This window comes from Mauremys reevesii, linkage group 22 (assembly GCF_016161935.1).
Source record: "Mauremys reevesii isolate NIE-2019 linkage group 22, ASM1616193v1, whole genome shotgun sequence".
NCBI lineage: Eukaryota > Metazoa > Chordata > Testudines > Geoemydidae > Mauremys > Mauremys reevesii.
Genome location: NC_052644.1, coordinates 16,146,008 through 16,217,853, shown reverse-complemented (window position 1 = coordinate 16,217,853; position 71,846 = coordinate 16,146,008). Strand labels below are relative to the sequence as shown.

The 71,846-nt window shown below is 49.8% G+C and overlaps 2 long non-coding RNA genes across 2 annotated transcripts; both read right to left on the bottom strand.

Annotated features, from left to right (window-relative positions):
- Window positions 1-56,730: 56,730 nt before the first annotated feature.
- Window positions 56,731-60,645, bottom strand: LOC120388219. Its single transcript, XR_005590523.1, has 3 exons — window positions 60,594-60,645; window positions 59,573-59,604; window positions 56,731-56,859 (listed from the first exon to the last, which is right to left on the bottom strand). It is a non-coding gene; the product is annotated as an uncharacterized LOC120388219 (long non-coding RNA).
- A 1,535-nt stretch (window positions 60,646-62,180) lies between these two features.
- On the bottom strand, window positions 62,181-67,651 carry LOC120388218. Its single transcript, XR_005590522.1, has 4 exons — window positions 67,461-67,651; window positions 66,406-66,450; window positions 63,293-63,376; window positions 62,181-62,206 (listed from the first exon to the last, which is right to left on the bottom strand). It is a non-coding gene; the product is annotated as an uncharacterized LOC120388218 (long non-coding RNA).
- Between the last annotated feature and the right edge of the window lie 4,195 nt (window positions 67,652-71,846).

The following is a 71,846-nucleotide window of genomic DNA, read 5'->3' as shown; positions in this document are numbered from 1 at the left end:
TGACATTGAACATTAAACCTGACAGTCCAGCAAAATATCTGAAAGCCCGAACTGTGCCATATGCCATCAGGCCAAAAGTTGAAGCGGACCTGGAGCACCTGGTCACCAATGGTGTCCTAATTCCAGTTACCCATAGCTCATGGGCCACTCCTATCGTTCCAATAGTTAAGAAAGATGACTCTCTCCGGATTTACGCTGATTTTAAAGTCACTGTCAACCCAGTGTTGTGTGCAGAGCAATACCTGCTTCCCCGCATCGATGACCTCTTTGCAGGCCTGGCTGGGGGACAAAAGTTCAGTAAGATTGATCTGAATCAAGCATATTTACAGATGCACGTCGATGAAAAGTCCCAAGAGCTGTTGACTATTGTGACTCATAAGGGGCTTTATCGATACTGTCGCCTACCCTTCGGAATAACGTCTGCTCCAGCCCTGTTCCAGAGGGCTATGGACCAGATCTTGTGTGTCAGGAGTTCAGTGCTATCTGGATGATATCCTGGTCACTGGAAGGAATGAAGAGGATCACTTAAAGAAGTTAGAGGCTACCTTACAAAGACTGGAAGAGTATGGCCTACGAGTTTCAAAGACAAGTGTGAATTCTTCAAGCCCTCTCTTGAATATTTGGGACACATCATTGATTCTGCAGGTCTTCATAAGGCCCCTGCAAAAGTTAAAGCTATTGTGGAGGCTCCCCCACCTCGAAATGTAAGCCAGCTGCGCTCGTTTCTAGGACTACTGAACAATTATGGAAAGTTCATCTCACAGTTAGCCGCACTGCTAAAATCACTTCACGAGCTCCTTGAGCAGAACAAGGCCTGGAAGTGGACTGAAGCCTGTGATATTGCATTTAACAAAGCTAAGGATGCATTGCTAAATTCTGAAGTTCTAACACACTTTGATCCATCCTTACCCCTGCAATTGGCCTGCGATGCTTCCCCTTATGGAGTGGGAGCAGTCGTGTCACACATTATGCCTTCGGGAGAAGAGAGACCTATTGCTTTTGCTTCACGCACTCTAAGCAAAGCAGAAACTAACTACACCCAAATCGAACGTGAGGCATTAGGAATTGTTTTTGGAATTTGGATGTTTCATCAGTACCTGTTTGGGCGGAAGTTTACTCTTCTCACAGACCATCGACCTCTGATGTCAATTTTTGGACCCTATACAGGCATTCCCCCATTAGCTGCTATTCGTATGCAACGTTGGGCATTGTTACTTTCAGCACACACATATGAAATCAAATATCGGAAATCCACTCTGCACGGCAATGCAGATGGCCTCTCAAGGTTGCCTTTGCCGGTCAAACATCAATGTCATAAGTAGTTAGTTAAGGGTTAAGTTCTACCTGTAAAGGGTTAACACAGACCTGGTGAAACACCTGACCAAAGGACCAATCAGGGTAGAGAATTTGAAAATCCCAGAGAGCGGGAACTTGGGTCTCTGTGTTCTTTGTTCTGTGTTCTTAGCCGTCTGGAACTACACCAGCCCAGACGCTTAATCAAGCCTGCTCATCTTTCTGAACTAATTTCTTCTATTCAAGCTAGTGAGTATTAGAAATACTGGGTAATTTCATATAAGAATCCTGTGTCTGCAATTCTGTGTGTTTGTATTGGTTATTCGTAATTTTGCCTGTATTGTTTGTACTGAGGAAAAGGGAGAAATTTCTCCAGGGATTAATAAGATTAGACCCTATGAATGTCTATCCTGGATTCATAGAGATTGTGTATTTTTTCCTTTTTTTATTCTTTTAATAAACTCTTTTAGGTTCAGGACTTGGTTAAGTTCCTTACCTGTGGATTCAGGGGAAGGAAGCTAGGCGCCACTCTGTGGAGACAAGGGTTGTCTCCAAGCAGAGAAAGCAGGGAAGGGAGAGGGAAGTGAAAGGAATTTTTCTCCCTCTGTGATTTGATCTGTGCTTCCCCAGGAAAGTCTCTGGAAGGAGGAGGGGGGAACAGAGGGGTGACTCGATTCACCGAATAATCGAGTGGTGGCAGCGAGAAGGAATCCTACCCTAAGGGTTAGGGTGGGGGGAGAATACCTGCGGGTCCCCATCTTTGAACTCACAAGCTCAAAGTGGGGGTGAGACCCTAGGACATGGTGGCACAGCGGTGTGTCGAACCCATTGCTGGAGGCTTTCTACCACAGTAGAAGCATTTTCAATACAGTGCCTGGAAGGAGGTGTGTGCATTCCTTAGGTGGGGGGAAGTGCCCCTCACAGGTTTGCTGGGGAGATAACGATTCTCAAGCCAGAGGTTTTTAACAGTTCAGAGCTAGAAACATTTTTAGCTCTGGTTGCAAGGAGGTGTGTCCCTCCTTTGTGTGATCAGGATTCCTTGGGTGGGGGGAGGTGCTCCTCGGAGCTCATCCCGTCCAACAGGGAAAACAGGTTTGGTGAAGAGAGAAAGATCCTGAAGCCAGTTTTTTTTTCCTGTGACTTTTGAAATGCAGAAGGCAGGAAGCCACTGATCCCTGGGAGAATCTTTTCTCGCAGAGACACAGAGAGGTTTTTAGATTTTCCCTGTTGCTCAGTACAGAACAATAGAGAGAGGCAACACACAATTTGCTATACACAGGATTAATTACCCTTTCTTTACTCAAGTTATCATAAACAGAGAGGGGTGTGGCCAGCACCCCAAGGCACAGACATGACGGAAACAAGTGACCAACTAGAGCTTGCTCGATTGCAATTACAAATCCTGGAAGCCAAAGAGAGAGAACACAAGATGGCGATGGCAGCCATGGAGGCAGACCAGAGAGCCAGAGAGGCAGACCACATCAGACAAATGGCATTAAGAGAGAAAGATCTGGAAATCCAGATGCAGGCTCTGGAAGTAGAAAAGGCTAAGCAGAATAATCCACCACCCCATCCACCTACTGATCACACTTCTCGGAAAAAATTTCCTGCCTACAAGGCAGGGGATGATGTTGAGGCCTTTTTAGAAAACTTTGAGAGGGCCTGTATTGGATACCATCTTCCTAAAGAACAATACATGATGGAGCTGAGGTCACAGCTCAGCGGACAATTATCCCTGGTGGCAGCTGAAATGCCTAGAGACCAGATGGACGACTTTCCACTGTTCCTAACCAAGGCCAGACTGAGAATGGGCATCACCCCTGATCACGCCCGTCAGCGTTTCAGAGCCCAGAAATGGAAACCAGAGATGTCATTTCCAGAGCACGCTGCTTACCTGGAAAAACACTATTTGTCCTGGATATCAGGATCCAAGGTTGAGGAGCTAGATGACCTACACCTCCTGATATTGATGGAGCAGTTCCTAGATGGTGTTCCTGAGAACATTAGACGCTACATCCAAGATGGTAAACCAAAAACTCTCACTGAGGCAGGAGAGATTGGAGCCAGATGGATGGCATCGGTAGACAACACGAAAGCTACTGCTAAAGGGAGCGAATCACACAAGGTACCCACCGAGACTAAACTTTACCATCGAGGGCCAATCAAGCCCACACCTACAACCTGTGGGTCCCCATCTTTGAACTCACAAGCTCAAAGTGGGGGTGAGACCCTAGGACAATCAAGATAGTGCCCAAAAGTAAATCTTCTACTATGAACTGGTAGCGAATACACCCATCACTGCTACTCAGATAAAGAAGGCAACTCGCATTGACTCAGTACTGTCCCAAGTTATGGACCTGGTGATGCATGGAAAATCTCGACAAACCTCTCTGGTCTCACCCAACCTTGTTACCTACATGTCCAGGAGGACAGAGTTATCGGTCCAATCTGGTTGTTTGTTGTGGCGGAGACGTGTCCTTATTACACAACCACTGAGATCACAGATGTTAGAACAGCTACATTCCGGTCACTGTGGAATAGTGCGCATGAAGGAAATTGCACAAAGCTATTTTTGGTGGCCTGGATTGGACAGTGCTATTGAAGAGAAGGCCAAAGCTTGTATGTCATGTCAGGGTGTGAGGAATGCACCCTAGTGGGCACCCTTACACCCATGTTATGATTCCTGATGTCAGATTTGTGTCCATTTATTCTTTTGCGTAGAGACTGTCCGGTTTGGCCAATGTACATGGCAGAGGGGCATTGCTGGACTGAACTCTCTAAACTAGATATTCTGATGAAAAAACAACCTTCTACACAAACTTCCTCATGGACAAACTTTACAAAAACTAGACAAGCCATTTACAACAAAAAATTTGCTTCTCTACAAAAGAAAAAGGACACTAAACTGTCTAAACTGCTACATGGCACAAGGAGCCACAACAGTAGCTCCCTTAACCCACCCAACAATATTGTTAATCTTTCCAGCTATTCTCTTAGCCCAGCAGAAGAATCTGTCCTATCTCGGGGACTCTCCTTTTGTCCTTCCAGATCCACGAATATGATACAGTTTTGCGGTGACCTAGAATCCTACTTTTGCCATCTCCGACTCAAAGAATACTTCCAACACACCTCTGAACTACATACTAACCCACAGAATCCTTCCTACCAATGCTATAATAAAAAGGATTCTGCATGGACTCCTCCTGAGGGTCGAAACAACAGACTAGACTTCTACATAGATTGCTTCCGTCACCGTGCACGGGCTGAAATTGTGGAAAAGCAACATCACTTGCCCCATAACCTAAGCCGTGCTGAACACAATGCCATCAACAGCCTAAAGAACAACTCTGACATCATAATCAAACAGGCTGACAAAGGAGGTGCTGTCGTCATCATGAATAGTTCGGAATATGAACAAGAGGCTGCCAGGCAACTCTCTAACTCCACATTCTACAAGCCATTACCCTCTGATCCCACTGATGATTACCAAAAGAAACTACACCATCTGCTCAAAAAACTCCCTGAGAAAGCACAGGAACAGATCTATACAGACACATGCCTGGAACCCCGACCAGGTGTATTCTATTTGCTACCCAAGATCCATAAACCTGGAAATCCTGGATGCCCCATCATCTCAAGCATTGGTACTTTAACAGCAGGATTGTCTGGCTATGTGGACTCTCTCCTCAGGCCCTATGCTACCAGCACTCCCAGCTATCTTCGAGACACCACTGACTTCCTGAGGAAACTACAATCCATCAGTGATCTTCCAGAAAACACCATTCTGGCCACTATGGATGTGGAAGCCCTCTACACTAACATTCCACACAAAGATGGACTACAAGCCATCAGGAACAGTATCCCCGATAATATCACGGCTAACCTGCTGGCTGAACTTTGTGATTTTGTCCTCACCCACAACTATTTCACATTTGGGGACAATATATATCTTCAAGTCAGTGGCACTGCTATGGGTACCCGCATGGCCCCTCAGTATGCCAACATCTTTATGGCTGACTTAGAACAACGCTTCCTTAACTCTCATTCCCTAACGCCCCTACTCTACTTGCGCTACATTGATGACATCTTCATCATCTGGACACATGGAAAAGAAGCCCTCGAGGAATTCCACCGAGATTTTAACAATTTCCATCCCACCATCAACCTCAGCCTAGACCAATCCACACAAGCGGTCCATTTCCTAGACACTACTGTGCTAATAAATGATGGTCACATAAATACCACCCTATACCGGAAACCCACTGACCGCTATACTTACTTACATGCCTCCAGCTTCCATCCCGGACACACCACACGATCCATTGTCTACAGCCAAGCTCTAAGATACAACCGTATTTGCTCCAATCCCTCAGACAGAGATAAACACCTACAAGATCTCTATCAAGCATTCTTAAACCTACAATACCCACCTGCTGAAGTGAAAAAACAGATTGACAGAGCCAGAAGAGTACTCAGAAGCCACCTACTACAGGACAGGCCTAAAAAAGAAAATAACAGAACACCACTAGCCATAACCTACAGCCCCCAACTAAAACCTCTCCAGCGCATCATCAAAGATTTACAAGCTATCCTTAGAGATGATCCCTCACTCTCACAGATCTTGGGAGACAAGCCAGTCCTCGCTTATAGACAGCCTCCCAACCTGAAGCAAATACTCACCAGCAACCACACACCATACAACATAAACACTAACCCAGGAACCTATCCTTGCAACAAAGCCCGATGCCAGCTCTGTCCACATATCCATTCAAGTGACACCATCATAGGACCTAATCACATCAGACACGCCATCAGGGGCTCGTACACCTGCACATCTACCAACGTGATATATGCCATCATGTGCCAGCAATGCCCCTCTGCCATGTACATTGGCCAAACCGGACAGTCTCTGCGCAAAAGAATAAATGGACACAAATCTGACATCAGGAATCATAACATTCAAAAACCAGTGGGAGAACACTTCAACCTCTCTAACCACTCAGTGACAGACTTGAAGGTGGCAATTTTGCAACAAAAAAACTTCAAAAACAGACTCCAAAGAGAAACTGCTGAACTTGAATTAATATGCAAACTAGATACTATTAACTGTGGGTTAAACAAAGACAGGGAATGGTTGGGTCATTACACCAATTGAATCTAGTTCCCTATGTTAAGTTCTCCTCACACCTTCTATGGGCCATCTTAATTATCACTTCAAAAAGTTTTTTTCCTCCTGCTAAGGATAGCTCATCTCAATTGATTAGACTCTGCCTGTTGGTATGCATACTTCCACCTTTTCATGTTCTCTGTATGTATAAATATCCCCTGTCTGTGTGTTCCATTCTATGCATCCGAAGAAGTGAGCTGTAGCTCACGAAAGCTCATGCTTAAATAAATTTGTTAGTCTTTAAGGTGCCACAAGTACTCCTGTTTTTTTTTTTTTTGCGGATACAGACTAACACGGCTGCTACTCTGAAACCTGTTATTGTAGAGTGACTCTTGAATGTTGTGGGGAGACCTCTCTGCATTTCTCTGCTTTGTTTCCCCAACTCCGCCCCACAGCAGAAACTCCTTGTCTTCCCCAAAGTCATCACTCAGGGGGTTGTTTTTTTGATAAATCCCACACCTGGGATAAGGGCAGGTCTGTGTGTTTGAGCCTTGCCCCCTAAGGGGCCTCTCTATTTCTCCTAGATGAGAGAGAGTGAGTAGCTGAAGCCACTTATAGTGGGGGGAACAATCCTACTGTGTACCTCCTCATGCTAGGACCCCCACTCTGTGACATATGATTGAGGGGAGCAGGGGCAGTCACAGCAGTGGCCACACCCTGAATTAAGGTGACCAGACGTCCCAATAAAATTGGGACCGTCCCAATATTTAGGTGTTGGGATCGGTTGGGACGCAATTTGTCCTGATATTTCGTTCCGCCGGCAGCACTCACCTTTTTTAATTAATTTATTTATTTACTGCTGCTCATGGAACTTCATGGAACTCTGATGTAGAGACAAAAAACATGAGAAATATGCACAGTTGCAATTATAGCTTTGGTCAGTAGATAGCATGATTAATGCATGACTAGAAAAAATAAAGAGAGAAGGCCAATGTAAGAGAGAGATGTATATTTTATTGGACCAACACAGGTAAGATGTAGTTTTCCACTGGGATTCGTGCAAAGTGCCATCTAGTGGATGGGAAGGTGCCTTCACCGGAACAAGCCTGCAGGGGTCAGAGAAGAAATGTTCCCAGAGCTTTTTTCTTATCTCTGTTCCCCTACTTTAAGAACTGCACATTGTCTAATAACTCCACAGTGGAACTCTGGCAGCACCATTGACAATCCCAGGCGTGAAATGCAGCCAAGTGCGTATCGTTGAAGACCCGGTATAGATGTGAGACATCCAAGGGGCCATGTGCCCTTCCAGTGATGGCAAACGCCCCCACACCCACCCACAGATTAGCCCCAGTCACTGTACTCTGGCCTCTTGTCCTGTCACTCCCCTGATGGGAATTTTACATTGATCAGAAAAGAAACACCAAGGAAAATAACAAGTGAAACCCAAATAATTAACAAGAGATAGGACCTTTCACTCAGATTTAACATTTGTATTGTGGTAGCACCTAGAGACCAACTGGGTCAGTGCCCCATTGTGCTGCGTGCTGTACATGCAGAGCAAATGACAGCCCCTGCCTCAAAGAGCTCACAGTCTAATATCTGAATCCCAAGCATCCACTGGAGACAGAAGAATATCCCAGTAGGATACTGTTGACCAATATATGCTATCCAACATCTATATCTTTCATATTAACAATATGTATGATCCTCACTATATCTATATGTATATGTATCTCTATAGATATATACATACATTAACATACATTAAGCATACATAATATTATTAAGCACAAATATTAGAGCAATAATATAGCCTAAGTTAGCCTGCACCTTTATTATAGCCCTGTTCACTTGTTTGAACTATCCTATCACATCTTGCATTTGCTGAAGGAAGCTTTGGCTTATAAATAGGAAAACTGTCAGAACCAGGACATGTGAGTGTTTTATCACAGCAACAGGTAGGGAGTTCCTCTTACAGGTCTGTATTCAAATGTTAAAGGAAGAGGACAAGACATATGATTATTCCAGCCTAGTACAGACCTAGGAGGTTTTGTTATGTCCTTTGGTACCATGTGTTCAAAACAAAGAAATAAGGGGTACACCATGGTACCAGAAAAAGAAGGTAGAAAGCTGATTGCCTAAATCTAGTGTCAGATGACATACACATCTGAGCTTGTACCTCTAAACGGGTAGGGTATAAACAGAGGGCTTTAGGGGTGTAACTTGGGGAACACATCTTTTGTGTAAGGAGAATGTAACAACGCTGCACGAGATGGGTTCCCAGAGACTGCTATTGTATTGAGCCTTCTCCTCATGCTATATTACTGATGTCTTAGAGCAATATACCTGACTGATATTGGTTATTTGGGCTCCTGAATTCATTTCATAAGGAACCAGAGTGTGGTCAAGCCACTGACTTTACAATGTATCCACAGGACAGAATATCAAATCAGAAACAGAGACCTTGTTCCTTAGCTCCTGTCCACTGAGCCCCATTCTGCAATTTACTGCGATTATATACGTTACAGCAGCCCCTGGAGACCCCAGCCATGCTCAGGGCCCCTTTGGACTGGGTGCTGCACAGACACTAACGGTTTCTGCATGGGGAAACTGACCAACTAAACTATGCTGGCCTAGCTAAACCACTACAGCTATCCTGGGATAACTACCTGTGAGGACACTCATACTACAGTGTATAAGGGGCTTTTTCCAGTTAACCTCATGGTGAAAATGGTGTAAATTAACCCTGACCAAGGCTCTCTAATTCCAGAATAAGGGTGTCCCCAGACAGTGACTTTTCCGGAGATCACCTGCAGTGATAATTTACAGTATAGTTCTGCTGGTTGATTTCCTTGTGCAGACAAACCTTTAGTGAGAGACAGTCCCTGGCTGGAAGAGTTCACAGACTAAGGCCTGGTCTACACTAAGAAGGGGGGTCGAACTAGGGTACACAAATTCAGCTACGTGAATAGCGTAGCTGAATTCTAAGTACCCTAGTTCGACCTACTCACCCGTCCAGACGTGGCGGGGTCGAACTCCGCGGCTCCCCCGTCGACTCCGCCACCGCCGTTTGCAGTGGTGGAGTACCGGAGTCGACTGCAGCGCTTCCAGAGTTCGAACTATCGCGTCTAGATCAGACGCGATAGTTCGAACTCCGAGAAGTCAAACTCACCGCGTCGACCCGGAAGGTAAGTGTAAACCTACCCTAAGAGAATTTTCAAAAGCTATTGAGGGAGTTAGGAGCACAAGGTAGTGGGCACAGAACATGATCATGCATTTATGCTCCTATTTCCCTTGGGGGCTTTGAAAATTCTCCCCTGAGACAAGGCAGAATTATTGTCCCCATTTCACAGATGGGGAGCTGAGGTCCAAGGAGAGGAAGTGACAGGCCCAAGGATTCTGTAGCAGAGCTGGGAATTGACACCAATCTTCTTCAAGTGCTACCTTGGTGCCTTAACCATTAGCACCTCCTCCTCCTCTAAAGTTACAGACCTGCTGCAGGAGGGATTATTTGTGGAGAAGGAAGGAGCTGGGCTGGGCTGTCTGATTGGGACAGTTCATGGCAGGGCTAAGATCTGACAGAGCTCAGCGTGGCCCTGGCCTGGCTGGTAGTGAGCAGAGGTCTGCAGGCTGCAGGGCAGGGGGTTGCCAATGCTAGATGCCTGGTTATTCTCTGGAATGTCCGGTCAAAAAGAGGACCTAGCAGTGTCCAGTCATATGTACTGACCGATCCTGAAGGTCCTGTTATTGGGAGCAGGGGTGAGGCGCCAAGTCACTAACCCGTGCCAGTGCCTGCTCAGCTGGGGCTGCCTCCTACCTGCAGGCAGGCTCTGCCTCAGGCTGCAACAGTTCCCAGCCCAGCCCTGGAGCAGAAGGAGCCCAACAGGGCAGGGAGCAGTAGACATCCAGAGATAAGAAATGTGGGGGGGGGAATCAGAGAGTGATGTGGGGAGATAGGAGAGGAGCAAGCAAAGGGCAAGGACTGGGAAGAGGCAGAAAAGGGGCAGGACCTTGGGGGTCTGGTTTTCAGCCAATAGAAATTTGGCAACCCTAGTCAGTGACTGACCACGTCCCTGATGGGGGAAGGGAGGGGACTGAAGGAGACTGGAGGAGTTACCTGGGCAAAAACTGTTACTGCAGGGGCCTATTCTGCAGCACTGACCAATGGTGTGTCCCCAACACCCCACTCAGAGCTGGTCACTGGTATTGCCCCAACCCCATACTCACCCTCCCTCCTCTTCACAGTTGGTAAATGGGGATCCCCCATTGCCTCCTCCCGCAAAATGCTCAAGCTCCCCCACCAGTCTCCTCCAGCCCCACAGGCTGGGGCAGTCCCCATTTCTCCAGCGTGAGGGTGATGACGGGCTCAGACACCAGGAGGAACAAAACCAGGGTGCAGCGAGTGGCCCAGATGATGATGGACAACATGTCTGGCCCTGCAACATGGAAAGGGACATGGTAAGGGCCGTGTGCAAAGCAGCATGTGAGACTGCAGTGCCAGCACTAGACACTGAGCAGCAGCTCTGTAACAGGGTCCCCGTGTGAGCTCCCAGAGGCCTGGATCTAACAGGAGGGATCAGATTGCAGGGGGGCATGTTCCCCTGATGGGAGGTTGTTGGGGTGGCTCCTCCCTTTCCGCCAGTACAGAGTCACTCTTGTCACAGTTTGCTCAGGCTGCACCAGGATTCTGTGCAAAGGCCTCACAAGAGCCAGAGACAGACACAGCAGCTCCTCTCCAGTGTGGCTGGCAGTTCCTCTCGGGGGTGACTCTGCCCTGAGCAGAGGACAGCATGAGGCCTTGGCACCAGCTGTGTCCTCAGGAGAGGGTGGGTTGGTTTGCTGGTACAAATGCTTTGCGAGGAGCTGAGGCCATCAGCCAGGTTGGAGTCCCGCTAAAGTCAGTTCCTGGGACATGGTTGCTCCCTGAGAACCGGGCACTGGTGCTGGGCTGAGATTCCTGAAAGAGGGGTTTGCCCACATGCTGTTTATGGAGCACAGAGCATAAATAACTAATTATATGGAGAGACAGAACTTGTGAGCCCAGGTGTGATGATGCGTCTGGTGCCTCCTGCCAGAACAACACCAAATACAGTGAGTGGAGAGGGAGGAAATAATTCACTGACTGCCGGTTTAGCAGAGGGGGTCAGTAAACTCCAGATGAAACTTCCCCATCAGAATGGTTTGGGATTCCCCCATTGACAGAGCCATTTTCCTGCCTGCAATGCTTGTGAAAGCCTGGGAGAGCTGCATGGAGAATGTGCTGCATTGGATCAGGGCCGCCCGGGGGGGGGGGGGGCAAGAGGGGCAATTTGCCCCAGGCCCCGGACCCCACAGGGGCTCCCATGAAAGTTTTTCAGGGCCCCTGGAGCAGGGTCCTTCACTCACTAAGGGGGGCCCAGAAAACTCTTGCGGGGCCGGGCCCAGGAGCTTCTTCCGCTCCCAGTCTTCGCCGGCAGGGGGTCCTTCCACTCCGGGGCGGAAGGACCCCCTACTGGCGAATTACCACCGAAGCGGGACCCGCCGCCAAAGTTCAGCTCGGTCTTCGGCGGTATTTTGGCGGCGGGGGGCCCTTCCGTTCCGGGACCCCCCACTGGCGAAGTGCCCCGAAGACCCGCGGCGGGGGCCCCCTGCCGCCGAATTACCGCCGAAGACCGGGCTGCACTTCGGCGGCGGGTCCCGCTTCGGCGGTAATTCGGCGGCGGGGGGTCCCCGCCGCGGGTCTTCGGGGCACTTCGGCGGCAGGTCCCGGAACGGAAGGGCCCCCCGCCGCCGAAGACCCCAGGGCCCCGGAATCCTCTGGGCGGCCCTGCATTGGATGAGCCTGTCACCCTACTGTGTGGCTGTGTCTTTCCTCTACATCCATAGTCATGGCGATCACTTTCAGCCTGGGGGATGTCCAGCACAGGACCCATCTTTCCCTAAATAGAGTCCCCAGAATAAAGAAACGTCTCAGCAGCATTTACCTTCTGGGGAGGAACCCCCGACACCACCGCTGCTGGAGTCATCACCTAAACAACAAATACACAAGGGATCAGAGCAGAGCATGGCCCCACTCCAGGCCCATACGCTGCCCTAGCACAGCTACACCATGGGCAATAACTGGCTGGTGGCTTTGCTGCTGAAAGGGGCCTGCGGTTCAAGTGGGTCACACACTGACTCTGAGTCAGCAGTGCGAGGTAATTGTGAAAAGGGCTAATGTTGTATGTAAGACACGGGAGGTCATTGTCCCGCTCAGCTTGGCACTGGTGAGACCTCAGCTGGAGTACAGGGTCCAGTTCTGGTTGTGACACTTTAGGAAAGTTGTGGACAAACTGGAGAGAGTCCAGAGAACAGCAACAAAAATGATCAAAGGTTTAGAAAACCTGAGGTAGGAGGAAAGGGCATGTTTATCTTGAGAAAGGAAGCCTGAGGGCGAACCTGATAATAGTCTCCAAATATGCCAATTGCAGTTATAGAGGATGGGGATAAACGGTTCTTAGTGCCCATTGAAGGTAAAACAAGAAGCAATGGGCTTAATCTGCAGCAAGGGAGGATTAGGTCAGATAGTAGGAAAAGCTTTCTAACTACAGGTTGTGGAAACTCCATCACTGGAGATTTTTTAAAAGCAGGTTAGACAAACACTTGTCAGGAATGGTCTATATAATACTTAGTCCTGCCATGAGTGCAGGGCACGGGACTAGATGATCTCTCGAGGTCCCTTCCAATCCTACAATTCTATGATTCTATAGGGCTAGTGAAGCTCTGGAATAGGCTTCCAAGGGAGGTTGTGGAATCCCTGTCATTGGAGGTTTATAAAACAGGTTGGACAAACACCTGTCAGGGATGGTCCAGCTTTACTTGGTCCTGCCTCAGTGCAGGGGGCTGGAATTGATGGAATCTTGAGTTTCTTTTCAGCCTGACATTTCTATGATATCCCCATCCCCCACCTGTCTGGGTTGGGCCGTCTGAGCTCAGATGGGTGAAAGTCATGGGGGTTCCCTGTGTCAAATTTTGAACAAAGATATTTTGTTAGAAATTTTTCGTTTCAGATTTTGATGAATTTCAACATTTGGATTTTCAGGAGTTTCTTATTGAATTGCTCTTTTCGCTCTGCCATTCACCCTCCACTATTTTGTATGATCCTGAGTTGCTGGGCAGAGCTGAGCTAGGATATGGACACACACACACACACACAAAAACACAGGAACACTCACACATATGCCTTACCAGTGAGGCTGAGGTGCTGGGCAGGGCTGAGCTGGGATTTGGTCACCCAGTTGTCACTGTCCTTGATCTCATACCCACAGGTGTAATTCCCAGAACTGACTCCAGACACCACATGGTTATAGTCATAGATGACCTTCTTCTCCAAGCCCCTCTGGGATGAAACCTCCTCCCCGTCCTTGCAGAAGATGATGCGGGTGGCCAGGAGCTCGGATAACACAGAGCACTGGAGCCACACGGCGTCCCCTGGCTGGACAGACGTCTGGCTCAGGTGGAGGGCGGGGGCACGCAGAGCACCTGGGAGGGGGAATGGGTCACAACTGTCAGTGGTGCCCAGCACTGTTGATGGGCCAGGAGGTAAATGGTGGGTGTGTCTGTGCCACGTCTCAGATGGAGGCTCTGATTCCAGCCCAGCTGGGCAGACTGGGGGACAATCTCTCTCTGGTGACCAGAAGCTTTATTCCCTGGGATCATTTGGGTTATGAAAGAGCCTGGAGGCTCATCTGGGCTTGGTTCCCATTGTCTGGTTCTGTGCATTCTCCTAGAATAAGGGGCCCTGGTGCTGGCACTCCGCTGACCCAGATGGAGCAATTTGGCTGAGAGACAGGCAACCCCTCAGCATGGCCAGCCCCTGGCCATTGGTGCTGTCTAGGTAGGCAGCAGCCAACACCTCAGTCTGCTCCGCCAGCCCATGCAGTGAAGGTCACTTGATGCCCCATGGAGCTCACCGGCTGACAGTCAGGGAGCTGTGTCCAGTCCCTAACCACTCTGACGTCTGGTTTAACATCCTCCCTGTCCCTGTGCCCCTCCTGCCCCCAATCCCCAGCTGGCACAAGGGCACCTGGAGGAATTCCAGGCCCAGGCTAAGGGAAGGTCCTAGAGCAGAGACGATGGGACCCAGCTCTGAACTTGCAGGGGAATTACTGCTGTCTCTAGGTAGGTCAATATCTGCCCAACACCTTCCCCACCCTCACGGTGCCCCCTGCTGCTGCCTTCCCCACACAGCCATCAAAAAAATGTCTCCACCAGCCCCTGCTGGACAGGAGACGGGGTCACTGGGAGCAGCTCCCTGGCCCGGCTCATACAGGAGCTCAATCTGGGTTATATAATGGTCCCTTCTGGCTGTACCCTCTCAAGCGCCACCTGCCCGCCCACGGCTGACTATTAACGATACTGTTGACATTTAAGAACGAGGTGCAGACTGAGTTCTACATGGGGAGTGCGCTCCAGGGAAGAGACCTGTTACCATGAAGGGCTGAGAGCTGGGGCCATGAGAAGCTAAATCCCTTGGGGTCAGATCCGTGGTGTTCTCTGCTTCCTAGGGCCAGTGCCCCGGGGGTGGGACGGGCTGTGGACGTGGCTCTCTCACCCGCCTGTCACACTGGCCCCGGGTCAGAGCAAAGCTGAGAGGTAGCAGGAGAGGGAGGAGTCAACTGAGAGATCTGCTCTCCCTGCTCATATCCCACACAGCCCTGTCCACCTTCCCAGGCCATTGCCGCTGGCACCGCACTGAGCAGGGAGCATCCCATGGGGTGGTTGCTGGATGCTGTGGAGGGGAAAGGGTAAATTCCATGGGAAGATTGGGCACAGACGGACGGACTCACCGGGTGCGGAGCAGATCTCCTGGCTGCTGGGACTCAGCACTGGGAACAGAAAGGTGTCATGTGGTTAGTTCTGAAGATAAAATCTCCCCGTTTTCTGCGGTCCCAGTTCAGGGACAAAAACTGCTTTTAATAGATAGGACAAAAATTCCTGATTCCTTTTTTGGTGAAGAAGCAAACCAGGCAGGACGTTAGATCTGGGGCAGGGCAGATTCCTCACACACACAGACCTTGGCTGAGCTGGGACCTTCTTTCCCTTCAGCTCTCTCCAGGGACAGATCCTCAGCTGGTGTAAACCAACATTGACTCCAATTGAGATACATTGATTTACACCAACTGGGGATCTGGCCCAGTAGGTCTCACCTGCTACTCCCAACCTGCTACTATTTAGCACAGGGTTCCTGCATACTCACCATGAAGAAAGAGGCACAAAGACAGGATCATCAGGGTGGTGGTGGAAACCGATCGGAAACAGCCCAGCAGTCGCTCCTGCTCCCACCTGCACCCACTGCCTGTCTGACTTCAGCAGAAGGGCAGCTCCTGTCTCTCTCTCTGCTCCGATCTGCCCCTGTCTGTTCCCCAGGATTGGATGCTCCAGCCAGCCCTCCCCCCTCCTTGCTCCCAGGCCCTCCCTAGGGTTTGCAGGGCTCAAGCAGCAGGCACACTGCAGCCTCTCTCTGACCTGCTCTGTCCACTCCTTGGGTCTGATAATCATCATCGCTCCCCATTTCCTGCCCCAAACCGCCCCCCCCTTCCATGCTCGGGCCACAGCGTCTCTATTTAGGGCTGCAAGATTGAGAACCGAAGGGGCCTGGTTTGCTTATTTGAGTCTAAACATATCACTGAGGAAACATCTCCCATCCCATCTCACTGCCTGTGGACAGAGACAGCCCCCTGGCTAAAGGCACAGCTGGGCCAGGGTGAAAGGTCACTGGGTGATTAGGGGGCCTGGGATGTTGGGTGAGCCTGAACCTTTTGTTTCCACTCTGGTCTCCAGTCCCTGGTGAGAAGGACCCAGCTTCCCCAGGGGGAAATTCACCCTCTGAGCTTAAGGGGCCATAAATGGAGTCTTGGCCTTGTGCTGGACCCTCTGTACAGGGGTGAATTAACATGGAGCTACACTGGTTTCCCCACCTGCTTAGTCTCCACCTACCCCATCCTCCACATCCAGATCCAGCCACTTCTGCAGGCTCTGCCCTGACTGCCCCTGCTCCCCATTCTGGGCTGCTGAGGAGTCTGCTGTCCCTCCTGAGAGACGGGCACCAGGACCCTTCCCCCTATCCTGGTTCCCTCTCAAGTCACCCCCCACTGCCCGGGAAGAAAGAACAAAAGGCAGTTGAGAAAGAGCATCCAGAAGTCACCCATGAGCAGATGAGGAGCTGGAATCAGTGTAACTAAGCAAGTGGAGGACGGGCGAAAAATCCAAAGAAAAATGTGGGATAGAAATGTAAGGGACTGTTGGCCCCTTACTAAAACTGATGTGGGTTTTTAATACCAAGGGGAAGGGTCAATGGAAAATCAGGACCCTAAGACTGACAGTCCCCAGGGGCAATGGAGAGAGGCCAATGCTCCAGCTCACCCTGATTGACAGGACAGGCAGGCTGATGTCTGCCCTGGGTCAGAGTGGGGCAGAGTTAAGGAGAGAGCAGGAGCCCAAGCTGAGCTGGGGGCAGAGCTGCACCAACCAGAGCCAGAGAGAACCATAGAAGCAGCCAAGGGGGCAGATCCGTGCTGGGAGGACAGCAGCAGCAACCAGGGTCAACGAGGCCAGAGCAGGTAGAGCAACAGCAGCGCTGGGGCTGGAGCTAGAGCTGTTGCAGTCTGGAGACAGGTGTGGTGAGCAGCTGGGGAGTGTGATGGGGCCCTTAGATAGAGGGCCCAGCGCAGGGAGACGCCACCTGTGAAGAGGCCTTGCAGGCCTTATGGGGGGGGTGACGCTGGGGAGAAGGGTCCTGCCATGTAGAGCCTGAGGGCGTGTGGCCACAGCCAGAGCAAGTGTCCGATCCAGGCCATCCCTGCAGCACAGCCAGGGCCTGGGCAGGAGACCCCCAGGAATCCTGGGCCCAACCTTGTCAGGGTTGCAAGGACTGTGCCACACAGGAGAGTCGGAGTCCTCAAGGTCAGGCAGGAGTCTGAGTAAAGGGAGTGAGAGCGAGGACTCATCCTTTCACTCGCCAATTCCACTGGAAAGTGGAAAGTTCCCATTTACCCGCTTACAGAAAGAAAATCTTATGAACACCTCTGCGGGAAGCCAAACAGCAGAGGGCTTCAAGGGACATCTATCAGGTGTACAAAGCAGAGAAGTTTGGCAGAGCTACTTTTCATCATAATCGATGCAGGAGTGGATTGTTGTGGGATGGTGGCTGGGAATATTTCACTCCTGGGATGGAGTCAGCTCTGCAGAGCAGCTGGACAGGGGTGCATGGTAGGAGCTTAGATGCTCACGGGATTCATAGATTCTATGGCTGGAAGGAACCTCAAGAGGTCATCAAGTCCAGTCCCCTGCCCTCATGGCAATACCAAATACTGTCTAGACCATCCCTGATCTAACCTACACTTATCTAACCTACTCTTAAATATCTCCAGAGCTGGAGATTCCACAACCTCCCTAGGCAATTTATTCCAGTGTTTAACCACCCTGACAGTTAGGAACTTTTTCCTAATGTCCAACCTAAACCTCCCTTGCTGCAGTTTAAGCCCATTGCTTCTTGTTCTATCCTTAGAGGCTAAGGTGAACAAGTTTTCTCCCACCCCCTTATGACACCCTTCTAGATACTTGAACACTGCTATCATGTCCCCTCTGAGTGTCCCCTCTCAGTCTTCTCTTTTCAAAACTAAATGGTCAGCACTGCTCAGGTGAGGGTCAGAAGAGCAGAGCTTGACACCACCTGTCATAAGCAGTGCCCAGAAAACTCCAGTATGGAAAAGGGTAAATATTTGTGGCAAGTTTTTTTAACGGATTGCTTCAAAACCTTTTGTGAAAAATATTTTTCCCCATCTCTTGGTGGCAAAATGGTAAAAGTGGAGGGAGGGGAAACCAAAACCTGAAAACTTTAAAAAAATCTGTTTTTTAAATTTTTTTATTCTAATTTTCCAGTTTTGTTTTTACACCTCCCCGCAACAGTTGTAATTTTTCATTTGTAAAATGAAAATGTTTGATAAAATCTGTCATTTTCAAAAATCTGTCATTTTCAGATGGGAACATTGTGATGGCTCTAGCCCAGAGTGATCCCCAGGGCTGTGGGTCAGGCTGAGCTGCTGGCACCCTTGGATGGCAGCCGGGCCCTGCTTGTAGTTCAGACAATGCTGCCCAGAAAGGGCCTGATCCAAAGTCCACTGGTGGCAATGGAAAGACTCCACTGACTTCACTGGCCTGGGGATCAGGCCCCTGTGTAAGAGAGTCGGTTCTCTTGTGACAGAGAAATGGCTCCGGAGCTTTCAGTTGCAGTGACCCCAACCCAGAACCACGACAGGAACAGGAACAGGGAAAGTCTCCACCATGGGCAGGTGAAGGGGAGGTTGATGACAGGATCATGAACAGTGCAAAATGGGATGTGAAGAAGAGGAACTCACCCTGTCCCCACCCCCACCCTGAGCTGCAATGCAGCTGATACATGAACCATCTGCAGAGTGAGTTCCTCTTCCTGCACAGACCCCACAGCTGCCTCACTGCACAGACCCTGAAAGGAGCAGAGAGATGGCTCTATACAGGGAAGAAATGACAAGGTCTCCTCTCTATGCTAGTGCTTTAACAGACACTTGAAAGAAATCAGATGCACAGAGCCTGCAATAGAGAGAAAGACTGATAAATAGATAGATTGATGGATAGAGAGACAGAGAGAAAGAGGATGTATAGGGGTAGATAGACACAATATTATTTTTAAATACTATGCTTGGTTTATCACATGGTTAAGCACTGAGACTAAGACTTTCAAAAACGATTTGTGAATTTGGGGAACCCATTTAAGCCACCTTAAAGGGCCTGATTTCCAGCAGGTTGGGGCTCAGTGTGGTCTGTCTGTCTGCCACTCCTTAAGGTGTCTCATGTTGGGATCCCAAAACCACTGGCTATTTTGGAAGGTGTGGCGAGAATTGTTTGTGCCAATTATGCACATGCTAAATCTGTGTGTGAGACCAGCTGTAAGGGTGCAAGGAGCTGCTTCTCCATGGCCCATTCTATCCTTGCCCCTTGGGTCAAACTGCAATCAAGGGCGATCAGTGCCAGCTGTGATGGGGATTTTGTGATAAAGCTCCTCTGGCACAACCACACTGGGCAGACGCTGAGTGGCAAGGCCAGTTCTCAGCTGCCCCAACCTTCTCTGCAGGATGAACATTGATCGTTTACCGCTGAGGCAACAGAGGTAACAGAGGCAGCTGTGTGAAACCTGTGGGCACCCTGATATGTTCACAAAATTGTTGGACTTGACCCAGCACCTGCTCCATACACCCCCAGCCGCTATAGTGCTTCATTGGAAGTTATCTGGTATCAGCTAAGGGGTGAATTTATACCGCTCCAGTTATACCAGTTTAAGTCCCTGTGCACACCCGGGGTCTGGATAAGATCCTTTTTTCTGGTTTATCTTATATTTTTTTGAAAGCAGCATTAATGATAAGCTGCACGTTTTTAACAGTGAGGATAATTAATAATGGGGAACAAATAATGGATTATTTTTAATGACAATTTCTAACTCAAGGGCGGATGTTTTTCTCAAAGAGAAGCTCTAGTTCAAACAGGAATTATTTGAGGGCAGTTCTCTGGCCTGCGTTATACGGGGGGGGGGAGGGAGGGAGGAGGGCGGAGTCAGACTATGTGATCACAATGGTCCCTTCTCGCCTTAGAATCTATGAATGAACCTGACAAATGCTCTGACTCCGTAATAAGAGTCTTGCCATGGGAGTTTCACTAGCAAAACTGTTTAATTACACTGGTAAGTTTCCCTGTCTAAAGAGAAGCCCTGGCATAAAATGCTCTTCCCATCAATGTTCTCCATTTCCTTGTACATCCCCTGTCACTGGAGTATCTAACAGCTCACAAGCATTAATGGGTTTATTCTCAGACACTCCTGAAGTTCATCCTCCCTTCACAGATGCGGAGACTGAGGCACAGAAAGAGACTAAGTGACTGAGTGCAGGGCACACAGGAGTCTGCAGCTGAGTCAGGGGTTGAACCCAGGGGTCCTGAGCACCAGTCCACTACCCTAGGCACAAGATTGTTCTTCCTCCCCTCAGCCCCCGGCCATCCCAAAAGCCTGGGTAACAATGACCAACCGGGTACTTGCCTAGAAGGCTAATGACACTGGGCTATTTCTTCCAAACAGGGGAAGAGCCTGGATGGGACGGGACTAGGAAACGGGGAAAATGTCAGAGACACAAGCTGGGAAATCTGTTACAGGGGATTTAATTGCTCTTACAGACAGTCCCACCCCTTTTGCTTCTGGGTTAGATTCTGCCTCTCTCCCGCCAGCCCAAACCCCAGGGCAGGCAGAGCAGAATTAGACCCATCTCTGCAGCACTGGTGGGGTTATTAATGGACCCAGATGCAGCAGGACTAGAGAGCGATCGGCTGCTGCTCAGAAGAGGGAAGGGAGAGGACAGTTGGTGCCATAAGTAGCGGCTCCTGATCAGTGACTCTCTGCACAAACAGTCCAGCTGCTCCATGCAGCTGTGCAGGGAGGCAACCACAGGATGAGCTGACAGCGCTCTGAGAATCTGCAGAGTCTCCTGTGCAGACACCTCTTCCCACACCCAGCGGTGAGCTCTCCCCGGCCTGACCCCAAGCTAGCAGCCCAGTGGTGCTTTTCAGATGCTGTGATGTGGGATTGAAGAACCGGCTCACACAAAGTTATTTTTGTCCTCACACATTAACCCGCCTCATTCTCTCTCTCTCTCTCTCTCTCTCTCCATTTAGTCTGTTCTCATGAGGTTTCCAGGGCAGTTTATTTTCATAGTCGTACATTTAAAGGCCAGAAGGGACCAATGGGACCATCTAGTCAGAGTATCTGCACAGCCCAGGCCAGAGAGCCTCCCCCAGGGATCCCTGCATTGAGCTGCTAACTTCTGGCTGAGCTACAGTCTGTCTAGTAGAAAGAGACGTCCCCTCTCGGTTTAAGGATTCCAAGCCAGCTCCCATTTCTAAACACTAAGGTGACTGTGGCTGATCAGTGCAAGAGGGGACCAGGGGGAAGGGAGATGCTGAACTGGGGCAGAGCAACTGGAGATGGGCCTTGAGGTTTAGCTCCTGCTGTGGTTCCTAATCTGACCTTCCCCAGAGTCTGGGAGTGTGGACTTGGGGTTCTGGTTTGAATTTTTCATAGCAACAGCCCCAAAGTCTGGGTGTGGGGACTCTTGCTCTGAGCAAAAGTTCAATAGGTACCAGAGATGGTGATCCAGAGTCTCACAGAGAAAGGGAAGAAGATGCTGAATCTGGGATGGCTGAACCACCTAACGATGAATGGGGAAGAGGGACCAGATGGAACTGTTGGTCTTGACACAGATTTCAGGAAGCTCAGTGGAGTGTGCAGATCTGGTGTGCACCGAAGGCCCGACACTGACAGACTGATTGGAAAGCTAGGCCAGGCCCCAGACGTGCCCAGAAAGGATAGACTGTAACAAAGAATAGTGGGAGGTTTAACATTTCAGGGCAGGGCCCATGCTATATGATAGTTAATTGTACAGCACCAGCAAACCAATAGCACTGAAGGAAGAACTCATTCATAATGGTGCCTGCACCAGACCTAGCTGAGAACTGTACATCAAGATTTTTTTTAATAGAAAACTAGATTTTGACTAAATGATTCTTTTTTTTATTTTACATTTTTATTTATGGAAGTCTCTCCTCTCTTTGAACATTTTTGATTGTTGGCTGGTGTAACCCCCAAGGAGGTTACATGGATTCCTGGGGCTCTGTCTGCTGGCAGCTCAGTGAGAGGCAAACTGTCCCTGGTAGGGAGGGAGAGCCAGGGCTGACTCAGAGCCTGCCCAGCAATCAATAGGGAATAACAGGCCCTCTCAGGGAGAAGCCATTTTATAGTCAGTCTGGAGCCAGCCAGGGAAAGGGCAGGACTGGTTGTGTGGGGAGCTAGTGAGTCGCAGGCCTGCATGCAGGGTTCCCCCTGAAAACTGGCCTCTAGGGACCTGAAAGCAGATCACTGAGCTGGGTTTTTCCTTCCTCAATGAAGATTCCCAATTGGTAGCGTTTGCTGGTAAATTTCCCCAGCTCCCTAGGTGAGACCAGTCACCACATGGTCAGCTCTGCTCTGGCTGTTAGTCCAGGGAAGCTGCCTGCTGTGTGTGTTTCTGGAGGCTGGGCTAGGAGGCTACAGTTTGGATGTTATGCCTGGTCCACACTAGGACTTTAATTCGAATTTAGCAGCGTTAATTCGAATTAACCGTGCACCCGTCCACACCACGAAGCTATTTAATTCGACATAGAGGGCTCTTTAGTTCGACTTCTGTACTCCTCCCCGATGAGGGGAGTAGCGCTAAATTCGACATGGCCATGTCGAATTAGGCTAGGTGTGGACGGAAATCGACCTTAGTAGCTCTGGGAGCTATCCCACACTGCACCACTCTGTTGATGCTCTGGACAGCAGTCCGAGCTTGGATGTTCTGATCAGGCACACAGGAAAAGCCCCGGGAAAATTTGAATTCCTTTTCCTGTCTGGCCAGTTTGAATCTCATTTCCTGGTTGGACATCAGGGTGAGCTCAGCAGCACCGGCAACGATGCAGAGCTCTCCAGCAGAGGAGTTCATGCAATCTCTGAATAGAAAGAGGGCCCCAGCATAGACTGACCGGGAAGTCTTGGATCTGATCAGTGTGTGGGGCGAGGAGTCTGTGCTTTCAGAGCTGCGCTCCAAAAAACGGAATGCAAAGACCTACGAGAAGGTCTCCAAAGCCATGAGAGACAGAGGATACAGCCGGGATGCAACGCAGTGCCGCGTGAAAATCAAGGACCTGAGACAAGGCTACCAGAAGACCAAAGCGGCAAACGGATGCTCCGGAGCCTGCCACCACTGCCCCACCAGTGACCGTGGACTCTGACGATGAGATAGTGTCGACGGCCAGTTCCTAGGCGATGTTCATGGACGGGGAAGATGAGGAAGGGATTGTGGAGGATGAGGCAGGCGACAGTGCTTACAACGCTGGTTTCCCCGACAGCCAGGATCTCTTCATCACCCGCACGGAGATCCCCTACCAATCCTCCCCGGCCATTAACCCGGACCCTGAATCAGGGGAAGGATCAGTCGGTAAGTGCTTTAAACATGTAAACTTTTATTATTAATGGAACAGGAATCTGAACTATGTGAAAAGGAGGTCTATATATATGGGGATAGAACAGAAATCCTCCTGGGAGATCTCCACGAAGCTCTCCTGGAGGTAATCGAAAAGCCTCCACAGGAGGTTCCTGGGGAGAGCTGCCTTATTGGGTGCTCCGTGGTAGCACACTTTTCCAAGCCAGGCTTTCATGAGGTACTCAGGGAGCATTGCCTCCCCGAGCATGGCTGCATAGGCCCCTGGTTTGTGCTGGCTTTCACTCAGCATGCGCTCTCTATCTCCTTCAGTGACAGTCCTCAGGGTGATCTCGCTCGGAGACTCCTGAATCTAATTAGGGGACTTACTGTAATGTTACGCCTGGTCCAAAGTATTTTTAAAAAATCTCCAGACAGACGGCGTAGCAGAAACTCAGCTCGCTGCTGTGTGACAAGCGTAACGGAAAGCCAAAGAATCAAATGGACGCTCATGGAGGGAGGGGGGACTGAGGACGCAAGCTATCCCACAGTTCCTGCAGTCTCCTAAAAGCATTTGCATTCTTGGCTGAGCTCCCAATACCTGTACGGTCAAACACATTGTCCGCGGCGGTTCAGGGCATAGCTCATCAATGTACCCCCCTCCCCCACCCCCAGAAGGAAAAGGAAAAAAATAGTCTCTTGACTCTTTTAAATGTCACCCTATGTGTACTGAATGCTGCTGGTAGACACGATGCTGCGGCACTGTACTGTAGCATCCTTCCCCCCACGCCTCATGGGTGGCTGACGGTGCAATATGACTGATATCCATCGTCATCATCAGCCTTGCGGTAGATGGTGTAGTGCAATACAACTGGTACCCGTCCTCATCATCAGCCCATAAGTAGACGGCCTGCTAACCGTCTTCATCATAGCAACAGGGGGCTGAGCTTCATCAGCTCCCGCCCTTCATGTGTAAAGAAAAGATTCTGTACTGCCTGGACTGTCATAGCAGCAGGATGCTGTTCTCCTCTCCCCCACACTGCTTAATGTCCTGTCTGGACAATCATAGCAGCTGGAGGCTGCCTTCCCCTCATTTCATTTCACTAACAAGTCACTGTTTCTTATTCCTGCATTCTTTATTACTTCAGCACACAAATCAGGGGACACTGCAACGGTATCCCGGGAAGGCTGGGGGAGGAGGGAAGCAATAGGTGGGGTTGTTGCAGGAGCACCCCCTGTGAATGTCATGCAGCTCATCATTCCTGCATAATCTGACACAGAGCGGCTGTGCTCTCTGGTTCTCTGATACACTGGATCTCTACTACACTTGCCCCATATTCTATGCAGGAATTATTCTATTTTTACATACCATAAAGGAGGGATTGACTCGGGGAGTCATTCCCAGTTTTGTCTTTTGCGCCCCTGGCTGATCTCAGCCAGGGGCACCTATGACAGCAGCAGAAGGTATAATGCAATACGACTGGTAACCGTCATCACATTGCCAATTTACAATGGCATGGTAGATGGTACAGTATGGCTGATAACCATCTCTGCTGTCATGCAAAAGCAACTGAATGCTGCTGTGTAGCGCTGCTGAATCACCTCTGTCCGCGGCATCTAGTACACATACGGTGACAGTGACAAAAGGCAAAATGGGCTCCATGGTTGCCACACTATGGCGTCTGCCAGGGTAATCCAGGGAAAACGGGCTCAAAATAATTGTCTGCCGTTGCTTTCCTGGAGGAAGGAATGACTGACGACATTTACCCCAAACCACCCGCGACAATGATTTTTGCCACATCAGGCACTGGGATCTCAATCCAGAATTCCAAGGGTCGGGGGAGACTGCGATGGGGTGGAACAGGGGCAGAGTTTATGCTTTCCGGATTGCCTGTAGCAGGATTGTGCATGAGATAAGTGCTGTGCATGGTCTTTTTCACAGAGACAGACTAGACTGTGTTCATTGTTCGCATAAATGTATCTTTGCAAGGAATTCACTCGCTTTTTCCCATCACACAGCTTCGACTGTCTCCAGACCTGCCACAGCATCCCCCTCACAGAGGCTGGCAAAGATTAGGCGGCGAAAGAAAAAGACACGGGACGAGATGTTCGCTGAACTTTTCGGCTGCTCCCGAGCCGAGGAGGACCAGCAGAGCCGGTGGAGGGAGACCCTCTCTCTGTACCAGTGCTCACACAGCGAACGGGAGGAGAGGTGGAGTGAGGAAGACAAGCAGGCGACTCAAACGCTGCTTGGACTAATGAGGGAGCAAATGGACATGCTCCGGCGCCTTGTGGATGTTCTGCAGGACCGCAGGCAGGAGGACAGAGCCCCCCTGCAGTGTATCTGCAACCGTCCTCCCCCGCCACAAAGTCCCATACCCCCCTCACCCAAAATAACCAGAAGGAGGGGCATCAGAGGCCGTGAAAACTGTCACTGCACCCCAGCAGAGTGCTCAAGTACCCAAAAGCTCTCATACCCTAAATTTTGAGAATTCCTTCCCTTCCTGACTGACCCAAGCCCCAATGCCAGTTTCATCCCCTAACTGTCTAGTTAATTATTAAAAATACTTTGCTGTTAATTACTGTTTCTGTCATGTTTTTGTACAGAAGACTGTGTTTGAAGGGGGGGGGAAGGGGGTTGGTAATTGCATAGGACAGTCACCTTTACCAGGGTACAGACACGGGGGCAGGATCAGCAGCAGGTCACACACACAGTGCAGTCAGTAGGCACCCTGATCGGTATGGGAGGTGGTTTCCAGGTTCTGTGTGGGTGGGGGGATACGTGACTTAGTAGTGGGGGAGGGCGGTTACAGATCTTATGCAGAGGTCCTTGTCCTGGACCACAGAGCCACGCAGCAGGGGAATCTGTATCCGTCCTCCTCCGCCACAAGGTCACATAGCCCCCGCACACAGAGTCCCAAAAAGGAGGGATGGCAGGCTCCGTTGAAACAACCAGTCCGGCACTGCGGACCGCTCTAGGAGCAGGAGCCTGTCATTCCTCAAGTTTAGAGGCGGTCTTTACATCACTGCACACCCTACGCAGCACAGTCTGCGTCCCAGTTTCAACCCTTTAACGCAAAGTCGTTAATAAAGAAACCTTTGTTAAGTAACAATGGAACATGTATTTTATTTTTACACGTGTGTTGGAAGTGGGGGAAACGGGGTGAACGGAGTATGTAACTGCAGAGGATAGTCAACAGTAACTGGGTAAAGAAACAGGGGCAGGTTCAGCTTCTCTGTAAAGAAACTGAACAGTCACAGGTCACGCTGCTCGCTGCTCGCTGGTACTTGAAGAGTTCCTTGTCGCTGTCCAAGGCGCCTGTATAGGTCTTCATGAGCCAGGGCATTAGCGGGTAGGCTGGGTCCCCGAGGATCACTATAGGCATCTGCACATCCCCAACAGTTATTTTGTGGTCCGGGAAGAAACTACCTTCCTGCAGGTGTCTAAACAGACCACAGTTCCTGAAAACACGCGCGTCAAGAACCTTGCCCGGCCACCCGACATTGATGTTGGTAAAACGTTCCCTATGGTCCACCAGTGCTTGCAGCACCATTGAAAAGTAGCCCGATTTCTCAGCAGCTGACTGTGGAAGAGGTGGACGATAAGGTGCGAGGAGGTGAAAACGGCCATAACTGCAGCGGGCTCCATGCTCGCAGTGCTGTGGCGTCCGCGCTGTCACTGACCAGAAAAGTGCATGAACAGATTGCCCGCAGGCGCTTTCAGGGAGGGAGAGTGTGATTGATGGTTCAATGATGACAGTTACCCCAAACCACCCTCAACACATTTTTTCCCCCAGCAGGCATTGGGGGCTCTACCCAGCATTCCAATGGGCAGCGGGGACTGCGGGAACTGTGGGATAGCTTCCCACAGTGCACCGCTTCCAAAGTCGATGATTGCCCTGTTACTGTGGACTCACAAAGTCGAATTAGTGTCCTTAGTGTGGATACACAAATTTGACTTTGTAAGGTCGATTCCACAAATTTGACTTAAGTTGAATCGAACTACTCTTGTAGTGTAGACATACCCTTAGTGTAGTTGTGTAACCTGCACCTTGAGCCCTGCATCCCTTTGTGGTGAGGGGAAATCCTGGGACCGACACAGCCTGATTCCTGCCTGAGGCGGATCCCTGCCAGCAGACCTCAGCCCCTCTGCAGTGACTGAGGAATCCAGCATCATCTTCAAACCTGAGGATCATTCATGGAGTTTGTGAGTGCACCATCTTTTAGTTAGTTAGTCAGGGAATTTGTTTTGGGGACCCTCTACTCCCTGAACTGTGTCCTCAAGCCAGGGAGTGAGGGTTTGGGGATTTTATAACCTGCTGCATATTACACCTGTGGAGGGATTTACCACCTCCTCCCACTTGTGAGTCCTTTGGGCTGTACTGAACCCAGTCAGCCACACGGCTAAACCACTGCAGAGAATTTTGTAGTTATTGGTCATCAAGGGCCACGTACCAATGGGACACTAATCTTACATTTGCTACATCAAGTCATTGATATTTTCAGTGTGGGCACCGGTGACCCTAAAAATCGTGTTTCACCCTGTTATGTTGTATTTGTCTCCTGTTTAACATAATTATTGTGTTGAATATATTGTATGTTTTTGTGTTATTTTTTGGCAGTCTCCAACTATCTGGCAAGTAAGTGGGGGTTACCTTGTGATTAGAATTTTCTGCCCAAGCTGCCCTGGTGACCCTGCCAGGAAGAAGCGTGGGCAGTGGAGGCACCGCCAAATAAATTCATAGGAAAAAAAGAAAGAAGAAACACCCTGCTGAGTGGGTGGCGAGATCCAAAAGAACCCAGACCTGTCCATCAAAACCTGTACGCGGATTGGCATTAAAGGAGGTAACCAGGTGGAGAGGGGCGCTACACTGGAATACCAAAAGCCCAAAATATTTTTTAGATGGCCAAAACCTAACATTCCCCATTGCCTGCCGGTGTTCAGATTATCTGTTTTTTGATGAAAAGTAAAAAAATTATTGTTGAAAATTTCAAGGGAATTTAGCGTAAATTTTGCACAGGGAAAAAAATCCATTTTCCTCCCCACCCCAGCGTGCACCATGGTTATGCCCTCAAGGATCACAGGTGGAATCTGCCAATGCTCTGTTCTGCCCTTATGCCTACAGGACTCCCCTGTGATCTCCTTGAGGTTAATGCAAATTAACTTGAAGGCCTGTGTGACAAATGTAGGCGTGTGGGTTCAGGTCTTGCTGGAGGACATGGGCAGCACTTGAACCACCCCATTCAGGGAGCCTAGGCCCCTACCTAATCTCTTCTGCCCACCCGCATCCCACTGTCACCCACTGAGGCAAGAGGAGCACCGAGTCCCCCACCACAGCCAGAGGAACCTCGGCCGGTGGCCTTAGCCACCTGACTTCTGGGCACCAACGAGGCTTTTCACCAGAATTCAGGCATCAAGTTTGGACTCCAGCTTGTCACCCCAGCCCAGTCTCTCTGGCTCCTCAGCACCTGCAGGGCAAAAATCTGTCTAGGGATTAATCCTGCTTTGAGTAGGGGTTGGACCCGATGACCTCCTGAGGTCCATTCCAACCCTGATATTCTATGAGTCCTGCCCCATCCACCCATGCGAGCTGCCCTACTGCCCAAGCTATGCCAGCCCGCCAGCCCAAGCTGCCCTGAGCCCCAGCTGGCCCGCCCACCTGAGCTTCCCAAGCTGGCCTGTGTAAGCTGCCACAGCCAGCCTGGCTGGCCAGAGGTGCTTCAAGCCATGGCTACTTGGAGGAGCTCTGAGCCCCACCATGGCCTGGCCCCAAGGCTTTGGCAGAGAGCATTAGTGGATGTTAGGGGTGGCTTAACTTCCTCGAGCCTCCATTTTGGCCCATCCATGCTGGAGCCCAAGGCATAACTACCAAGTAGGAACCAAAGGCTGGGAACCAAAGTAGGCCTGGTCTTGGCAGAATAGTAACACACGGGGTATTGCCTAACCAAGTAATCACACTCCTGACCTGAGTGGACGGTACAGAGAGACACAAAGTTTTAAAGTAACTCCATAATTACAGGCTTAAGAGGTGGTACAGGAACACACCTACCATCCCTAAAGATAAAGGGTGGGATGAAAAGATAATGGATAAGGATGTTTGAACTAGCAGTAACAAGGAGAAACAGTGGTGATAAGGGTAGTAATTGACAAGATCTAAAGTGGAATACGGGACTTCTTTTTATCAGTGTATAAAAGGAGAAGTCATAGGAGAGGCATCTTTGTACTAGTCTAGACACAGCACTCTGGTGTGATGATTGAACTGGTACCTTATCGCAGGCATACATGTGTTAGTGGATCTGTAGTTCTTATATAGCTATTATGACCGTGTTTTGTCGATAATAAACCTGGCCAAGCATCTTTGCCACTGAACTGAGCCTATGCTCGTTCTTAAAAGTAACATTGAAGTCTGATGAATCAACACGCTGCACCATCTGCTAGTGCTGCTGATGTTGGAGCTCTGAGGACAACACCAGCAGCATTACCAGTTCTGCAGCACCAGCAGCACTAAGCAACACAAACAGCAGTTGGTAATAGCACAATCATAGACATGTCAGGCTGGAAGGGACCTCAAGATGTCATCAAATCGATCCCTCTGCACGGAGGCAGGATCAAGTGAACCTAGACCATCCCTGACAGGGGGGTTGTCCCACCTGTTCTTAATAACCTCCGACAATGGGGATTCCACAACCTGCCTTGGAAGCCTATTCCAGAGCTTAACTTCCCGTATCATTATAAAGTTTTTCGTACTATCGAACCTAAACCTCCCTTGCGGCAGATTTAGCCAATTACATCTTGTACTATCTGCAGTGGGCACTGAAAGCAATTGATCACTGTCCTCTTTATATCATCACTACACTGGTATCATGTGTCCCCTCAGTCTTCTTTTCTCAGGACTAAACATGCACAGTGTTTTTAGCCTTTCCTCCTAGATCAGATTCTCTAAACCTTTGATCATTTTTGTTTCTCTCCTCTGGATTCTCTCTAATTTGGCCACATCTTTCCTAAAGTGTGATACCCAGAATTGCATACAGTACTCTGGCTCACACCTCACCAGTTCCCAGAAGAACGGGACAATGACATCCCATATCTCACATACAACATTTCTTTAATACTTCCCGGAATGACACTAGTCTTTTCTGTGACCGCATCAAATTGTTGACTCACATTCAATTTGTGATGCTCTTGGTACCCCTTGAACCCAGGCATGCAGAGCAAAACACATTGGCCATCCAGCACCTTAACCAGTCATTTTATCAGCCAAATGGCCCCTTTACCACCAGCTGTCCCTTGGTTAGCCAAGGCTAGGCACCCAAGCCAGATTAGAGCAGACATAGCAGGGGACACTTGTAATTAGACCAGTGGTGTAGAGGCTTCATGCTTGAGTCTCATTATTGTATGCAAGGTTTGAGTCCTACCTGGTGTCGGAAGTTCTGCTTCATCCAATTTATGTGTAGCTTTTACTCTTCTTTTGGTGACCATACGGCTTAGCTGGGTGAAGAGGTGTGAAAGACCAACCAAGCGGTTGCCTCCACAAAATGAAGAAGTGACGGCTCACAAGCAAAGGGGATAGCAGTGCACAATAGATTAGTAGTCTAGGGCCTTAACGACTCAGCCATCCTGCATGATATGACTATGGGCTTGGAATGCCTTCAGGCCAGCTTATGTTTCCCTGTCTACATTCACTTGGGTGCGTGATCCCATTTGATAAAATAATACCTCATGTGAACAACACTCCACTGGGTAAAGAGGTGACTGATTTGTCATTGGTGGATTTGAATCCTGCTGATAGCCAGCCTTTCCTTTGGCAGTGGTGGACACTGGCTCTTTCCTCTTGAGGTCCTCGCTACCCCAGTGTGTCTTACCACAAAAATAAAAATTGTTGTAGCGGTGTTGGTCCCAGGATAGCAGAGTCTAGCAGAGGATAGCTGGAAAGTTGGTCCTGTGGAAGGTTTGACCTCACCCACCTTGTCTGGCTAATTAAAACCAGACACACCCAACAAACTGGGGCCCCACAGTCCTTGGACCAGCTGGACTCCAGGCAGGCTCACAAAAGTGAGAATTTTGCCTGGTGCCTCTCCAGCGCTGGCACCTCAGCAGGCAGAGCCCGTCTCTTTCCCACGCTCACTCAAACGTCTGGCCTCGGCTGAGCAATGCCAGCGTAACCCCCGTGTTTGCATTTCAGGGTGCGGTGACATCACTAGGGGAGCAAACAGTCAGGGGCTACGTGGCCCTTTGCTCTGTGGGCTGGAGACTTGCTGTAGCCTGGCGGGGCCCTGCTGGGATGGGCTGAACCCTCCAGCCCTGGGTATGGTGAGCTCGGCGGATGGGCCAGAGCCACCTGCAACGACTTGGGAAACGCCCATGGCGGGAGGGGCCTGCGAGCAGAGTCAGTGACAGGCCCTTCAAAGGGTTAATGGCCAACTGTCACCGGGGGGAGCCCAACTGCCACCTGAGGAGGGCGATGGGAGCAGGAGGGGAGACCAAATGTCAGCTGAGGGAAGACCTCAATAGGCTGGGGATGGGGTCAGGAAATGCCCTCAGATAAGAGGGGGCCAGTGGGATGGAGAGAGGGGACAGGGGGTTGGCAGAGGGAAGGGAGGGTAGAAATGGGGAAGGGGGAGGAGACGGACGGGGGTGGAGATGGGGGAGGAGAACAGGGGATGGAAACAGGATGGAGGAGGGGAGAGGAGCAGGATAGAAACAGGGCCGGGGAGTGTGAGGGCCAGGGGAACTCCCCTTTTTTCTCTGGGCACCCAGGGTTCTCCTCCACATGCAAAAGCAAAATGAAAGCCCCCGACTTTCCCAGCTGCCCCCATCATGGGGCAGGGATCCACTGACAGGGAGGGGCGGTTGTCGCAGGAGATCCTTCATATCACATGGGATATGTTGGGACTCCAAGTGACGGAGACATGGGGAAGCTGTACAGCAGAGTCCCTCCACACACACACCCCACGTTGCCTTCCGAGGAGGTGACCCTGCTCCCCTCCTCTCTGAGGCTAAAGGACAAGTCCCGAAGCTGAGGGGTTGCTCCGGGATCAGTGTCTGGGGGTTTCATCCATTTCCGATAGGTGTATTTTGAAGGTGTCAGCGGTGGGTTTATAGACATCTGCGATGTGGCTGTGTCTGTGTGTTTTTGGAGGGTCACTTGTGGGTCGAGCTGGGCGATGAATTGATGTTTCAGGCCGGCAGCAACCTGAAAACTAAGAGCAGGGATTCGGATTGGTTCTAAACACATTTGGAATTTACCAGTAAATCGGGAAAGTCTGTTTTGGGTTGTAGAAAATGTTTCATTCAGGGCAGCTTCCTAAAAGTGCCTCCTCATCCCAACCTTTGCCCCAGGGTTGATTCACTTGTCTGGGATGTGGGAAATCCACATTTGCAATCCTTCTTTGGAGCAGGGTCTTCAACTCAGCATGAGCATCCTGAACCCCACGGCACAGGCCATTCTGGGCTGGGCTGCTCTCAGATGGAGACTATTCCATTTTGTATAACTATTTAAATATTAATTGGGACATACAGAAAGTGAGTGAGAATGACTCTCCAGGCTGGGAATTGAAGGACTCAGCTGGGTGGTAGGAGCTATGGATTCAAATCCATCCTCCGAATGAGGAAGAGAGAAGATTTTAGTCAGCATCTTATAAGAACATAAGAAAGGCCGTACCGGGTCAGACCAAAGGTCCATCTAGTCCAGTATCTGTCTACCGACATTGGCCAATGCCAGGTGCCCCAGAGGGAGTGAACCTAACAGGCAATGATCAAGTGATCTCTCTCCTGCCATCCATCTCCATCCTCTGACGAACAGAGGCTAGGGACACCATTCTTACCCATCCTGGCTAATAGCCATTTATGGACTTAGCCACCATGAATTTATCCAGTCCCCTTTTAAACATTGTTATAGTCCTAGCCTTCACAACCTCCTCAGGTAAGGAGTTCCACAAGTTGACTGTGCGCTGCGTGAAGAAGAACTTCCTTTTATTTGTTTTAAACCTGCTGCCTATTAATTTCATTTGGTAACCCCTAGTTCTTGTATTATGGGAATAAGTAAATAACTTTTCCTTATCCACTTTCTCAACATCACTCATGATTTTATATACCTCTATCATATCCCCCCTTAGGCCTTGTCTACACTACAAGACTATTTCGAATCTACTTAAGTCGAATTTGTGGATTCGACCTTATGAAGTCGAATTTGTGTATCCACACTAAATACACTAATTCGAAATTCTGAGTCCACATTAACGGGGCCGGCGTCGACTTTCGAAGCGGTGCACTGTGGGAAGCTATCCCACAGTTCCCGCAGTCCCCGCTGCCCATTGGAATGCTGGGTAGAGCTCGCAATGCCTGCTGGGGGAAAAAATGTGTCGAGGGCGGTTTTGGGATACTGTCGTCATTGAACCGTCAATCACGCCCTCCCTCCCTGAAAGCGCCGGCGGGAAATCTGATCGCGCCCTTCTCTGGTCGGTTACAGTGCGGACGCCACAGCACTGAGAGCATGGAGCCCGCTGCGATCATCGCTGCACTTATGGCCGTTGTCAACTCCTCGCACCTTATCGTCCACCTGTTCCACAGTCAGATGCTGAGAAATCGGACGAGGAGGCTCTGGCAGCGCGGTGAGGAGAGTGGCGCAGGCCTCTCACAAAGCAGGGTATGCCGCGCCGTGGAGATCATGGTGGCAATGGGTCAAGTTCATGGTGTGGAACGGCGATTCTGGGCCCGGGAAACAAGCACGGACTGGTGGGACCGCATAGTGCTGCAGGTCTGGGATGAAACAGAGTGGCTGCGAAACTTCAGGATGCGTAAGGGCATTTTCCTTGAACTGTGTGACTTGCTGTCCCCTGCCCTGAAGCGCCAGGACACACGGATGCGAGCAGCCCTGAGTGTGCAGAAGCGAGTGGCCATAGCCCTCTGGAAACTTGCCACGCCAGACAGCTACCGGTCAGTAGCGAACCACTTTGGCGTGGGCAAATCTACCGTGGGGGTTGCTGTGATTCAAGTAGCCCACGCAATCGTTGAGCAACTGCTCTCAAAGGTAGTGACTCTCAGAAACGTCCAGGTCGTCATAGATGGCTTCGCCGCGATGGGATTCCCAAACTGCGGTGGGGCTATAGATGGGACTCACATCCCTATCCTGGCACCAGCCCACCAGGCCAGCGAGTACATTAACCGAAAGGGCTACTTTTCAATGGTGCTGCAAGCACTGGTGGACCATAGGGGACGTTTTACCAACATCTTCGTCGGGTGGGCGGGCAAGGTTTATGACACGCGTGTGTTCAGGAACTCTGGTCTCTTCAAACGCCTCCAGGCAGGTACTTTCTTCCTGGACCACAAAATAACGGTTGGGGATGTGCAGATGCCTACAGTGATCCTCAGGGACCCGGCCTACCCGCTAATGCCCTGGCTCATGAAGCCCTATACAGGCGCCTTGGACAGAGAGAAGGAACTCTTCAACTACCGTCTGAGCAAGTGCAGAATGATGGTGGAGTGTGCTTTCGGACGTCTCAAGGGGAGATGGCGGAGCTTACTGACTCGCTCGGACATCAGCGAAAAGAATATCCCCGTAGTTATTCTGCTTGCTGTGTGCTCCACAATCTCTGTGAGAGCAAGGGCGAAACCTTTTTGGCCGGATGGGAGGTTGAGGCAAATCGCCTGGCTGCTGTTTACGATCAGCCAGACACCCGTGCCGAGAGAATATCCCAGCGGGAAGCGCTGTGCATCCGGGAGGCTTTGAAAGCTAGTTTCCTCGCAGAGCAGGGTAACCTGTGACTGTCCACTTCATTTTAAGAGAAGCTGATCCTGGGCCTGTGTCTCTATGTGTTGAGTGAGATCTGTGGTTACATACCCCGTTCTCCAAGTTTCCCCCACTTCCAAAACATGTTTTAAAACAAATTAAATGGAACAGTAATTGTTAATAAATCTGTCTTTTACTTTGCATTTCTGTTCAGGGGTTGAAACATGGACGCATACTGTGCTGGGTACGGTGTGCACTGATGTACAGACCGCTTGTACAATAGAGGAATGACAGCCTCCTGCTCCTACATAGGTCTCTGGGGTGGGGGATGGTTGCAGGTGGTTGTGCATGAAGGGGTGGGTTTGCAGGAAGGGGTGGGTTTGCAGGAAGGGGCGAGGGGTGCCGTCTTTGGATAGGGGTTTGGATGACGGCTGTGGGCTGTGGGTTTGGGCGTAGGAAGGTGTGAGGGGTGTGGGGGAAGGGTGAGTATCTGTCCGTGGATGAGGGCTCTTGTTGGGGCTCAGGGCAGCGGAGAGGCTCGTGGCTATGGTGGAAGTGCATGGTAAGGGCAGCCTGCCTTAACATTCGGGGATGGCAGACGCTAGGACCCTGGACAAGCGTACACATCACCGAATGACCCGGGGCAGCATACACCACACAGACTGACCCTGGTGCCTAGTGACTGCAGTCTGTGTGTGCCCTGCAGTTGACCCTGCCCCCAAGTCTGTACCCTGGTAATGTAGGCTATCCAGTGCAATTAAAAATCCCCTCCCCCCCCTACACACAAAGTCTTCTTACACGAAAAACGTGAAGGAAACAGTGAATAACAGCAAACCGCTTTTAATAATCTACTACACAGTGGGGGGATGAAACTTGGATTTGGGACTGGGTGATCCTGTAAGGGAAGCGCTTCTACAAATTTATAGCGTGAGAGGTGTCTGGTACATTAGCGCTCTGCTGTGGTACAGTGACAGTTCTCACGGCCCCTACCGCCCCTCCTTCTTGTAATTTTGGGTGAGGGGGGGACAGGACTTCTTGGCGTTGGAGGGCGGTTGCAGATACAGTGCAGGGGGGCTCTCTCCTCCTGCCTGCGGTCCTGCAGAACATCTACAAGGCGCCGGAGCATGTCCGTTTGCTCCCTCATTAGCCCAAGCAGCGTTTGAGTCGCCTGCTGGTCTTCCTGCCGCCACCTATCCTCCCGTTCGATGTGTGTGCGATGCTGCTGACGTAGGGTCTCCCTCCACTGTCTCTGCTCTGCCGCCTCGGCTGTGGAGCAGGCCATCAGTTCCGCGAACATCTCGTCCCTAGTCTTTTTCTTTCGCCGCCTAATGTTAGCCAGCCTCTGCGAGGTGGATGACGGGGCAGTCCGGGAAAGAGCCGAAGCTGTGTGATGGGAAAAAGTAAGTGATTTCCTTGAACAGATACATGTTTGCGAACAGTGAACACAGTCTAGTCAGTTTCTGTGAACAAGACCATACAGGGCACCTAGTCTCATGAGATCTCAGGACAAGTTCGAGATTTCGGAATACGCTTTCAGTGGTTGCGGTCTTGCACAGGAGAGACGCCAAGCGGGGAGGGACAGCTGAATCCGTCTAGCAGCCAGTCCTGGTAAGCCTTACAGTAGAGTCTGCTTAACAGTTAATGGATAGCTGTGCCCTCCCGCTAAAGGCAATCTGGAAAGCATAAAGTCTGAGCCTTTTCCAGCCCCTCCCGGCAGTGCACGGGAAAGATCACTGTATGCTTTTCCTCTGTGGCCTCCAACACGTGGCTGTTAAGCGAGGGTCATTCTTATGCAAAGTAAAAGTCTACCATTCACAATAGTAACAGTACACTAATTGCCCTAATTAGATGCAGCACTTCCAGAACGACATTAACCTGAGGCGTGTCACTCGGAGTCAGAGAGAGCAGATGCTAAGAGAAGCCCTGCACAGACGAGGACCATATGCTGCCATGCTTGTGGAGGCGATGATTCCCCTTTACATTAGGATGGCCTGGCGCGGAAGAGTGTGCTTCCACGGAGCACCCAATAAGGCACCTCTCCCCAGGAACCTCCTGCGGAGGCTTTTCGAGCACCTCTTTGAGAGCTTTGTTGAACTGTCCCAAGAGGATTATTGTTCAATCCCTATATGTGTGGACCTACTTTTCATATAGTTTTACATTGAAAAATTTTTATATACTATTTCTATTTTTTCTATACCTGTTTTTTAAAAAATAAATGTTTCCATGTTTATAGCACTTACCGCCTGATCCTTCCCCTGATTCTGAGTCCGGGTTAATGGCAGGGGAGGGTTGGTAGGGGATCTCTGTGAGGGTGATGAAGAGATCCTGGCTGTCAGGGAAAGCGGGAGTGGGTTCGCTGTCGCCTGCGCCGTCCTCCAAAGACCATTCCTCATCTTCCCCATCGGCGAACATCGAGGAGGAACTGTCCCGGTACACTATTCTGTCCTCGGAGTCCACCATCACTGGTGGGGCAGTGGTGGCAGACCCACCTAGAATGGCATGCAGTGCCTCGTAGAAGCGGCATGTCTGGGGCTTGGCTCCGGAGCGTCCGTTTGCCGCTCTGACTTTTTGATACCCTTGTCTTAGGTCCTTGACTTTCACGCGGCACTGCATCGCATCCCGGCTGTATCCTTTGTCTTTCATGGCTTTCGAGACCTTCTCGAAGGTCTTTGCATTCCGCTTGCTGGAGCGCAGCTCCGAGAGCACAGACTCCTCGCCCCACACAGCGATCAGATCCATGACTTCCCGGTCAGTCCATGCTGGGGACCTCTTTCTATTCTGGGATTGCCCGGACTCCTCTGCTGGAGAGCTCTGCATCGTTGCAGGTGCTGCGGAGCTCGCCCCGATGTCCAACCAGGACATCAGATTCAAAGTGCCCAGACAGGAAAATGAATTCAAATTTTCCCGGGTCATTTCCTGTGTGGCTGGCCAGAGAATCCAAGCTCGGACTGCTGTCCAGAGCGTCAACAGAGTGGTGCAGTGTGGGATAGCTCCCGGAGCTACTAAGTTCGATTAGCATCCACACCAAGCCTAATTCGAGCTAGCCATGTCGAATTTAGCGTTACTCCACCTGTCGGGGTGGAGTACCAAATTCGAACTAAAGAGCCCTCTAGTTCGAATTAAATGGCTTCCTGGTGTGGACGGTTGAGCGGTTAGTTCAAAATAACGCTGCTAAATTCGACTTAAAGTCCAAGTGTAGACCAGGCCTTAGTCTTCTCTTTTCCAAGCTGAAGAGTCCTAGCCTCTTTAATCTTTCCTCGTATGGGACCCTCTCTAAACCCCTAATCATTTTAGTTGCCCTTTTCTGAACCTTTTCTCTTCTTCCTCCCGAGTGCCTTAATGACTAGGCTGGAGAGTTGTTCTGCTCTTTGGCCCAAGGAGTAGCAAATTTTTAGCTGCTGTTTAGGGATTATACACATACTTTTGAAGCTGGCCTGAACAATGTATTAAAAACCTTTGTCCAGAAAATATTGTCAAATTTGTGAATAGTCTTGGGTTGGCCAAAACAGCATTTTTCGGCAAGTAAACAATTCGTCCAGAAATTTTTGCCCAGCTCTGCTTGCCTGTTGTCATGGGGTCATTGCTGAGTGCCAGGACTGCACACAAAGGGGTTTGTTTGAAGGTTTGTGACTGCTGGGGTTGCGTTTTGATTTATTTTTGTACGTGCATCCATAAGCAGTGGGACATTTTCCATGTCAGATTGTTATTGTAGGGTTGTCCATAAGTACTGAGGCTACTCATATGTTGGGGCTGCAGGCATACTGGTTTGTTATCAGAGGGTCTTTTTGTGAGCTGTGGGGCCACTCCTGCCACTTTATTTTTGTAGTGTTGATTGTGAGTTCATGGACTGCAATCACACTGGTTTGTTTTTGTAGGGTTGCTCATGAATGCTGGATTTGTTGTTAATAACAACAGTGAAGTGTAATGAGAATCCCCAGTTATTTCCATGTGTATATTGCTACCCTGGGCAGAGTGAAAACCCCATGTGGGATGAGGCTGTTCATTGGGGATGGGGAGGTGACTTCTCTGTCTAGGGGAGACCTCCTGTATTTCTCTGCTTTGTTTCCCCAACTCTGCCCAGTAGCAGAAATTCCTTCTCTCCCAAAGTCATCCCTTGGGGGGTTGGTTTCTTTCATAAACCCCACTGCTGGGATAAGGGAAGGTCTGTGGGTTTGGGCCTTGCCCCCGTAGGCATTCCCCTATTTCCCCTACAGCAGAGTGAGTGAGAAGCTGAAGCTACCCATAGCTGGGATGAGGAATCCTAGTGAGAGCCCCTCATGTCAAGACCCCCCAACACCATAACATGTGACTGAGGGGAGTGGGGTCAGTGGCAGTCACAACAATAGACACACACACTGCTGGAGGAAAGCAGGCTGTGCCCCATCCCTGTGTCTGCCCTGGAGCAGAAGCAGAAGCCCTTGAACCTGAGATGTCAGGAGATGGCAGGGAATTGCAGCCCAGACCCCTGAAGATGCAGCGAGTAGGAGCAGAGGCAGCAAGGTGAGCAAACTGGATTATTAATTCATTTTTCTATTGGTTTTTACTCAGTGTGTGTTTGGCAATTAGGGTGACTACCTTTGAAATGCAAAATATCTGGCACCCATCGCCCCAGAAAGCAAAGCTGCTGCGATCCCAACACCAAGGCAACTCCACAAGTCGCCCACTTCAACAGCCACTTATAGTGTCTAGAGAGATAACACTTAGAAGATTTACAGTATCACAAGTCTCCTCACCCTTGTGTGACTCAAACCCACACACGTGTGAGGCGCTTGAATGTTGGTCGGCAGAAAGCGGCTGTATTTTCTACAGTTTTGCTCTATTATTGCTTTAACTGCAGAAGTGGGAACACGACAGCATCTTCAGCTGGACACAGAAACTTTTAACATTTGATATCCCAGTGTATTGTGATAATAATACACGTCTTGAGACCATGGATGGCGCATGATCCCAAACCCTCGGGGAGGTTAGCCCTCCAGCTCTGCCCCTTCCACCTGAGGTTCCGCCCCTACCCTGCCCCTTCTGCCCCCCTCCCTTGCTCGCTGGAGCCCTACCCCTGACCATTGCAGCAATACGAGCCCCAGCTGAACTGCCCAGAGCACTGGCCCACCCATCCCAGCTGCTCCGAGACCCAGGCTGCCAGCTGATCCGTCCCACCTGCCCCAGCTGCTCCAGGCCACTGGCCACCCTGAGTCCCAGGCTGCCAGCTGACCTGAGTTGACCTGACCCCTGGGCTGCCAGATGGTCCATACACCAGCCCAACCACCAGGCCTCTGGACAGCCTGAATCGCCCCTGGCCACCTGCCGGCTTGAGCTGCTGGCCAAATCGAGCCCCAAACTGGCCCAAGCTGAGTCCCGCAGGCTTCAGGGGATAGGGGAGTGATGGCAGGGCATTGGGGCGGAGCGTGGGCAGAGCCATGGCATGAGTTAGGGGACACTTAGCTTCCCCTGGCCTGTTATACCCACCACCCATGCTTTAGACCTATATAAAAGAAACCCAACAGAATACATTATTTTTCTGTCAACTGGCAAATCCATAAAAAACTGGCCAGGCTGGTCAAATCCTGGGTAGGTGGTAACCGTATTGGCAATGGCAGTGCTGTTTACATTGGGGGGGGGGCAATAATGTTGTTTCTTCTGTACACTGACTTGTTTAATTCATGGTTTTCTTTTGGGTGCTGTATATGCTGCTTTAATACTGTGGGGTCAGACACTGGGTCTGTGCACACACTGGTTTGTTGTCATTTCCATGTTTGCACTGGTTCTTAACACCCTTTGTGAAGAACCCACATGTTATTTGTCCTGACTTTAGAAAGGGAAACTGAAGCCTACAGACAGGAGGTGACTTACCAAAGCTCACACAGTGAGTCAGTGGTACAGCTGGGAATAGAACCCAGGAATCTATCAAGCCCCAGGTACTAGCCTCAAGAGCCTTCCGCCCACCCTCTGCAATGGGAAGTCTCATGCTTTGTCAGTGCACGGAACTGACACTATTGTCCATGGAAAGAAAACATAACCGGGGGCTGGGATCTGTCTGGATTAGGATGCACCAGTAGTTACACCATAGCTAGGGTTGTGTTAAAGACATTTGTCTTTTGTATTTTGTATGTTGACAATGTAAAAAATGGTGAATATCTTGTATGTTGAGTGAGTTTTAATGAAACAATACCTGAGTTATAATCTTTAGCCAGTGATGGACTGTTTGGTGTATTGATTGTACAGTTTGTAGTTCTGGAAAGTATGACATGCTGCTGGAAAATGGGCGTTTTAATGATTTTTTTCCCTTGGGGAATGTCTCACTTTTCTATATATTCTTCCAGCAGAAAGATCCAATCAAGGTATGGTTCACATTTGAATATATCTTTGCTTCTATAATGGGTATTCCAAGAGTACCAATTTAGGTCAATGCATGGCATATAAAAAATACTTTAAAACAGTAACATTATATTTGTGTGCCAATCTGAAGCTGCTGAATTTTAATTTGATGACAAAAAATGTGGCATGGCAAAAGGACTAAAAATATGAGAAAGAGAGAGGACTAGGGCCATAACCAGGGCAGGATGAGTGGGACAATCACCCAGGGCATAAAGTTGTGGAGGCGGAAAAATGCAGCAGTGGGAAAAGAGGTGACATGTAAAGCCCCATGCGTCAGGGGTCGATCCAGCCAGCCCCACGTAGCCAGACTAGAGGAAGGCGCACCACTTTCACTCTCTGACTCACTTCAGGAGGTCACCGAACCTGTCTAGGTTGGGCACACAACCAAATAATCTTGGGAGAAGGCACGCTCACTCCAGGCACTAAAATCCCTAGCTATGGCTCTGCCTAGAACCCAGGTCTCTAAGAGCAAACTCCATTCTGGTCATTTACTGCACCACACCACTTTTCAGAGTAACTGACACAGGCTGGGTTCTCATATTTCTATTCAATATAAGCCACAGCCCTCTCCCAGAGCCAGAGTAAATGCCCCGATTCTTGATCAACCATATTCTACTGCTGACAAGTGAATACTTGTGTAACCCTTTGAGAAAGGGTTTGTCACGTCCTTCTCCACTAGCTGGTTTTAAAAGAACCTAGTAATTACTCATGTGGTTCAGATAACAAGGGTCTGAACTGGGTATTTGATACTTAAGGATTCAAGCCATGTTGCTGATCTACACTGTGGTTACTGTCTTCATGTTCTGGGTTTGTACAGCGCCTAGCACAATGGGATCCTGGTCTATGACTGGGGTCCTAGGTGCTACCACAGTGCTAATAATAATAATAATAAGAGCTGTCTGGCTTTGTGGGATTCACACAGTGAGGAGCCAACTTAAAAACAGGTTTTGTACTTAAAATGACGATAATCTGTAAATTATAGTGTGAATCACCAAAATACTGTAACTGACTTACTGTGCTGGCAGGATCTGTGTGTTCTCGTTGTTAAGTGCTTTAACACAATTTTTATAGACGAGCACATGCAGAGCCAAAATTTAATTATTGAGGATTTTCAGAAATGATTGCACTGGGTTAATCTTTATACGATTCATTTTAAAGGAATGAACTTAATTTTTTAGGAATTAACTTTATAATATTTTATAATGATAAAAATAGTAGCTCAATTTTTACTAAATAAAAAGGTTGTTTTTTAATTCGCATATATTGTTTTAGTTATGTACAAATGTAAATAAAAGAAAAATTAAATTTAACCAGGTTAGTTTTCACAAAAAGTGAGATGTAACAGAGTTCTAAAAGCTTAGATTGAGATCCCCTCAGTTTTACATAAGAGATTTTGTTTATAAACTTTATAGAGATTTCTGAAAAGCACTGTAAAATATCTTTCTTTTTTCTCCTCTGTGCAGAAAATTTTACTTGGAATTCATGCACACGTCTTCACCTCTGCTGGACCATGAAATTATTTAGTTACCTAATAAATAAATGAATGAATTAGTATCAAGTACTGTATATGAATGAAAAACCATTTACAAACAATAGAAAAACTGACAATACCAAAATATAGATGAACTTTTTCTTTATTATTACATTTAAATTAGAAGTGAACTGGTGAACCAGACTGGTTAAGACAATTTGACTAAAATTAAATAACATTTAAGGTATCGAATTAAAAGGAAAGACGTTAGTTTTCCCTTCCTTTTTTTAATAACAGGGCTTTGTGGTTCTCTGCTGGAAAGTTAACCATAGCACTAACTTGCTGCAAAATTCAGAGTTACAAGAAAGCAGCTTGCTTTTTGCTCCTGGAGCTGAGCTTCTCCCAGCCCATGCAGGTCACATGATTTTTAGTAAAGCAGCTGCCCTGACTACAGGCTTTCAATGGAGTTTATGAGTCCAGCTACAGGGAGCCTAATGAGCATGCTCAAAATTGCTACACCCAGTTTCAAAATTTCTGGGTGTGTGATGCTAACTGCACATCTGCCTAGCAATAATGTCCTAGACACAACTCATTCCTTTTCTCGCTTCACTTTAGATCTTTTTCAGAGATATCTCCGTATTTGGCATGTGGGTTATATTCACAGTCTAATATCTGAACCCTAAGGCTCCACTGGAGACAGAAGAATACCCAGCTAGGGTAAAAACCTCTAAGGAAGGAGATTCCACCATCTCCCTAGGTAACCCATTCTGGTGAAGCACTGGGATGGGTTACCTAGGAAGGTGGTGGCATCTCCTTCCTTAGAGGTTTTTAAGGTCAGGCTTGACAAACCCTGGCTGGGATGATTAAGTTGGTTTCGGTCCTGCTTTGAACAGTGAGTTGGACTAGATGACTTCCTGAGGTCCCTTCCAACCCTGAGATTCTATGATTCTATGATACGGAATAGCGAAACAGGGACTGGGGTTGCCAGGTGTCCGTTTTTTTACTGGAATGTCCGGTCAAAAAGGGGACCTGGCAATGTCCAGTCAGCACTAAAAGTCCAGTTACCAGAGTAACCATGATTAGCATCCCTGCCAAGATGGCAGGAAGACCAGCTGCTGCTCAGCTGTTGATGGAGACCCTCAGCTGTGTGGGTGGCCAGTTACCCGGCTTTTGGGGGAGGCTAGTCCCCGGACCCCACCTTGTGCCCGAAACTTTGCACCTTCCCTTCTGCCCTTCTCTCTCTCTCTCTCTCCCCTTCTCTCTCCTCTCACACAGGAGTCCAGAGCACCCCCACCATGGCCTCCGTCCCCAGCACCAGGCAGCCAGGGGACAATGCACCAGCCCCGGTGTGCCAGGCGGCCAGCCACAGAGCGCCAGGCAGCAGCGCCCCCAGCCCCAGTGCACCAGGCGATGTGATCCAAGCGCTGGTAAGGCACCATGGCCCCAGCATCACCTGCCCCGAGTCCCTCCAGAAGGCAGGCAAGTCAGCCCCACTCAGCCTGGCCCAACCAGGGCAGAGCACTGGGAACTGTATGAAGGGCCTGGCCCTGGGGCGGAGCATGGGTGGGGCGTGCCAGGCTGTTTGGGGAGGCACAGGCTCCCCCTGCCTATGATAACTGCTGCCCATGCTCAGTGGCGGCTACAGGGGGCATCTGGCAGCCTGGAGTGGCAGCTCTGCTTAAGCAGGGGGTTGGCCCAGGGCTGGGGAAGGGGAGCGCCCACAGGTTCTTCTTCAAGTGCTTGCTCATATCAATTCCAATTAGGTGTGCGCGCACCGCATGTTCGTTCGTCGGAAGATTTTTACCCTAGCAACACTCGGTGGGTCGGCTGGGTGCCCCCTGGAGTGGCACCGCTATGGCGCCGGATATATACCCCTGCTGACCCATACACCCCTCAGTTCCTTCTTACCGCCCGTGTCGGTCATTGGAACAGTGGAGCGCGGCTTAGTTGACCTCCACTTCCCTAGCTACTCGTAGTTCTCTCATTAATTCTTGTGTATATAGTTCAGATTTATATAGTTGTAGTTAACTTTATTCGTTTGTAGTATAGTTAGTGTGTATAGTTCACAGCGGTTCAGGGATTATCACCTTGCCTGCACCCGGTGCCGCGGCCTATGCCCGATTCACTGAGTTTCAAACCGTGCTCGGCCTGCCACAAGCCGATGCCGACAAGAGATCCCCACGACTCCTGTCTTAAATGCCTCGGGGAATCTCAGGGTACGTCTACACTACAGGATTATTCCGATTTTACATAAACCGGTTTATTAAAACAGATTGTATAAAATCGAGTGCACGCGGCCACACTAAGCACATTAATTCGGTGGTGTGCGTCCACGGTCCGAGGCTAGCATCGATTTCTGGAACGTTGCACTGTGGGTAGCTATTCCGCAGCTATCCCATAGTTCCCGCAGTCTCCCCTGCCCCTTGGAATTCTGGGTTGAGATCCCAGTGCCTGATGGGGCAAAAATCATTGTCGCGGGTGATTCTGGGTAAATGTCGTCAGTCACTCCTTCCTCTGGGAAAGCAATGGCAGACAATCATTTCGCGCCCTTTTTCCCTGGATTGCCCTGGCAGACGCCATTAATTAGAATGGCAACCATGGAGCCTGTTTTGCCTTTTGTCACTGTCACAGTATGTGTACTAAATGCTGCTGACAGAGGTGATTCAGCAGCGCTACACAGCAGCATTCATTTGCTTTTGCATGATCGCAAAGATGGTTATCAGCTGTTCTGTACCATCTACCATGCCATTGTAAATTGGAAATGAGATGATGGTTACCAGTCCTTCTGTGCTGTACCATCTGCTGCTGTCATAGGTGCCTCTGGCTGAGATTGGCCGGGGGCGCAAAATACAAAAATGGGAATGACTCCCCGAGTCAATCCCTCCTTTATGGTATCTAAAAATAGAATCAGTCCTGCCTAGAATATGGGGCAAGTGTAGTAGAGATCCAGTGTATCAGAGAACCAGAGAGCACAGCTGCTCCGTGTCAGATCCCGCAGAAATGATGAGCTGCATGCCATTCACAGGGGGTGCCCCTGCAACAACCCCACCTGTTGATTCCCTCCTCCCCCAGCCTTCCTGGGCTACCATTGCAGTGTCCCCCCATTTGTGTGATGAAGTAATAAAGAATGCAGGAATAAGAAACAGTGACTTGTTAGTGAGATAAAATGAGGGGAAGGCAGCCTCCAGCTGCTATGATAGTCCAGATAGGACATTAAGCAGTGTGGGGGAGAGGAGCCCAGCATCCCGCTGCTATGATAGTCCAGGTAGTACAGAATCTTTTCTTTACACATGAAGGGCGGGGGCTGATGGAGCTCAGCCCCCTATTGCTATGATGAAGATGGTTACCAGCTGTTCTGTACCATCTACTGGGAATGATCAGGAGTTTTTTACCCAGGCGCCCCTGGCCGACCTCACCTGAGGCCAGCCAGGAGCATTCACGGGCAGATGATGAGGATGGATACCAGTCATATTGCACCATCTGCCACCAGGGAGGGGGAAAGAGGATACTGCAATTGAGTGCCGCAGCATCACGTCTATCAGCAGCATTCAGTAGACATAGGGTGACATTTAAAAGAGTCAAGAGATGATTTTTTTCCCTTTTACTTCTGGGGGTGGGGGGAGGGGGTAAAATGACGAGCTATGCCCTGAACCACCACGGACAATGGGTTTGACCCTACAAGCATTGGGAGCTCAGCCAAGAATGCAAATGCTTTTCGGAGACTGCAGGAACTGTGGGATAGCTTGAGTCCTCAGTCCCCCCTCCCTCCCTCCATGAGCGTCCATTTGATTCTTTGGCTTTCCGTTATGCTTGTCACGCAGGAGTGTGCTGAGTCCCTGCTATGGCCTCTGTCTGGAGATTTTTTTTAAATGCTTTGGAATTTCATCTTCTGTAATGGAGCTCTGATAGAACAGATTTGTCTGCCCATACAGCGATCACATCCGTACGGTCCATGCTGGAACTCTTTTTGGATTTGGGACCGCATTGCCACCCGTGCAGATCAGAGCTCCATGCTGGGCAAGCAGGAAATGATATTTAAAAGTTTGCGGGGCTTTTCCTGTCTACCTGGCCAGTGCATCCGAGTTCTGATTGCTGTCCAGAGCGGTCAGTGGTGCACTGTGGGATACCACCTGGAGGCCAATACCGTTGATTTGCGGCCACACTAATCCTAATCCGATATGGTAATACTGATATAAGCGCTACTCCTCTCGTTGGGGAGGAGTACAGAAACCGGTTTAAAGAAACCTTTATATTGATATAAGGGCTTCTTAATGTGGACGGGTGTGGCGTTAAATCGGTTAAACGCTCCTAAAACCGGTTTAAACACATAGTGTAGACCAGGCCTCACCTAACAGATAAGTGCTGCATTTGTAAGGCCTTTAAGCCGAGAACAAAACGGGGAGCGGGACTTTCATCTCAAGCAGCTCCTGAGAGAGGCAGCTCTTACTCCTCCGCCTTCGGCACCGAGCGCTGGTCAGTCTTCAAGAAGCGCTCCCTTGGCACCGGATCGCACCGGTACCGCAAAGGCCTCTCGGCACCGACCGTCGCCGGCACCAAAGTCCGCTCGGCACCGATCCCTCTCCCCGAGGGTGAAGAGGCACAAGACTCCGGCTGCATCAGAGTCACTTGCTCCGCAGCCCGAACGCTATACTAAGTCGGATCGCCCGGCACTGATACCTGCCACAGCACCGATAATATCGGCACCTTCGATTCCGGCCACCCAAGAGCCATCGAGTCCGGTGCCCGAAAGCTCCCCGGTGCCCGAAAGCTCCCCGGTGCGAACTGTGGTTGAGCTCACTATTAAGCTGTTTCAGAACCGCCTGCTCTGCAGCCCGAGCACTATACTAAGTCGGATCGCCTGGCTCCGATACCTGCAGTGGCACCTACAATATCGGCACCGTCGATTCCAGTCACGCAAGAGCCGTCGAGTCCGGTGCCTGAAAGCTTCCCAGTGCGAGCCATGGTTGAGCTCACTATTCCCTCCACACTGGAGACATTTTCCACGGCAAGGGAGTTGATTGCAATGACAGCGCCTGCGCTGCCTCAACCCCCGGCACCACCGGTGCGGGTTATACAGTCGATCGGCAAGCCTGCCTTGATCAGACCACCCTCCATCGGCACCGCAGAGCGGCACCGTTCACGATCGCGGTACCGCAGACGTTCTCGGTCCCGTCGCCAATCCAGGTCCCGACGCCGCTCGCAGTCCCAGCACCGTTCTCCACTTCAGTACCGGCCGTACTCACGGCACCAGTCAGCGTCCTGTTCGCCGGCCTGGTACACTCGGCACCGATTCAGCTCCCGGCACTGCTCCAGGCACCGGGACTCCCTTAGACACTCCCGACATCGAGCCTTGAGATCTCGGTTGACCTCCCAGCACCGCTCCGGTGGCAGGTCCTGTTCTCGCTCCCGCCCGGTACCGATCCCTGGTGCCGCGTCAAGCAACGTCAGCTACAGAGGGAGACTCTACCAAGGGCTTTTCAGCTCCTCCATGGCCATCCCCACATGCATCAGTGTCGTCCCGCGCGGACACTTCTTATGCACAGTACTGTGTTTGGATGTGCCCACCAGAGTCTTCCAGGACCCCTATCAGTGGTCATTCTGGACACCTTGGGTGTACCACCAGGCCAAAGGCATACCTGTGATACCATCTCACTCTGTTCTGTCAGACCACTGGGTGCCACAGGCGATAGTTAGCACCGGAACAGGAGGTCATCCAGGAGCACGAGCCCACACAGGACCCACTTGTGCCCCGACGTTTCTTTTTCCTCCTCCCCAGATGAGGCAGTGCTGAGAGCGTCCTCCTCGGGCCCTCCTCCAATCGACTTGAGGGCCCATCAGGACCTCCTGAGACAGGTGGCACTCAATATGAACCTCCAAGTGGAGAAAAGCTTGGACATAGAGGATCCAGTCTTAGCCATTCTGTCAGCTGACGCCCCCACTAGAGTGGCCCTACCATTCATTCGGATGATCCAAGCCAATGCGGATACCACCTGGCAGTCTCCAGACACTATCCCGCCCGTGGGCAGGGGAGTCGAACGCAAGTACATCGTACCCTCCAGGGGGCTCGAGTACCTATATGTACATCCTCCCCCTTGCTCCCTTGTCGTCCAGTCTGTCAATGAGACGGAACGCCATGGCCAGCAGGCACCAGCCCCTAAATCGAAGGAGGCTAGGCGATTGGTCTTACTGGGCCGTAAGGTGTACTCGGCAGAGGCCCTCCAACTCCGCGTAGCAAGCCGGCAAGCCCTGCTTAGCCACTACAATTACAACACCTGGACGGCGGGGGGAGGGGGGGGCAAATTTACGGAGTCGGTTCCTCATCACTCCTGTCAAGAGTTTACTGCCCACCTCGAAGAAGGGAAGAAAGTGGCGAGCACTTCCCTCCAGGCCTCGTTGGATGCAGCTGACTCCGCTGCCAGGACTCTGGCCTCGGGTGTTGCCATGAGGCGCATTTCATGGCTCCAGGTGTCAAGCCTTCCCCCAGAGCTGCTGCATGCTATACAGGACTTGCCCTTCGATAGCAAACGCCTGTTCTCCAAAAAAAAAAAAAAAAAATGACCCTAGGCTGCAAAGCCTAAAGGACAGCAGGGTCACTATGCGCTCTTTCGGCATGCACATGCCAGTGATTCAGCGCCGACCGTTCCGTCCCAAGCCTCACCGCCCTTACCCTGCGTCTACACAAAGACAGGACTTTGCCAGCAGGCATGGCTGAGGCGGTTGTAGGCGTCAGTCAGGGCCCCAAGGGGGCCAAAATCAGGGTCCCTCTAAACCACCAATGGGGCAAAACCCTGACTTTTGAAGGCACGCCCGAGGACGGCGTACCAGTTATTACCCAGGATCCGTTCCCTCCCTTGTCCGACCACCTCCAGTTTATTTCGTCCCCCACCTCCCATGAGCAATTCCTCTTCCAAGAGGTGTGGACGCTCCTCACCATCAGAGCTATAGAGGAGGGACCAAAGGACGAAAGGGGCAAGGGTTCTACTCCCACTATTTCCTAATCCCCAAGGCGAACGGAGGTCTTAGACCTGCGGGAACTCAACAACTTCATGATAAAGCTGAAGTTCCACATGGTATCCATGGGGACTCTCATCCCATCCTTGGATCCTGGAGACTGGTATGCCGCCCTTGATATGAAGGGTGCGTATTTTCACGTCGCCATTTATCCTCCTCACAGAAGGTACCTCCGGTTTCTGGCCAACCGTCATTTCCAGTTTACGGTCCTTCCGTTTGGCCTCTATACAGCCCCAAGAGTATTCAAAGTGCATGGCTGTACTCGCCGCCTCCCTCCGCCGCCTCCGGCTACACGTTTTCCGTATGTAGACGATTGGCTCATTCGAGGAACCTCTGAGGCCCAAGTTACCAGTCATGTGGGCATCATCAAGGACCTATTCCTGCATCTAGGCCTGATGATCAATATAGAGAAATCCACTCTGATTCCCACACAGAGAATAGAATTCATTGGGGCCATCCTGGACTCCAATCTCGCCAGCCTGCTTACCACAGCCTCGGTTTCACGCGATGGTAACAATTATACAAAGTCTACAGAACTTCCTGACAACTTCGGCTCGTACGTGCCTAGGTCTCCTGGGTCACATGGCTGCCTGCACGTTCGTAACCAAACATGCCAGGCTTCGCCTCCGTCCACTCCAGTCGTGGCTCACCTCGCTGTACCACCCGGGCAGAGACAGCATAGACATGATTGTCTCGATCCCCCCGAGCATCCTAGGCTCCCTCGACTGGTGGTCAACGCCCTCCCTGGTGTGTGCAGGGATGCAGTTCCATCCACCTCACCCCTCGGTGTCCCTCACGACGGACGCCTCATCTCTCAGCTGGGGTGCCCTCCTTCGTCAGTTTCACACTCAGGGCCTTTGGTCACCTCAAGAGCTGCCCTTGTACAGCAATGTCCGAGAGCTGAGAGCAGTCTGCCTTGTGTGCCAGGCGTTTCAGCAGCACCTACAAGGCCGTTGTGTCTCAGTGTTCACAGACAACACAGCGGCCAAGTATTACATAAACAAGCAGAGAGGAGCACGGTCCTCCCCTCTTTGCAGGAAGCTATCCAGCTCCCGGACTTCTGCATAGCCCAATCGATAGGCCTGGTAGTGTCCTTTCTCCCAGGGGTCTGGAACACTCTGGCGGATCGTCTCAGCAGATCCTTCTTGTCTCATGAGTGGTCGATTCATCCGGACGTTTTCCATTCCGTTTTCCGGAAGTGGGGCTTTCCCCGTATAGACCTCTCCGCTTCTCGCGAGACCAGGAAGTGCCAGACGTTCTGTTCATTCCAAGGCCTCTCCCCGGGCTCAATCTTGCATGCTTTTCTGACACCGTGGACGAGCCATCTGCTGTGTGCTTTTCCACCGTTCCCGCTGGTTCACACAGTCCTGCTAAAACTCCGCAAGGACAGAGCGCACCTAATCATGATCGCTCCAGCGTGGCCCAGGCAGCACTGGTACACCATGTTGCTAGACTTGTCGATAGCCAACCCGATTCCCCTGCCTCTTTGCCCAGACCTCATAACACAGGATCACGGTAGACTTCACCACCCAGACCTGCAATCCCTGCACCTCACAGCATGGCTGCTGCGTGGCTAAACCGATCCGAGTTACGTTGCTCTGTCTTGGTTCAACAGGTTCTCCTGGGTGGTAGGAAACCTTCCACTCAGTTAACATATCTGGCCACATGGAAGCGTTTCTCCTGCTGGTGCGAAACGCACATTGTTACTCCCACCGAGGTCCCGATGCATTCCATCTTGGACTACCTCTGGTCTCTCAAACGGCAGGGCCTGGCGGTGTCATCATTGAGGGTACACTTGGCAGCCATCTCTACCTTCCACCCAGGGGAGAGGGGCCACTCCGTATTCTTGCACCCTATGGTTTCTAGGTTCCTCAAGTGCTTGGAGCGCTTATACCCCCAAGTTTGCCGCCCCGCCCAAACCTGGGTCCTCAACCTGGTTCTAACCAGACTTATTACTGCCCCATTCGAGCCACTGGCAACCTGGTCACTGCTATACCTATCCTGGAAGACAGTTTTCCTCGTAGCCATTGCATCGGCCAGACGAGTCTCGTAGCTTCAGGCTCTCATGGTGGACCCACCGTATACGGTGTTTCACAAGGACAAGGTGCAGTTGTCACCACAGCCGGCCTCCCTCCTTAAGGTGGGTCGGCCTTTCATATCAACCAGGATATTTTCCTTCTGGTCTTCTTTCCGAAGCCACACTCATCGCGAAGGGAGCAACAATTGCACTCCCTACACGTCCGTAGGCCGCTCGCATTTTATATCGAGCGGTCAAAGCCCTTTCGTAAAATGCCCCAACTCTTCGTCGTACTGGCAGACCGAATGAAGGGCCTACCTGTCTCCTCCCAGAGGATTTCATCTTGGGTGACGTCACGCATCCACACCGGCTGTGACTTGGCCCATGTTCCATCGAGCCACCTCACTGCACGTTCCACCAGGGCGCGGGCTTCTTCTGCTGCCTTCCTGGCTCACGTGCCCTTCCAAGAGATAGGTCGCGCAGCTACCTGGTCCTCAGTCCAGACCTTTGCCCCATATTATGCACCGGTCCAACTGTTCAGAGATGATGCAGCCTTTGGCTCAGCACTTTTGCATTCTGCAACATCTCACTCCGACCCCACCGCCTACTTAAGGCTTGGGAATCACCTAATTGGAATCGATATGAGCAAACACTCGAAGAAGAAAAGACGGTTACTCACCTTTGTAACTGTTGTTCTTCGAGATGTGTTGTTCATATCCATTCCAAACCCTCCCTCCTTCCCCTCTGTCGGAGTAGCCGGCAAGAAGGAATTGAGGGGCGGATGGGTCGGCAGGGGTATATATCCGGCGCCATAGCGGCGCCACTCCAGGGGGCGCCCAGCTAACCCACCGAGTGTTGCTAGGGTAAAAATCTTCCAACAAACGTGCACGCGGCGCGCGCACACCTAATTGGAATGGATATGAGCAACACATCTCGAAGAACAACAGTTACAAAGGTGAGTAACTGTCTTTTTGCACTGGTCCTGCAAGCAGAGCGGGCAAGAGGAGGGCAAGCTCTGAGCACACCAAAGAGGCTGCGGAAGGAAGGGGGCAACCCACTATCTATGGGGCGTGGATGTCGGGAGAGGGGCTGTTTGAAGAGCAGCTCCTGGCCCCGCTCCATTCGCCCCACGTCGGCTGCAGAGGGGCCTGGGCTCGGCGCGCCATGCAGGGCTGCTTCCACTGAAGGGCCAGGCTGGGCAAGGCTGACTATCCTGGCTCCACACATGGAACGATCCAGGTAAGAGCACAGCTGCCCCCCAGCACCGCTCCCATGGGAACTTGAGCACCCGCTCGCTCCGGGCAGCAGAAGTTGGGAGTCTCCAGCGCTTTGCAGCCAGGCACCCCAGCTGCAGGCAAGGTAGCCCGGAAGCTGGGGCTACAGGAGCCCCTTACTGTGGGGTGTGAGGAACCAAGAGCAAAGGCTCGTTAAACTCCTCTGGAGAAGTGGGGAGTCCCTGGAACCAATATGTCTGTGTAAATGTTCTGGAGCCAGCCCAAGTGAGTGAGTCACAGCTGCTGGGGGGTGACTACAAACAATGGAGCAAGTTTCCCAGATGGAAGTGAGCAGCCCCCTGCCCTCACTTCTGCAGACCCAGACTGGCAGGGGATGGCTGGGCGTGTTTGGGACCATCCCTTGCCTTGGGGTTGGGGGCCTGGAGGAAGTGGAAGTCAGTCATAACTGGGAGATTCCTGGGCTCTTGGAGGGGTTTGGGGGTGCGGATCTGGAAGCCAGGACTTCTGGGTTCCATCTTTTGCTCTGGGAGAGGAATTGGGGCAAATAGGTTAGAGCAAGTGGGGCTGGAGGTTAGGAGTCCTGGGTTCTAATCCCAGCTCCTCCACAGACTTTTTGTGTGACTTGAGTGAGTGGCTTATGGACAGAGAATTTCCCATCCTTAGCAGGTAACAGGTGGGGTTGGCGAGTGTGGTGGTTTCTGGCATGGTGGGCAGGTGTCATAGGTTTATTCCCCACTTTGAACTTTAGCGTTCACAAGATGGGGACCTGCATGGACTCCTCTAAACTAAAATCCTAGTTTAGATCTGGTAAACGCTGCCACCAGCCAAGTTTTTAGTGTCTGGCACACTCCCTGTTCCCCCAAACGTTCCCTGGGGAACACAGATCCAAACTCCTTGAATCTCAACACAAAGGAAATAATTTATTCCCCTCACCTCCTTCCCCCCTCCCCGCTCCTAGTCCTTAGGAGAGATACCTTGATTCAAACTCATTGAATCAAACAAAGAGGTATTAACTTTTCCCCCCTCCCCTTCCCCTGAAAATCCAAACAAGGGAAGAAATCAAGCAAGTTCTAAAAAGAAAAGATTTTATTAAAAGAAAGAAAGAAAGAAAGAAAGAACACTATCTCTGTAATACCAGGATGGAAAAATATACAGGGTCTAGCTATAAACCTGGAGAGGCTTCCCTCCCTTCCTTTCTCAGAATAATCAAAGTAACAGCAAACAGAAATAAAGATATTTCTCCAGCAAACACACAATTGCAAATGTAGAAATCAATTATAAGACTAAACCGCCTTCTAATACTCACTAAACTGAATAGAAGAAAATACTTCAGGAAACCTTGGAGAACTTGAAGAATATGTCTGGCCTCTCTTAGATCCAAAGAGAGAACGGCAAATCAAACAACGGACACAGACAAAGACTTCCCTCCACAGAGATTTGAAATTATCTTGTCCCTTGATTGGTCCTCTGGTCAGGTGTTCATCAGGTTACTGCTTGTTAACCCTTTACAGGTAAAAGAGACCTTAACCCTTAACTAACTGTTTTATGACAGCAGGGGAAGAAGAGTGGTGGAGGAGGCAGAGCAGGGGTGTCCAGTTTTCAGAAACTGGAAAGTTGGCAACCCTAGCAGGGACAGAGACCTTGTTCCTTGGCTTCTTATTCAGCACGGCAGCTGAGCCTAGACTGCATTTTGCCATTGTTGTTTATATAAAAGCATCCACCAGAGACCCTTTGCACTGAGTGCTGTTGCAGACACTAAGGGTTAGTCTGCAGGGGGAAACTGACCAGCAGAACTATACTGATCGAACTAACCCACTACAGCTATCCCGGGATAACTCCCCGTGGGAACACTCTAATCCAGTGTACAAGGGGCTTTGTCCAGTTTAATTTATGTCACTTTGGAAATGGTGTAAACTAACCCTGCCCAAGGCTCCCTCATTCCGGAATAAGAGTGTCCCCACAGGGAGTTATCCCAGGAAAACTGCAGTGATTAAATTACACTAATGTAGTTCTGCTGGTCCATTTCCCTGTGCAGATGAACCCTTAGTGAGAGGCAGCCCCTGCCTGGAAGAGTTCTCAATCTAAGCAAGGATTTTCAAAAGCACCTGAAGAATTTAGAAGCACAAGACAGTGGGCACAGAGCTATGGAAATGTCAGGGAATACAAAGTCCTGCAGAAAAAGGCTTCTCAGGATAGTTAAACACACTCACAACGGTTCAAAGAACTTGAACTAGCAACACAAAACAAAGGTACAAGAGGGAAAAACTTGTTGAGGGAGGGATAGCTCAGTGGTTTGAGTATTGACCTGCTAAACCCAGTATTGTGAGTTCAGTTCTTCAGGGGACCAAGTGGGGGGTTGGACTAGATAATCACTTGAGGTTCCTTCCAGCCTTGATGTTCTATGATTCCCAAATATACCAGTGTCTACAGCATGATCTAGAGACATTGCTCAGGTGCTGACTGTACCAGCAGCGGGGCCTATGTTGCTTGTTGGAAAGCTTACAACATGGCCAGATTTTCCAGAGATTGGCTCTCAGTTAGGTTCCTAAATGCAGTGGCTAGATTTTTCCAAAGCAACCAGGACCCATAGCTGTCAATCATGGCTCTCAAATGAGAGTTTTTATCAGCTGCTCAGTGATGGCACTTACAGAAATCTGGCCATCAGTCAAGGATTCCTGCCAAACATCAGCTCAGACCACTACACCAAAGCAATGTAATTGCTTCATTTAGTGACTGCTTTCCATGGAGCTAAATACTGACGTGACATTCTCTTGCACACTCTGGATGAGGCTAACAGACAGTTTCACTACACCATAGCTTGTGACTAATACTTTTTGTTTCTTATTTATATTTCATCACATCCCTACAAGCCCACATGACATTAAACACACCTGAGAATTCAAAGGCGACCTTAATGCTATTGTCAGTTCTCATGATTTCACAGCACATGTCATAATATTTGCTGTTTTTCATAAAGCCCAACCCCTGAAGTGCTGGGTTTTGTTGAAATTTGTACATGTCTAGCTCTCCTGGTTGTGAAGAACACCTGGAAAACCTGATTTCCAAAAGGTCAAACACCAGAAGTCAAATAAAAGCAAGCAAAATGCATAGTTTAAAAACAATCTAATGAATTCTTGAGCTAATCTTGGGATTTTGCGGGGGCCGCCTCATGAGTTTTGGATATTTTGGGTTAGCAGTGGAATCACTAAACATTGCTGAGAGGACTTGGGGGCTGAGTTGTCAATATAAAGAGTCAGGGGGTAGGAATACAGAGTTTGGGTATTTTTCCCAATTTTATTCAGAAGTAACTTTTTTTTCTAAAATAGAAAACAAGTAGCATTTGCCCTAAGAATATTCCAGTGTCATACTGCACTTGAGGTCACTGTGCATTGTCTACCTGTGGCCTCAGAGAAGGTCTCCCACTTTCTTACTGCACGGCTGCTACAGTTGCTTCTAATTTCGGGAGGGTCTTTGATGTGGCTGGGATGTGATTAGCACTGCATTTCAGCAACTGGAGCATTAATGACATCTGCTCCGCTGCAGAGTGATTGCTGCATATGTCGGTGTCTCTTCTCCCTGGGGCGGTGGATGCTTTAAGATAAAACACAGTAATGTTACTTTTCTACTAAGCCAGCTTGAAACCAGAGAAATGAAGCCAGAAAATGCTCCTCTGACAACACTGCTGTACGTACATCACGAGCAGTTCTAATGGGCATCTAGCCTGGGAAACACCATTGACCTCACTTCTTACATCAACCCCTCTGAGCCATGCAGCTCAGATTCCCCCCTCTCCAGCCTTGGTCTGGCCCTTTTTTGCCCCCCAGTTGGAAAGAGAGAGTTTTTGGGCAGAGTGCTGACTGGAAAGATGCTTGGAGCTGGGATCAAAGAAAGTGATGATATGTAAATAAATGGGGTTGCATCTCTGAACATACCTGTCTCTGTCATCACTTTCACCTCTCAATCTTACTATGCACAAGACCTATATTATTGGATAATAATTTAGGTCAAAGAAGAACCAATATGTATAATATTGAGAGGGATAAACCAGCTTCGGAATTCATGAGTCACAAAAAATCTCTGCAAGTAGTACCCTGTGCTAGAGTGAATTACTAAAAACTCAAAGGGATAAATCAGCATTTGTTAGCATAGAGTCATAAAAGATTAGGGTTGGAAGGGACCTCAGGAGGTCATCATCCAGTCCAACCCCCTGCTCAAAGCAGGACCAATCCCCAACTAAATCCTCTCACCCAGGGCTTTGTCAAGCCTGACCTTAAAAATCGCTAAGGATGGAGATTCCACCACCTCCATAGTTAACACATTCCAGTGCTTCACCACCCTCCTAGTGAAATAGTGTTTCCTAATATCCAATCTAGATCTCCTCCACTGCAACTTGAGATCATTGTTCCTTGTTCTGTCATCTGCCACCACTGAGAACAGCCTAGTTCTATCCTTTTCGGACCCCCCCCCCTTGAAGTAGCTGAAGGCTGCTATCAAATCCCCCTTTACTCTTCTTTTCTGCAGACTAAAAAAGTCCAGTTCCATCTTCTGCTCATAAGTCATATGCCCCAGTCTGCTAATCATTTTCATTGCCCTCTTCTGGACTCTCTCTAATTTCTTCACATCTTTTCGGGGAGGGTGGCGAAAACTGGACACAGTACTCCAAAAGTGGCCTCACCAGTGCTGAATAGAGGGGAATAATCACTTTCCTTGATCTGCTGGCAATATTCCTATTAATCCAGCTCAATAGGCCATTAGCCATCTTGGCAACAAGGGCACACTGCTGACTCATATCTAGCTTCTCATCCACTGTAATTCCCAGGTCCTTTTCTGCAGAACTGCTGCTTAGCCAGTTGGTCCCCAGCCTGTAGCAGTGCATGGGATTCTTCTGTCCTAAGTGCAGGACTCTGCACTTGTCCTTGTTGAACCTTATCAGATTTTTATTGACCCAATCCTCCAATTTGTCTAAGTCCCTCTGGACCCCATCCCTACCTTCCAGCGTATCTACCTCTCCCCCCAGCTCAGTGTCATCCACAGACTTGCTAAGGGTGCAATCCATCCCATCATTCAGATCGTTAATGCATAAGAACAGCCAAAGTAATTCTAGGAAAATCTCTGGAAAGTGAATGAAACTACCTCTCTCTGAGATCACTGGAGTTGTTTGCCCCAAACTTTCAGGGCAAGATCTACATAGTGATGAGATGTGGTAATTAAATTTCATACTCTCTGGAATGGGTTTGTGGAGGTGTGTGTGAAAATACTAGCAATGACAGAATGCTAACTTCAACCTTAACTCTGAGGACACCATCTACCCCTCCATGACAGCAGCGCACAGCTCCTCCCTTTGTGACACTGCTTTAAACACTCAATAAAATGTTACATATTAAAAATAATAATAATACTAGGAGAGAACTTCAGTGACCCAAACTCCTTCCATGGATCTTTAGAGGAGGAGAAATAAAAATCCAGGGTTATTGTTCATTGCCAATATCAGCTGGAGTGTGGACAAATAATTATCGTAAGGAAGCAATTGGGGGACAGAAGCTCTTTGTTAGCAGCTTTCCCTGCCACTAACATGATACCAGGGTGTGAGCATCACCGCACAGACACTGCTGGCAATGTGCGACCATGCACACCTCACTCACACCTACATCGCATGGAGACCCATTGGGGGAAATCCTGTCCCCACTGAAGTCAATGGGAAACTCCCAGGATTTCACTGCTTGCCTGTCTTTCTTCCCCTTAGGGAGGTCCATGGTGGGGAGAGTTACCAGCAAAATGGTGGTGGTGCATCAGTAATATGATCCATCTCATTAGAGATGATTCCCACTTGGGTAACATTTTGGAGGTTTTCAAACCTGCCTGGAGAATTTGACTGTGCAGTTCCCAGGAGTTTGAATGGGAATTTTGAAACCTTGAACATCTCTGCCTTTGTTATTTGTTTGACTGCAGAGGCTGGTGGGGAAAGCCTTTCTGTAGCCGGATAGATTTTCAGGCCATGGGGGATTCTCCCCCATCACTGTGGTGTGGAGTTTGGGAAGGATGTTTTCATCTTGCCTGGATGCTGGTCTGTGGTGGGCAAGGCCTGACTGGCCAGGCTAACAGCAGATGTGGGAGTCAGGTACCCACTCCTGCGTGAGATCTGGGGTAGCAGCAGTGAGACCAGGGTAACAGACACAACCAGAAGACTGGGAATTCTGAGTAAATCCATGTTCCAAGCCCAGGGGTCACTGCCGAGCTGGAACAGGCAAACAAATCGCTCTTTTCTATCACTTTCACTTTGTCGTTAATAAAAGCTGTGACTCACCCTGGAGCTTCCCACCCAATTCACGGAGGCATCTGGGGAGAGAATGACAGTTACACATTGTCACTTGGGTGTAAATGCCCTTAAGGGAAGGCACCTCGCTGAGCACAGACTATAACCCCCGAGCTCCTACCTCTCCCCCAGCCAGGGCAAGGCTCCTCTGTGGGCAGCACTGAGCACAATGGAGCCTGATCCTGACCAGGGTCACTAGGGGATACCGAAGCAGAAGGATTTAATGCAGCTGTTGAAGATGTTCAATGGAAACTGTGTGTCTGGGTTTTCCACAGAGCTGTTTTGTCAGAAACAGCATCAGCTTTTGGCAGAAAATGTCAACATTTTTTTCAAAAAAGGAGTGCCCAAAACTGAAATATTTTGGCCAAAAACAGAAATATTCTGATTCAAATACCATCTTGGTGACACGTGGGACTTGTAGTTCAATTGCCTCATGCTGATATTCTCCTCTATAGGTTGAGCTGGCTGGCTGGACCTCATCTCCCATGATATACTGCAACCAGGGATTCCCATGATGTACTACATCCCTTCTCCAAGAGGGGGGAAAGTGGTGTATCATGGGAGAGCCAGAGAGCCCAGCTCAAAGAGACCAGGAGCATGAGACACCTGAACTACAGCTCCCATGAGGCACTGTTGTACCCGGCTCCCAGGGAAGGGGCTGGAACACTTTCCAAGGGGAGCTTTCCCCGGGATGTGCCCTTTCCATGAAGGATGGGAAGTGGTAGCACTTTAGCTCAGTCCCCTAAGCCATGGCAATGCAGGACAGGGGATAACGGGCTAAGGGTGAGACAAAGGAACCTCAGGCACTCAGATGCACGAGTCCTGGGAGCCCAAGAACTTTTTCTCCTCATCCACTTTTATAACAGGAAGTTTGTTGTTTTAACTCTTTGCCTGACAGTCTGATCCGGGATCTGTGCAGCCACCACCAATTAACACATTTACCCCAACCCCCGCCTTTCTCTCTCATGTGCATGTGACCCCAGTAACCCCAATACTCTACAAAAGCTCTTACATTCAATATAATCTTCAGGAGTGTTGCTGGTGTCATGCTGGGCTCGTTCCCTGTGGGGAGTAATAAGGACAGGGGGTATCAGTGACGCCATGTGCTCTCTCTCTGTCACCTTGGTGCCACTGAGTCTGTTTTCAGAGGCCCAGCTGTGAGGAGATTTCTTCCCATGACTGGTTCTGCTGTTAGGACCTTACATCTCCAATCAGCTCACACTCAGTGAAAAGGCAGCAAACCCAACTTCTGGATAATCAGTGAAAATGGTGGCTTCACCATTTATGTAGGGAAAGTCTAATAAAACTGAGACTTGAACATCCTGTTCTACTTCAGCAAAATGGTCAAGAAACCAACTAACCAAAACCCCACTAGGTCAGCATGGAGTTAAGCTTGAGGGGAACTGAAAATCCCTGACATTTCAGGACAGAAGTTGAAGAGAACTCGGTTGTTTTCACAAAGTTAGAACTGGATGACATATTTCCACAGAATTTTTTTCATGAATAATAGTTTAACCAAAATCAAATATTTTGCCAAAACCATATTTAATGAAATTTTCAATGAAAAAGGCTTAAACAAAATGCTCATTTTGTTTTCTTTTGACTGAATATTTTTGTTTTGTTTCACTTTCAATTATTTTGTCAGAAAAATACATTTTTTTGTAAAAAAATTGAAGAAAATTGTTTATTTGAATTTTTTTCATTCAAATAAAACTAGAATTTTGGCCCAGGGCTGCTCACAATGTAGAAAGACAGAATGTTCATCATTAAGGCTCAACTCTGCACAGTGTGGAAATGCAGCTTTAGATCCCCACTTCTGGCCCAGTCAGCTAACTAGCTCCCACGTCCCAGAAAGGCAGGGTGGGGGTGTTTGGGGGCAGAGATTGGTCATATGGGAGGAGGAGAGATAGAGGTAATATTTGGGGAGAGGCAGCTAAGGAGCCCTATGGATGGGGTGCAGGAGGCAGGCAGGGAATATACATTGTTGGGAGTTGGGGTGAGGGCTCCCAGTACCAAGGGTCTGTGTGTCATGTCCCCTGTTCCCCCACCAGTTTTATTGGCAGAGTTGCTGCACTGGGAATCCAGGCTAGGCTGAACACTGGCAGAGCCTGGAAACTGTCGTTAGTCTCCCCATGCACCCACTTCAGCTGGATGGACTGGAGACCCTTGGTTCCCAGCCAGGCCTGGCCATTCCCAGCTTTGCCCCAGAAGAACAGACCCAGTTCTAGTGAACTGGATGGTTCAGTCGGTGCCCCTTCGTTGCCAAACAGCTCCGACACCCCCTGAGTGTGAAGCAGGGTCACTTTCATTCTTTCAAACATCTTGGGATGATTTTCAAACATGCTCACTCTGCTGCCAGTGAATTCGATGGAACACGTTGCTTTGGCAAACCCCTTCCTTAAAGTGTCTCCTCCTAACCCCCAGATCCCATCCCAACCAGGGAGTTCATCCTTCCCTGGCCTTTTAAAAAATTCCTCCAGAACAGACTGAAACCCTCTGCATCAGGAGAGCTGGGCTACTCAGCTGCCGGCCCTTCCATGAGGCAGAGAGAAGGGACCCAGAAAGAAAACGAGATGGGAGAGGGAATAATCTCCTCCTACCTTTGATCCCTTGGTAGAGATGCAACTGGAAGCAGTAAGACAATGTGGTCAGATATGAGGACGCGTTTTCTCGTGGGCAGAGAAAGAGAAAGAGAGAGAGAGATGGAAAATGAGTGACATGGCCCAATTCATCATCACATTGATGCAGAGCCCCATCTCCATGGCCCAGCCCAGCGCTCTCCTCAACGAGCCCCACTGACTGCCCCTGGGAGCGGTGTGGCCAAGTCTGAAAATGTTAATGGCAATCTCATGGCATTTCATATTCTATGGAAAGTCCTAGATCTGAGAATCAGGGGCTTCAGTGAGAATCTCAGCTTTCATTTAAAAAAAAAAGTGTAAATTTTTAAGCCTCATGTTTGGGGAGAAAAGCCTGAAAATGTGTCTGAGAGACTCTACAAAGATCAAATCCCCCAGGCAAATACAAAGACCCCACACTGGTGACTTGTTGAAAATCCCATGAGTTTTAGGCCAATCTCGAGATTGTTGGGGTGACTCAAGTGCTGTGAAAGCTTGGGGCTGGGGACACTGTGTGAGGAAAGGTTGCCAGGGCAGAGCTGTGTCCAGAGCTCTATTTCCAGAGTTGTTAGATCCTGATTCAGGAAACCACTTACACTTGGGCACAGGTGTAAGGGCCTTTCTTGACTAGGGGATCCCTTCCTAAATTTCAGCCTTAGTTAACAGCGTTTCGATATTCCATTTGTACACTTGCTGACTCCTAGATTATAACCATCTATAGGGCAGGGGATGTCCCGTTCATTACTGATCTGTGCAGCACCTGGTACAGTGGAGGCCTGATTCCTGGTTGAGGCACCACAGAACTACAGTAACACACCTAATATATAATATACAGCACCTAGTACAGTGGGGCTCTGATCCCTGACTGGGGCTCCAGGGTGCTACTTTAATACAAATAATTAATGACAATGATAATCCCTTTCATCATCTCTTTGATTTGTCTCTCCAGCCAACCTCCCAAAAACACAATTTCACTGTGTCTTTCATCATCTCTCTCCCTCATCCCAGCAGACAGGTACAGGGGATCTAAGGGGTTGTCTCTGCCACGTCTGTCTGTACATTTGCTAACATGGCTTGGCCTCACTGTCATACCCACCTTTCTTTCCCAGCAGATAAAGCACCACAGCCAGAACCAGGATGGCAGGGACTGTAATTCCCAATAGCAGATTTAGATCCAGCCCTAGGAAAGAACCTCGATGTGAATGGCTTCTCCAAGCAGCCACCGACAAGTCCCTACTGTCTGGAGCTGGCTGAGTCCCATGGTAAGTGACTTCTAAAGTCCTCATGAACATACCTGGAAGTTCACCCCATGGTTATCTGCAGGGCAACGTTCTTGGCTGTTCTTTGAGAGTAAAGCTCATTGAAGTTTTTCCACATTTTTTTTGCCAAACATTTTTTAATCCAAACACAGTATAACAAAAATCTAAATCTTTCTCCCAAACAATTCACTTGCAAGGGCCTTCTTAGGCTTTCCACAAAAATAATTTTGAAATGAAAGATTTTTTTTTGTTTTCTTTCGCATTGATAGTTTTGTTTCATATTGGTTTTCAAAATGTCCATTGTCTGTGAAACTGAACAAAGCAAAGCTATTTGTGTTTCTGACATTTTTGTCGCCTTTTGGCTGTGAAAACCCAAAATAAATGAAAATGTCTAGTTGAAATGAGGCCAAATGAATTTTTTTTGTAAAGTTTCATGAATATTTTTTCATGAAACATTGACATTTTCCATAATAAGTTCTGAATTAAATGGTTTGTTTACAATTGCTTGTGGAAATATACCTGGATTCCCTCCAGCTCTAAGGGTGAGCACCTCAAGGCAGGAAACATGCCTGTGGGATCTGCCCTTCTTCAGGGAAATATCACTTTTCGGGACAGCACCCAGGTACAAACTTAACTTCAAACAGCCATTTTAGTTCCAGCAATGGGACTGTAGCAGGTGCTTAAAGTTAAGCATATACATAGATGCTGTCTTAAATAGGGATGGTCTTCCTGAGTCAAGGCCACAGAGTCGTATGGCATGCAGAGATCTGTGAAGAGCCAGTCTACAAATACCCAGTGGAAGAGTTTTCTATCATAAAATGTGGTTTCTTTAAAATCAAAACCTTTTGAAATGGCTCTTTGGTATTTTGGAATCTAAATGTTGCCACATTTCTGTTCCTTGCAATATCTGAAATTTTGACTTTTCATCCTGATTCAGGATAAAAATAAAATGTGAAAGGTCAGAATTTCTTGCGGGATACAAATAGGAAAGCTGGCTAGATCGTTGGGCTCAACGGGTCGTGATCAATGGCTCCATGTCTAGTTGGCAGCCGGTATCAAGCAGAGTGCCCCAAGGGTCGGTCCTGGTGCTGGTTTTGTTCAATATTTTCATTAATGATCTGCAGGATGGTGTGGACTGCACTCTCAGCAAGTTTGCAGATGGCACTAAATTGGGAGGAGTGGTAGATACGCTGTAGGGTAGGGATAGGATACAGAGGGACCTAGACAAATTAGAGAATTGGGCCAAAAGAAACCAGATGAGGTTCAACAAGGACAAGTGCAGAGTCCTGCACTTAGGACAGAAGAATTCCATTCACTGTTACAGACTAGGGACCGAATGGCTAGGCAGCAGTTCTGCAGAAAAGGACCTAGGGGTTACAGTGGACGAGAAGCTGGATATGAGTCGACAGTGTTGCCTTGTTGCCAAGAAGGCTAATGGCATTTTGGGCTGTATATGAAGGAGCATTGCCATCAGATTGAGGGGCGTGATCATTCCCCTCTATTCGGCGTTGGTGAGGCCTCATCTGGACTACTATGTCCAGTTTTGGGCCCCCCCACTACAAGAAGGATGTGGAAAAAATGGAAAGAGTCCAGTGGAGGGCAACAAAAATGATTAGGGGTCTGGAGCACATGATTTATAAGGAGAGGCTGAGGAAACTGGGATTATTTAATCTGCAGAAGAGAAGAATGTGGGGGAGAGGATTTGATAGCTGCTTTCAACTACCTGAAAGGGGGTTCCAAAGAGGATGGATCTAGACTGTTCTCAGTGGTAGCAGATGACAGAAGAAGGATTAATTGTCTCAAGTTGCAGTTGGGGGGTTTAGGTTGGATATTAGGAAAAACTTTTTCACTAGGAGGGTGATGAAGCACTGGAATGGGTTACCTAGGGAGGTGGTGGAATCTCCTTTCTTATAAATTGTTAAGGTCAGGCTTGACAAAGCCCTGGATGGAAGGATTTAGTTGGTGTTTAGGTCCTGCTTTGAGCAGGGGCTGGAGTAGATAACCTCTTGAGGTCCCTTCCAACCCTGATATTCAATGATTCTATGATTTCCCCTCAAGTTCTGGAGGCACATATATAATTAGTGTTGCTGTGGCAGGAGTCAGTAGGTGGCGCTGTTACACAAAGTCTGACACCATCTTTTCCTAGCCCGTGGAGTTCTGCACACAGCCATTGCCAGCATATTGTTAGGGGTTGGTTTGCTGATGCAGACACTTTGAGGAGAGCTGGGTCGGGTGACTAGATGTCCTTCTTTTATAGGGACAGTCCCGCTAGTTGGGGCTTTTTCTTACATAGGATCCTATTACCCCCCAGCCCCATCTCGATTTTTCACACTTGCTATCTGGTCACCCTAGAACTGGGGAAACTGCCAGGTTTGGGCTCAGCTACAGTCATTTCCCAGGGCTCAGTTGCTGCCTGGGAACTGGGCACTGGTGCTGGGCTGAAATAAATTCCTGAAAGAGGGTTTGCCCACATGCTGTGTGTGACACCTTTGTTCCAGGACTGGAGCACAGAGCATAAATAACTAATTACCCGGAGAGAATTACAGTACTTGTGAGCCCAGGCATGATAATGCATCTGGTGCCTCCTTCCAGAACAGCAATACAGTAAGTGCAGAGGGAGGAAATAATTCACTGACAGCCGGTTTAGCAGAGGGGTCAGTGAACTCCAGATGAAACTTGCCCATCAGAAGGGTTTGGGATTCCCCCTTTGAAAGAACCATTTTCCTGCCTGTAAAGATGTTGCTCAGCTCAGCAATGCTGGTGTAAGCCTGGGAGAGCAGCAGGGAGAATGTGCTGCATTGAATTAGCCTGTCACCCTGTTCTGTGATTGTGTGTTTCCTCTACATCCATAGTCATGGCGATCACACTCAGACTGGGGGTTGCCGAGCCCAGGACCCAGCTTTCCCTAAATAGAGCCTGCAGAATAAAGAAACGTCTCAGAAGCATTTACCTTGGGAGGAGGAACCCCCGGTATCGCCGCTGCTGGAGTCATTACCTAGGCAATAAATACACAAGAGATCAGAGCAGAGCATGGCCCCACTGCAGGCCCATCCGCTGCCCTAGTACAATTACACCATGGGCAGTAACTGGCTGGTGGCCGTGCTGCTGAAAGGGGCCTGGGGTAGAGTGGGTCACACACTGAATCTGAGTCAGCAGTGCGAGGTAGGTGTGAAAGGGGCTAACGTTGTATGTAAGACACGGGAGGTCATTGTTCTGCTCTGCTTGACATGGGTGAGGCCTCATCTGGAGTACAGGGTCCAGTTCTGGGTGTGACACTTTAGGAAAGTTGTGGATAAAGTGGAGAGAGTCCAGAGGAGAGCAACAAAAACGATGAAAGGTTTAGAAAACCTGACCTAGGAGGAAAGGTTAAAAACACTGGGCATCTTTAGGCTTGAGAAAAGAAACCTGATAGTCTCCAAATATGCTCAGGGTTAGGGTTGAGATGGTGATCAATTGTTTTCAGTATCCACTGAAGATAGGACAAGCAGCAATGGACTTAATCTGAAGCAAGGCAGGATTAGGTTAGATAGCAGGAAAAGTTTTCTAACTATAGGGCTAGTGAAGCTCTGGAATAGGCTTCTAAAGGAGGTTGTGGAATCCCTGTCATTGGAGGCTTTTGAAAACAAGTTGGACAAACTCCTATCAGGGATGGTCCAGGTTTACTGGGTCCTGCCTCAGCAGGGGGCTGGACTTAATGATATCTTGAGGTCCCTACCAGCCCAACATTTCTATGATGTCCCCGTCCCCCACTTGCCAGGGCTGAGCAGTCTGAGCTAAGCTGAGTGAAAATCAGGGGGGTTCCTTGTGTCAAATTTTGAACGAAGATGTTTTGTTAGAAATTTTTCATTTTGGATGTTGATGAATTTCAATATTTGGATTTTCAGGGGGTTGTTATTTAACTGTGGTTCTTGCTCTGCCATTCATCCCTCCCTCACTTTGCGTGATGCTGAGTTGCTGGGCAGGGTTGAGCTGGGACACACTCACACATAGACACTCATCCCTTACCAGTGAGGCTGAGGCGCTGGGCAGGGCTGAGCTGGGATCTGGTCACCTGGTTGTCACTGTCCTTGATCTCGTACCCACAGGTGTAATTCCCAGAACTGACTCCAGACACCACATGGTTATAGTCGTAGATGGCCTTCTCTTCTGAACCCCGCTGGGATGAAACCTCTTCCCTGTCCTTGCAGAAGATGACGCGGGTGGGCAGGTGCTGGGAGGACATGAAGCACTTGAGCCACACGGAGTCCCCTGGCCGGGCAGACGTCTGGCTCAGGTAGAGGGTGGGGGCAGGGAGAGCGCCTGGGAAGGGGAATGGGGCACAGCTGTCAGTGGGGCGTTGGCAGCGCCCAACACTGTCGATGGGGCAGGAGGTAAATGGCAGGTGGGTCTGTACCATGTCTCAGATGGAAGCTCTGATTCCAACCCACCTCTGCAGATGCGGGCATGAACTCTCTCTTGTGACCAGAAGCTTTATTAAGTGGGATTGTTTGGGTTGCTAAAGAGCTAGAAGTTCAGCCAGGTTTGGGCTCCCATTGTTGGGCACTGCTCACTTTCCTAGAACAAAGGGTCCCGGTGCGGGAACCCCACTGACCCAGCTGGGGCAGTACGGCCGGGAGAGAGGTGACCCCTGAGCATGGCAGGCCCCTGACCATTGAGGGTTGTCCAGGGCCTGGCCAACACCTTAGTCTGCCCCCGCAACCCATGCAGCGAATGTCAGTTGCTTCCCCAAGGAGCTCGGCAGCCGACAGCCAAGGAGCTGTGTCCAGAGCCTAACCCCTCTGGCGTCTGTTCTAACATCCTCCATGTCCTTGTTCCCCTCCGACCCCCTAGGCCCCAGCTGGCAAAGAAGTCAGAGGAGGCAATTCCTGACCCAGAAAAAGGAAGGGTGCTGGAGCAGTGGCAGGGACCGGATCGCCCTTTCCCAGGAATTGCCAGGGCGATGGGACCCAGCTCTGAACTCGCAGGGTAATTGCTGCTGCTGCTGGGCAGGTCAATATCCGCCTGCCACCTTCCCCACCCCCTTGGTGTCCTCTGCTGCTGCCGTGCCCAGGCAGCCAGCAAAGAAATGGCTCCACCAGCCCCTGCTGGGCTGGGCACAGGGTTGCCGGACATGGCTTTCTGGCCTGGGTCATATGGGAGCTCCGTCCTGGGTTATATAATGGTCCCTTTTGGCCGTACCCTCTTGAATGCCACCTGTCCGTCCAGGGTTGGCTATTAAATGTGCTGCTGACATTTAAGGATGAGATGCACGCTGAGTTTATATGGGTTCTGAGCTCCAGGGGAGAGACCTGTGACCGCAAGGTGCTGAGAGCTGGTGCCATGGGAAGGTAAATCCCTCATGGTCAGAGCTATGTCGTTCTCTGCTTCCCAGGGCCAGTGACTTGGGGGTGGGATGGGCTGTGGATATGACTCTCTGCATGTCACACTGGCCTTGGGTCAGAGCAGATCTTAGAGGCAGCAGAACAGGGAGGGGTCAGCTGGATCCCCGCTCATATCCCACACAACCCGTTCACCTTCCCGTGCCATTGCTGCTGGCACCTCACTGAGCAGGGAACGTACCAAGAAGTGATGGCTGGACAACTGGAAGGGGAGAGGTAAATGCCAAGGGTAGATTGGGGACAGACAGACAGAGGGACTCACCGGGAGCTGAGCAGATCTCCTGGCTGCTGGGACTCAGCGCTGGGAACAGAAAGGTGCCGTGTGGTTAGTGCTGGAGATAAAAAGGTCCCTCTTCAGGGACAAATCTGCCTTAATAGATATGGAAATGCATTCCTGATGTGTGTGTTGGTGAAGATCAAATCAGGGCATGGCAGGTTCCTCATGCACACAGACCTTGGCTGAGCTGAGACCAACTTTCCCTTCTGCTCTCTAGACAGCCAGATCTTCTGCTGGTATAAACCGGCATTGATTTCAATGGAGCTAACACTGATTTACACCAACTGGGGATCAGGCCCAGTAGCTCTCACACCCAGTGTTTACACTGGTTCCCATTTCTCTCCCACTAAAGAGGATTTCCTGACAGGCTGAGCTAGGGGCTGCTCTCAGTTCTGTTTCCTCCCAACCTGCTATAAAATTCGAACAGGATTCCTGCATACTCACTGGGCAGCAAGAGGCACAAAGACAGGATCATCACGGTGGTGGCGGGAACAGATTAGGATGGAAATAGCTCAGTGGCTTCTGCTCCTCAATGGGGTTGGGAGGGGACAATCCACAGTCGCTCCCTGCTCTGATCTGCCCCGTCTGACTTCAGGCGAAGTCTCTCTCTCTGCTCCGATTTGCCCCGTCTGCTCCCCAGGGTTGGATTCTCCAGACAGCACCTCTCTCTGCTCCCAGGCCCCCTGGGGTCTGTAGGGCTCAGACAGCAAAGACGTCACAGCCTCTCTCTGACCTGCTCTGTCCCCTCCTCAGGTCTGATATTCGTCACCGCTTCCCGTTTCCTGCCTCGCGCCGCCCCCCTTCCCTGTCCTGGCCACAGCATCTCTATTTAGGGCTGCAAGATTGAGAACCGAAGGGGGCTGGTTTACTTGTTTTAGTCTAAACATGTCACTGAGGAAACACCTCCCATCCCATCTCACTGCCTGGGGACTGAGACAGCCCCTGGCTAAAGGCACAGCTGGGCCGGGGTGAAAGGTCACTGGGTGACTGGGGGCCTGGGAGGTTGGAGGAGCCTGAACCTTTTGTCTCCAATCTGGTCTTCAGTCCCTGGTGAGAAGGATCCAGCTCCCCAAGGGGGAAATTCATCCTCTGGCCTTAAGGGGACATAAATGGCACCTGGGTCCTATCCTGGTGCACAAGGGTGACCCCTCCCCCGAGAACACCTACCATAGGACTGCACTGGCTTCCCCACCTTCTTAGTCTCCACTTGCTCCGTCCTCCACACCCAGCTCCAGCCACTGCTGCAGGCTCTGGCCTGACTGCCCCTGCTCCCCATTCTGGGTTCCTGAGGAATCTGCTGTCCCTGCTGAGAGATGGGTACTGGACACTGCCAGGTGGGGAAGAATACAAGGCAGTTGAGAAAAAGGATCCAGAAGTGACTTCTGAGCAAGTAGGGAACCCGAATCAGTGTGACTAAGGAAGTGGAGAAACCTGGGCAAAAGGTCAAAGAAACATGTGGGAAAGAAAGTCTTGTGAATAGACGTTAACACCTGTGCAGGAAGCCAAGCAGCAGAGGGCCTCGAGGGAAATCGGTCAGGAGCACAAGGCAGAGCAGTTTAGCAGAGCAACTTTGCAGAGTAATTGATGCAGAAGTGGATTGTCCTGGGATGGTGGCTGGGCACATTTCACCTCTGGGATGGAGTCAGCTCTGCAGAGCCACCGGACAGGGGATGTTTGGGGGAGCTCAGATGCTCAGGTGAGAGTCAAAGGAGCACAGTTTCAGACTCTCTTTTATAAACAGTGCCCAGAAGCTGACAGAGTGAAAAGAGGTAAATATGTGTTGCAATTAATAAAAAAATATTGTTTAAAAACCTTATGTGAAAAATATTGTTTCCCCATTTTTCCCCTCTTGTGGTGGCAAAATGGTAAAAAGGGAGGGAGGGGAAACCAAAACCTGAAAACTTTTAAAAAATTATCTGAAAAAGTGGGTTTTTTAATGTATGTTTTCATTTTCTCTTCTTATTTTCCAGTTTTGTTTTCACAAAACTCCCAAAACAGTTTTTTTTCCCTTGTAAAAATGGAAACTTTGGAAAAAATGAAAATGCTTGACAAAAACTTTCACTTTGAAAAATATTTCCCTTTTAGATCATAACATTCTAGTAGCTCTAACACAGAGTGACCCCCCAGGGCTGTGGTTCAGGCTGAGCTGCTGGCACTGTTGGGTGGCAGCCGGGCCCTGTTTGTAGCTCAGACAATGTTGCCCAGAAAGGGCCTGATCCAAAGCCCATTGGTGTCAATGGAAAGAGTCCCCTGACCTCACTGGCCTAGTCCCTTCTGGCTTTAAAATCTAGGAATAAACCTGACAAAGACTCTGATTCCACAATAAGAGTGTCCCTGTGGGAGTTACACCAGCAAAGCTAGAGCAGTTTAATTACACTGGTAAATTTCTTGTCTGTAGAGAAGCCCTGAGATAAACAGCTTTTCCCATCAATGCTCTGCCTGTCCTACATGCCCTGTCACTGAAGTATCTGAGCCTGTCACAGTCATTAATGGGTTTATCCTCAGAAACACCTGAAGTTCATCCTCATTTCACAGATGGGGAGACTGTGGCACAGAAAGAGACTAAGTGACTGAGCCCAGGGCACACAGGAGTCTGCAGCTGAGTCAGGGGTTAAACCCAGGGCTCTTGAGCACCAGTCCACTGCCCTAGGCATCAGATGGTTCTTCCTTCATGTAACCCCCAGCCCTCCCAAAAGCCTGGGTGACAATGACAAACCTGGTACCTGCCTGGAAGGC